Below are 72089 nucleotides of genomic sequence, written 5' to 3'. Positions count from 1 at the left end.
GATGTTCTGTTCTGTTCTTCATGTAAGGTCATTTTAACTCAAAGAAGAACCACAACAGTCGTAAAACTATTGGTCTCACTGATTTATCAGTTTATAGTATGAATAGCAAGTGTGAAACTTCACATCATGTCTGGGTACAGATCTGGTCTTTGACCCCCTACATCTGTAGAATTCATTGTTACAATTGATCGACTAATTATTTTTCCCTCGTCTTTTATTTTCGTTAACATTTAATTTTCTATCAAGTCTGCACTGCATATAAACAGTGGCTGTTTCTGCCACATTTAACATAATAGCAGGATGCATCTAATTATCCAACAACAACAACAGAACTGTGACTTTGACATATGACACCTCATATGACTCCTTGTAAACCTAACTTTTTCTCAAACGCATCTGATAGGTCCAATTCTAAAATGAAACAAGGAAAGCGTGCACGCTAGCTCACCACTTCTGGACTTGTCCGAAACTCCTGAAAAGAAACAAAACAACTTTTTTGGCGGGGTTTAAGGGGTGCAAAGGGTTTTGTTATTATCATATCCAAGATGTATTTATTTCCTTGCTTATTATGCTTTCAGAATTTGTCTATATTATTTGAGTTTATCTGTCTGTCTTAACAATGCAAAACCAAAACCACTATAAATAAAATGTTTAAAAAAAATAAGAAATAAAATAAAATACAGAAAGCAACCATTTTAAAAAGTGAAACTATTTGTTTCTGTTGACATCTTCAGTAGGAACCAGATTTTGAATTCTGCTTGTTTTTAATGACTTGATTTGTTGCAGTGATGTTGAAGTGTACAGCAAGGTGTGTCAGTACACTGTGACATCAGAGCTGGGTGTGGTCACACGTGTTCTCTGACAGACTTGAGCCCAATGTTAAAAGTTAAAAAGCCTTTAACTGAAACCATGTTACAGATTCCACATCTGAAACTGAATAAAACACTGGTGGAGTCCTTCCATACAATATGTACGGTACATGTCTCTGCTGAAGGCTGTGCAGTGTTAAAAGAGGATGAGGACAGCGACAGGATGAAGGACATGAGACCATCATCACATGTGCTGTGTGGACAGCTGGAGGCCGGACTTCAGTCAGGGCAGAGAGAATTCTCCTCTGACATACAGACAATAGAAAAGCTTTGAGAGGCGCAGCTCATCAGACGTGACCTGACGACAGAGAGCAGGCATCCTGTCATTAGCTGCTCCTCTACATGTGCTGAAGCACAAGAGGGCAGCAGACCTGTCAGCTGCTGCTGCTCCATCTCTACAGGACCAGAGACCAGATGATAAGAGCAGTGAAACATCTGTCAGAGGAGACGCCTCTTAATCCTCATCACTGTTCATCTTTATCTTTATACTCATACAGAAGGGTAATAATGATGTGAAATACAATGAAATTAAATGTTTTATATAGTTTGTTTTATATATATCTCGACCATTAAACAAAAACTTTAAATCATTTTGTCAGTTCTATCACAGTTTTCTTCCAGGAGGCAGCAAGGAAAATTATTAGATAATTCAGGCATGTATTGTGATTAGGGTTTTGTATTACAAATACAAGTATTGTTAGTCTAATATTAATAATTCTTGCACAGGATTCCTGCTCCCAAATGCTGCATGCTTTGCAAGCTGCTGGTGTAGGACCCAGGTTCTATTTTATTCCAATGTAAGAACTGAGGAGCTTCATCATCATACAAATCTGCCACCAGTACTCAAGATGTCTTTCCATGGATCATCGTGCTGATGATGAGGTGACAGCTCTGAGGATGGGGATGTAATAATCCAGAGGGTCTCTGAGGAGGTCTTGTTTTCACCCAGGTCTGTTTGTTTGTTTATTTGTTTGTTAGCAGGATTACGCAAAAACTACTGAACCGATTTGCACCTAGTTTGGTGCAGGGAGGGGGCCTGGACCAGAGAGGGATGAATCTGGTTATAGGAGCAGATCCAGGAATTCATTCAGGAATTGTTCAATTTGGCCTGGATCATAATCTGGATTTGACAGCGTAGGATTGTTTGGCCTTGGCAGAGCTTGGCACTCTGAGAGCCATTCTAGTTTCAAACACTTGTTCCAGTGATTGTGTGTGCCTTCTCAGAGGGGACGGAAGCAGAGAAAATGGATTCAACTAATTCTGCCTCAGTCTGGTAACAGTTTGCGTAAATGTGTGAATTTTCTAAATACCTGACGATTGTGTAATTTCTCCCCCTGCTTCCGTTCCTCTACTCATGTCTCTGTCTCTTGTATTCGTTTGTTGGATAAATTACAAAGTACAATGACAACCAGACTCTCAGCTGTGGCTCTATTGTGCTGACTGTTTACACTGTCTTTACTTCCTAACTCTGCTCAGTGGCTCAGCATAATCACTTAACACTTCCTTATGGTGTGTGTGTGTGTGTGTGTGTGTGTGTGTGTGTGTGTGTGTGTGTGTGTCTACACTGATTCATTACACAAACTGAAGTCAGTGAAAACTGTGGCTTTATTGACGGCACACTGTGCTCTTCACATGTTTGCACTGTCTCTGTGTAAACCACTACACACATAATGAGAAGAACCACATGAGTGAGTCTATTGTAGAGAACAAGGAAACCCTGAGGCATGAGTGGCTCCTTTGGGCCAATGTCTATTTGGGAGTTCAAATAGACAATGCAACACAAAATAATATTGACACTGCATGAAAAAAGAATAAGTATGAAGTATATAACTACTCTTCCTGGGGTCCATATTACATTATAATTATGAAATATTTGGGATTCGAGGATTGAAAGGTTTATTTATGACATACACAGATAAGATGTGAAATAAGAATGAAACAAAATATATTAAGAATAAAAAATGTATGAATATATGTATATGTACAAACTGACAAATGTCATAACTGTAGGCAAATTAGGAAATTAAATTTTGTTCAGATCAAAGTGCGGATATGTAAATCTATGTAGTCCTTAATCAGGCTCTGGGTAAAGAGATGCGGCCTGATGCTGAGCTGCAACTTTTCTTTTAGACCGGTGAGTAACATCTAATGTTGGCCTGTAGCGAAAAGTATCATTAGTGCAAATGACAAACCGCACTGACAAACACCTGACAAAACAAGTGGCTTAAATATATGATTGATGATGTCGACGGACGTTTTAGTGATGTAGTAGAATTTAGCCTGTTCCTGCGGCTGTTGTCCAGATAGATGCGTCAGTAACTTCAAGTAAGACAAAGAGACTGTTTGATCCAGAACCAGCGGGTTCAGGATCCACTGCCTAATACTGTATCTATTTTAGCATATTCATATCTATCCTTACTATTTATTATACACACACAACAGACCTAACATGTTTGAATATAAAGAACTTGTATGATCTAAACTAATTGTCCGATCACATGTTTGTCTGTATCAGGACCAGAATTCCAGTCCAGTCCTCCCAGTGATGGACCAGCACCTGCCTTTTCTTCTGCGTCCGGCCTCATCAACCATCAACAACCACATTACAGTAACACCTCAGAGTATTATCCCTGCACAGAACACATATCGTCTGTAATGTCATCTTTTGCACGTCCTGCTCAGCAGGAGTTTTGTCAACACTTTTGTACATAGTTTTTTTCATTGTTTTATTTTTTGAATATGTGTATCTATGTATATTTATTTTTTTGACTTGCAGTATTTTACCTTTTTATTGTTATTTCTGATTCTGCCTTTGTGATGATGTCATCATCCCTTCCTCATGCTGCTGTAGCCTGACACCCATGTGTCATGCAGTATCTCCTCGCCTTCATATTTTTATAGGTAAATAAAAACATACTGTTTGCATCACAAGTTTTCATAATTTGTTTCAGTGCTATCAACATTTTAACTATAAATGCACATATGAATAATAAATTATAAGGTACATGGGGAAAACAACAACATGATTAACTGGACAGGGGCAAAGAGGTGAAATGCTGCCCCCTATGGAGGTGGAGCAAGTGGCACAACCTTACACATTACACCTTTAAGTGCAGTGGAGTAAAAGTCAGAAGTTTGCAAAAAAATAACACTCAGGTAGAGTAAAGATACTGAAAATGTACTGAAGTTCAGCACTCAATTAAATGGACTTTGTTACTGTCCACCCGTGCTCAGAGCTCACCTCAGGTTAGAGGTGAGTGAGCATGGAGAACTCATTTCGCCTGCATCATCAGATGAGCTAATGCTAATGGCATTAGCATAACATCTGCTATGACTTCACAGTCACCAGATGTCAACTGAAGAGTAGAGATCATCCTCCAGTAGATCAGTGACAAGGAGCACCATATTCTGATGAGCAAGCTTAGCTTCTAGTGTAACAGTGAATCCTCATCTCTCTGGTTTGCTTTTTAGGAATTCATTCCTCAGTAAAAACTCAGTAGCTTCTTTTAGTTTTGTGTGACAGCACGGCACAATAAGAGCAAGTAATGTATAAGTCATTAATAATAATGAGTCTTTACTCAGTGGCTGATTCAGTTAATCAGGAACTAATAATGAAGAGAGTGGTCAGTTTGTTGATTCATTAATAGACAGTGTCTTATTGCATGTGTTCTATAAAATACTTTGTTTTACTTTGTACGAAACATTCTGTACAAAAACGTCTGATTGAGTGACTGATTGACCAATTGATTGATTGACTGATTGATTGATATTATTGCCTTTGTAGTCATTGATTCATTCGTTATTCAGGATCTACTTATTGATGATTCATTGACTATCAGGTCATGTATGAGCCGTTTTCCACTCGTTCCTCAGTGAAGTGAAAAGTGTCTAAACCTGAAGAAACTGCTTCAAGCTTTTTAAAATATCTGAAGAACAATCAGAGGGAATTCAGGCCGCAGGTCAACTCTCTTTAAAAGAAGAACTGAAGAGAAGTGAATCTTAGTGAACTGTGTGTGTATGTGTGTGTGTGTGAGTGCATGTGTATGTGTGCTGCAAATGTCCTTGTGAAAAAAACTCAAGATCTTTTCATTATTTTTTTTTGCCTCTTCAGTAAGATATAGTCAGGCTATTACCATTGACAAGATAATGATAATGGTGATCGTGTTTGTGTGTGTGTGTGTGTGTGTGTGTGTGTAGCTTGGTGACACCACCGGAGGGAACTGTTATGACATGCCCGTTGCTATAGAAACCCAAGGGTGGGTGTGTCTGTCAGGAACCATTTCTACTCCCCCAGGGGAATATACACACATATACACAGATTTGTTTTCCAGTGTGTTTCGGTGTGTGTGTGTGTGTGTGTGTGTGTGTGTGTGTGTGTGTGTGTGTGTGTGTGTGTGTGTGTGTGTGCGCGTGTGCGCGTGTGTGTGTGTGTGTGTTTGGCAGGCTCAAACAGTGTCTTGGGTTCTCTTTGTGTGTCAGTTTGGTCCCCAGGGGCCCACAGGAAAACAACTGTACTTGCCAGCTAAATGATGACAAACACTGTCTGAGAGACTCTGTGTGTGTGTGTGTATGTGTGTGTGTGTGTGTGTGTGTGTGTGTGCGCGCACATGTGTGTGTGTGTACCTTACAAATTTCAGCTGCTGGATTCTTGCCAGTCCTGCCCATTAGTTATCAGTGTTTCCCTTGAGAAGCCAATTTCTAAAAGTTCTGTAAAATTTAAAGTGATTTGATGAGACAACAGAACTGATCTGAGGTCAGTACATGATTACATACATATTCCTCACATTAAACAAGGAACAAGCAAAGTTTCACAATGATACAGAACAGTCCTCTGGTTATAACATGAAAGTACACCGATGTGTGGTGAAGCTCTTTGATTTATGTAACTATTGACACACGTTTTTTTTTTCTAGAAAAAGACATATCAGTGCTGTATAAGGCTTTATGTCGGGAAACAAGGGGTAAATAAATATGGTTCCATCAAACAGATTTAGATTTTATTTACTATATATATTATGATCTCTATATATTATGATCTTTCTTAAGTATATGCAGATGTTAGCATCCACACATATATACACACACACTGATGATACTGTGATTTTCACCCATGCAAGATTTAAAGAACATGCTGCAGCCAAACTGACAGCAACAATGACACTGATGGACTTGTATGTATGTGCTGCTTTATGTATTTTCTATTGTGTGGTCATTTTATTGTCGACCTATCCAGGGACAACAGATTAGCATATTAGCTATATGCTACCTCTGGTGCAAGTACTTTTAATTGTCCGCTGTCACTGCAAAAATAAACAATAAGAATAAAGTAAAGCTGACGGCTGCAGCTTGTGGATACTTTACAGATTAATATTTTACAAAACATATAATTATTTTATGAAAAAAAAAGGGTCAGAGATCAAAAAAATTATTAAAATCAGTTACACCTCAACCAGCTATTACATTCAAATGTTTGAATGGATTAAAAAAAAATCCAATAATTTAAAATATAATATACCTCTGTGAAAGGAGCATCTCTGTCTGCATAATGATTACATTTACTTTGATTTACTTTAAAGTACATTTTGCTGCTAATAATACTTTCATTGGCTGTAAATGTAATTTTTCAGTTAAGTTCAGCAGGACAAACTAAACTCCATTCATCCCCATAGTACTGCAGTGGAGGCAGAAATAATAATCTTTATTGCCCACAAATGTGGAAATTTGCTTTCGGCTGGCTAAAACTCATCATTATGATTCCCAAACAATAAATACAATAATAAATTAGCACAACATGCAAAAACAATAACAGATATGATTCCAGTGTGAATGACGCGATGAGTTCAACAAAGTAATATCATTTGGTATGAAGGACTTTCTGTAAATGTTCTTGGTTGCTGTTGCTCTTCCTGAGGGCAGTTTAGTCAATTCTTTAAAAAGGTGATGAACAGGATCAGACACAGTTTGTGGAGCTTTCTGTTTCACCTGCAGTCTGTATAACTATAAGTTCACAGACTGTGTTTGTGATCCTGGTCAGTCTGTTTCTGTTCTTAGACCCCAGATGCCCATACAATGTGCACCTATTAAAAGTTAAAACATTTTCCACAAGAGAAAATCTCAAAATAAATATCTCCAACCATGACAAATGAAACCAAAACCAATTGGATGAATAGAAAAATGTGTGTTTTTGTAGTTAGTGTGAGCCAGCCTTGCTACATTTTCCTCCCAGGGGTGTTGAGACCAGGCACAACCTCAGTAATTATCACCAATCACACAAGGTCCTCAGGTTATAGTGGTCCTGTGTGAGGGGGCTTTATTGAGACACTTGATCAGCTCAGGCCCTGGCGCAACCTTTTGTTGGGGGTCAGTCTTTTAAGTATCCAGGGTGGGCTGGACGTCTTCATCACCTCTCTGCATCTAGATGTCTATTGTACTGAGGTCTTGTATTGAGTGAAAGCCTCTTACTGGACCTCCCTCCCACTCTTTAGCCAGTTAAGGTTAGCCACAGTCAGCACAACAGTGGTATTGGACTGCTCCATGCTCTCTACAGTTGTTTATTGTTTAGCCTCCATACAACCAGCGAGCAGACAAAGCCTCTAATGCTGCCAAGGGAGCCTGTGAGTACCAGTACCTATTGGGTGACTGCCCTCTCTTCACATGGCTCTCACATCAGTAAAGCCTCTTATCAGAGCTCCTCTTCAGCTTCAACTCAAAATGGACACATTAACTGACACTTCAACTGTCAAAATGATGCTCATTTTGTATCAAACCCTGTTCGATGACATGTTTTTGTTTGTATTCTTTAAGAGTTCAAGTTATTTATTTATTTATCTTTTGTTTTGTATTTTTTTATTTAATTTTCTTTGGATTTATTTTGTAATGTAGATGGTATGGTGGTCAACTGGTGCAAAGTTAGGTCAGGCAGCTTATATGTACAACACCTTTCAACAAAAAGAAAAAGGCTGGTTTTGTTCTATACTTTTATTACTATACTATATCAATAAATTCCATTTGTAGAGCCAAACAATGTGTTAGTCTGTCTCTCAATACTGTCTGAGTTCTCAGCTCCAAGTTGATTGGTTCCTACTGGAGTTGTACGTTGTTAAAACACCTCATAAATATATACTTTCATTTATAAAACTAGCTCAGTAACAGTTGCTGTCAAAATAAAGTCAAAATATATTCAGTCAAAATAAACAACAGTGTGTGTGTTCATGGTGAGAAGGAACATGTCATCAGTGGCTCATTGATGTGTTTCATAGTTTGTGGACCACAATAGAGCTCTGTGACTCGGAGCAGTAAAATATACTAGGCACTGGGAAATATTCAGTATTCAGTATTGATGCATTTTCAGTGAAGTTAGGTGGAAGTCCTAGCATTGAATACACAAGAATCAGTAATTAAGAATTAAGAATCCTCTATTATAATTTTGAACATGACAATGTCGTGATGTTGTAATTATCTGGAGGTGCACCTCTCAGTTATTATCCAGGGCCTTCACTGGGATTTGCCGGATTTCCCTCTTTAGGCACTCTCCTGTCAGTCCACATCCAGATGTTTTTTTTGGATTTTGTGTTTTGCTGCGTCCCTTGATCTGTTTGCCACTGTCCCTGCTCACCTGTTTCCAAACCAAGCCTGCAAATGGACTTTCGCATTTGCCATTTTTTTGCTTGCTTCTGCCCTCCGAGCTTTCCTTAAACGCACAGTATATGTAACTGCTGTCTGTAGGGGTCTCTCAATCAAAACAATAAGAAAAGACTGCGCTGGGTGGTGTCATGAAATAGCGTGGGATCATGGGAGTTGTTGTCTTCAACAACACTACCGTAAGCTCCTCCCGGTTTGGATTCCTTCAGTGTCAGTGGTTCAGGAAATCAAACAGACCTGGTGATTCTAACCATTAAAAACACTGAATGAAGCAGTTTGACATTTAAAGTCAGTGTTTGAGCGACGCTGTACGGAGGACAGAGACTCAGGGAAGAGCTGGAGCTGAGATTGATGCTAACCTTTGTTCTGATTGTTTCTCTGATAACTTATGAAGCAGACGTTCAGCAGGTTTTTACCAGCAGCTGAATGATCCACAGAGGTGTCCTCCTCTCTTCAGTGACTCAGGACAGGACGTCTCCAGCAGCTGGGAGCTGAGCTGTCTAACATTTCCTCAGCTTGTTTCTCTGATAACTTCAGATCCAGACGTCCGACGACTAAAATCCTTCATCTGCTTCAAATATAGAGCTGAAAACCACCAAGGTGGCAAAAGTGTATGTGGCTTAAAACTAGATAAAAGTCAGTGTTGAGCTTCAGTCAGACAAACACACTGACACATGATCATAGAGGATATGATGTCACTGACAGGAGACCAATGAAACAGAGCGTTACCATGATTAAAATCACAGATTTCTCTGGTTTGAGAATTGATGGAAACATTTTGGGAAAATGTAAGAACGCAACTCAACAACATATAGAGCATAGGTCTAGTTTTTTTAGACATTTGAATGACGAAATGGTACAGATTATAATATATAATATAACCTTGACTGGTCTCTGTCCTTTTAAATAAACCACATCAAATACTTTTTATTAGATAAAGCTTCTCCATTCTTATTCACTTGTGCTGTCTTGAGCTATAGTTATGATAAAACTGGGTTCCGGTATGAGATGGGCAGATACTGTTACTGAAGTTAAAATCTTTTCACTGTATGAAGCTAACAATGCTGCTGCAGTGTTCAGAGCTGAAGTCCATCCCTGCCCTGACTGTGTAACAGTTTTACACTAGCTCTACTCTCAGTAGAATCCAATTGTTTCTAAGCCCTACGTGAAAATACAAGAAAATGTCATTGAACTGATGCAGCGTAGTTTGCTCAGTGTTAAAAATTGCAGAGATTTTTTGGGCTGTATCTAAAATCTTCATTTAAAGCTTCATGCTGCCAGGACATGGCTTCATAAAAAATATCTGGTCCATTAGTGAATTTTCTGTATTTGAAAATCTTTTTTGTACTAAAGCAGTAAATATCTGTCACACTGATGATTAATATGTTGATTGACCTTGGCCCACTTTTCAGCGTTCTCACCAGACGTTCCCTGTGTAGCACCAGTCTGCATTTTATTAATCTTTTTCTGCCTGTTTTTCTCCTGCTGCATGTGTAACATGTAGTTCCTGCAGTTCCAAAAAATTCCAAGGATTTGTTGAATTTTAATCTTCAATGCACCTCCTCTCCTCCTGGATAAATCCCCTCCATTTTGTTAATGAAGTCTCCATCACAGTAATGAAGCCTTAAGTGTAATTGTGGCATCTCTGACTATGTGTGTGTGTGTGTGTGTGTGTGTGTGTGTTGATGGGATGCTGGCATATGTGGCTTTGCAAGTGAGAATTAATGAATGATTTACATATAAAGTTCTGTATGTGCTAGTGGTTGCAGAGTATTAGTAACACATATATGTGCCTGCTTTTGGAACTGCTGCTTTCAGTGCTGTTAGATTTCAGTGTTGGTTGTACGCAGCAGTGTGTTTTCCACACACACACCTGGACCGTCCAAAAACATGATCAGGTTGATTCACTGGCTATTTAATTTGAAACATTTGACAGATACAAAGGGTCTGAGAGGCCTCCTCATGACATTTTGAATGCCTTTTATTGTATAACTCAGTGTTTGCACTGATGGGAGCATTTATCTTTAACAGTCACATATGCACTGATCAGTGTGTCACATAAAGGCCACAGATAGTGTCAGAAAATAGTGACGTAACGTAACGTAACGTAACGTAACGTAACATTACATAATGTCACATAACGTAACGTGACATTACATAATAATCAATGATAACTTATGATTTATATTTACATTACACCTTCAGAAACATAAAGTGAGGCTATATAAAATCTGTATGAATGAAGGAAATACAGCAGAAGTGTTTAACAGTGGGATAATTCAGGTGAGGGTTGATTGGTCACAGCCATGATTTTCTTTGGTAACTGTAGGTTGTAGCTATACAGGAGGATGGAAGAAAGATAATTTTGGACTCTCTGATCCTTCTGGTTGTAGTTCATTTCTGTCAAGACACTTGTTGTTTTTCAATGGTGCAAATTTTACTGTAAAACTTCACCAAAGTTGAACTTTACACGAAAATAGATTTACCTTGCCTCCTATAATTCACTGATCCCGGCAATTCCAAAAAAAAAAAAAGTTAAGCTTGGGCTTTATGTTTAAAGCTCCATATTTCCTTCTTCTTCTGTGTTTTATTTGAAGTGTTGATCCATAGGAATAAATATTTGTGGTTTTAAGAATCAAAAACCATTTCAGTGTAGTTTTACATCTCTTTTCTCAGGCTCCTCTCTGGAGCTCCAGATAGATAGATAGATAGATAGATAGACACTATATTTATCCACTAGGGGAAATTCATGTGTCTATTAGCTCATTGTTGATAATAATAATAATAATAATAATAATAATAATAACAGTTAATTATAAGTAAACAATAATAATTCCATTAGTCCACACCCTTTGGCTGAGGTGTTCTACAGCCTGATGGCAGTCCTCCTGAACCTCTCTGTTCTGCAGCACAGTGAGAACAGACCTTTGCTGCAGCTGCTTCTCTGTCCTGCCATAACGTTGTGGCAAGGATGGTTGGTATTGTCCAAGATGGCTTCCATCTTAGACCCAGTCTTTTTGACCAGCTTGTCCAGTCTCTTTGTGTTCATGTCAGACATATGCAGCATTTCACTGCAGACGTCAAAGTCCTGAACCTCCTGAGGAAAAAGAACCGGCTCCGCCCCTTCAGGTGGATGGCATCTGTGTTCAGGGACCAGTCCAGTTTACTGTCCAGGTGCACATCTAGGGATTTTTAAGTGTGCACCACCTAGTAACAACAAGTCAGTGAACCAAGAAGAAGAGAGGAGGCTCCGGGCCTCTTTTCTGATTGGCTGATTGTTTTCTGAGTGATCCAATAAAAATATAGCAGATTTCAGGTAAACACTCAGAGAAATCAAATCCTGCAAGGTTGGATGATGGCTTCTAGGTGGGCGGGGCTTCTTCAGCAGCAGACTTTTACATCCTGGCTGTAAGAAGGAGAGGTTCCGCAGGTCCTTCATTCCAGCAGCTGTCAGACTCCACAACTCCTGCTCTTCCTGACCATGTGCAAGCTTGCACTTTTTCATGTACATATCATGTGTATTGTGTATATTGTATTTATTAGTGTATATTTGGTATATTTTTGATGTATATTTCCATAGATGTTTATTCTATAGTTGTTTATTTTTCTGCTGTGGTAAATGAATTTCCCAGTTGTGGGATAAATAAAGTTAATCTAATCTAATCTAATCTAATGGCTGAGGGTGGTGACTGTATAGCTATGACATCACAAAGTTCCAGAAGTCCTTGATGTGCATGACTTACCCTCAGCAATGCAAACAGCAAGGTGAAAGGCAGAGAAAGGGGACTACGGAAAAACCTGAGGTACAAAAAAAAAAAAGTGCTGCAATGTAATCCCCCAGGTAAATAAAAATAACAGTTAATAACTCATAATGATAAAATTCACAAACACTCTACAGAATCATTAAAGAATGAACTAGTTAACTAGTAGTGCAGTTTTAACTGTTACATAGACTACTGTATATGTGACTGAGGCTTTTTCTGTGTATTCCACTGTGCTCAACAGTCAACAACTTAATGTTAGTTTCTGTGGTTAAACTGGGGTTTTAATTACTGATGCTCATGGTGCTCCTCTTTGTTTTTTAAGCAACACAGTAGTGGACTGCAGTGAAGTTCTGACAGTGTTTAGCTGTTGTCATGTAGAGATAAGATACTATATCAGATGCGTGGTCACAAGCACTTTTCCTTTCCATGAGTTTTATGTGGTTATGAGCTTTGTCAGAGTGTTTATTCTTCCTTTCAGAGCTCAGGAGAGGACAGTAAACACTGGCACACGTTATTTGCGGTAAATGTTGATCCAGGGCAATGTTAGCCATTCTTAGAGCATCCAGAGGCAGCCAACATACTTCAGTTAGCAGCACTGACAGCCATTCAGTTTGTTAAGTCAGCGTTAAGCTCCCGTCGTTATGAGTCAAGCTGAACTCTTGACTGAGCGTCCCAACTGGAATGCTCTCCATTCTGTCACTCATTCATCCACAGCAGCAACAAACTGAGCGCAGAGCGCCGAGGGCTGCAGGTAGTGAATCTGAGCTGCTGAATGGTTTCATAGACCTGCTCTGTGGCTGCATTTAGATCTGCTGCAGCTGTATTGAGATGTACTGAGCCGTATTAAGATGTAGGCACAGAGTATTGAAGCTGCATTGAGGAGCACTGAGGTTGAATTGAGATGTTTTGAGCCATATTTAAATTGTACTGAAGCCGTATTGAAGCTGTATTGAGATGTATCAGAGCACAGCTAATTTAAGCTGAGCAGCAGAGAATGTCGTGCTTTGTAGCTGGACAGGATTGTCCATGCTGCAGCAGCACAGCATTGTGGTCTAAAGGGATCCTCCATGCTATTGTGGCGTAAGGAGATTGTCCACAGTAGAAGGTAAGAAAAGGAGAAAAGCCATGAAGAGAAGGAGCACTCGAGCTGCCAGAGGTGATGTAAGTCTACCCGGCTGTGTGTTGTCTGTCTGAGCTCTCTGTCCCAATAGGAGGGCCAGGCTCAGATTAAATGTGTCCAGTGTGTGGCCCAGAGCAGCCTCGCTGTGTGATGTGTGGCCTGGACCAGCCTCTCTATTTGATACGTGGATCAGTTTGACCTCCACATTTGATGTGCAGAGCAGCCTGACCCTGTTTTTGTCCTGAAGAAAAGCTTCCAATACTGAGAGCAAAGACTTTTACAAGGCTCTGCTCAGGAGCCAGTGCGACACACCAAAACTCTGCTGCATGTTCACACTGAATGGCCATTTGGTTATCACTCCATTTGCCATTCTAACATTTCATGAAGTGTTTCTGTCTATTTATTAGAAGGAACATTCGATTTCCCTGCAGCCATAATTGATTTTGACATTTACAGCCACCGATGTCAGATTAATTTGAGAAAGCAAGTTTTAATAATCCAGGGAAACAGAGAGACTGTTCCTGCAGAATTTAGAATATGAACTGAACTGTGCATATGATTTTAAGTGTAAACCCACACACTGGTGTATGCTCTGGTTGCATGAAGAGTGTGTGACCCTTTCTCCTCTGAATTATGTTAATGAGCAAATACTGTAATTTGCCCAACACTGGACTAACAACGAAACATGACCACCCCAGATTACCTTTGTTTATCAATGTCAAATGTTATAAGAAACTACTGCCAATATGTTTGTGGCTTTTATTGAATTTTTTTTGGGGCCGATATATTGTAAATATTTGGCCGTTATTAAATATGGAGCGAACGTTTGGGTTTTCTTTCTGCTTATATACAGATACAAAATAAAAATAAGAAAGACTTATATCTGTTATTGAACTGATCATTAACAAGCTGCAAGGAACACTATTAAAATGTATCTGTTGAAGGACAAAAAGCTTGAAGATGCTCCACTTTTCAAATGCTTCATTTAATCCTTTAAACTGTGACAGAGGCATGAGTGGAGAAACTGGAAGGAATGAAGACATGGTTGAATATGTATATGTTTAAAGTGAACTGGAGCTGATTCTGGTGTTTTCACTGTGTTCACCTGCAGAAATGAGCCTGTGTTCAAGCCGTATCATCCAGCTCTCAAATACAAATGAAACTGGAGGGGAGCTGAGGTTGGGGCAGGAGCTGGTCTCTGAAGAGCCCCATCCCCATGGATCGGCTCCTGTCAGCACTCCCTCAAAAAAAGCATAGGACCTCCAAAGAATCACAGGAAGCTGAAAATTCAGGACAGTGGTATCATCAGGCATCTGGTTCCTGTTGGTGTCCACATACGACCTAAAACTGATCTGAACATGTGAGAGTCCACAGCTCACATGTGCATGATGTGTATGTGATGTGTGTCACGTGTGTGAGGAAAAATCAGTGACTGTATGTATTGTGAGGGAATTTTCTCTTGTCCACCCAATGAATGACTGACTCAGGGTGAAAGGTCAGTGTAGGTCTCTGTGCCCCAGCTACTGCACTAAATCTTACAAGCCTTGAGACGCTCCTCCAGGCGCAGCTGTGGTTTGATGATGATACTGCATGTTTCCATGTTTATGGTTAATGAACCAATAGTGAATTCAACCACCCCTCTTCTTCCTCTTCTTTAGGATATTTGACCAATTATGGAATGTAAGTTATCTATAGTAACTGCATAAAGACTGTCCACAGGGGTTCCTGCTTGAGAATTGAGATGACATCATGCACAGAAGTCTGTATTGATGATTCCTCCTTTCTCCTTGCTCAAGCATCAATAGACATCCTCAGCATAAGACATGCTGGACCCCAGCTCTCTTTCTTCACCACCTACGATAAGAATTTCCATAACACGTATGCTCTGTGAATGTTGGTGTGGAGCTGTGAGGAACCTTCACCATGATCAGCTGACTGAAAAGGTTTTTCTTTATTTTACTATGAAGAGCTGAGTGGAGGGAGATTGAAGGAGTGAATAATTGCTTTGATAGGATTCCTCCATATATTAAATATTTTTCTATTGACAGTTGACAAGCTTCCATTGTGGTCATAACCTGCAGGTCTTTTATTTATTTGTTATCAGAGGCTGCAGGACAGCAGCTCTCATCACAATGCACTTTATTTATTAAGGCCTGTGTGTACGGGGGTCTCTGAGGGAAACATCTCCCATTGGTTGAAATAAAGATGTCAAAGTGAATCAAACACTGAACTGATTCCCATCTGCTCTGAGTGGTTTCATTTCACTTTGCCTGTATCTATTACTCTGTCCACTCTGTCCGTCTGTCTCTTTATTTGTCTGCTTCCCTGTCACAATACCACCCTGCTGTGATTACCATGCAAATGTATTTCATTAGGATGTAAATGATCAGCAGAATGATGATTTTTAATTAGAATGTAAATGTTGATTATTTGTATGAAGATATCAGCAGCTGTGGGAGAAGACTGTGACAGCGAGCTGTTGTCTCTCTGACTCACTGTCTCACTCAATGGATAGATGGCTGCTCTTTCATTTATCTACTAACAATATTCTGTTCATTCCTGAGGATTTGAACACACACACACACACACACACACACACACACACACACACACACACACACACACACTCACACACACAAGCTCCAATGAAGTTTAAAACAGGATAAAACTGAACAAAAACAGACTGTCTTTCTCAGTAAAGACGGAATGTTACAATGAAAAAGATAAAATGTTGGATCAACTCAAAAAAAATAAATTGATCACACCAAATGTTTCACATTGACTCAGTGTAAATTATTTATTCAGTTTAATGTTTATCTTTTAACTCCATCCAAACTATTTTGTGAAGGTGGAGCAAACTAAATTTTTCGAGTTGTCCAAAATTTTAAAAATTATTTACTTTATTGGCTTAATATAAATACTTCATTCAGTTTAACCTTAAATACACTGTTGCCCATATACTGGAATAATCTTGTTTTCCGACACAATCTTCTGTTTATTCCTATTTAAATGCATCAGTAATCAGTTTTGACCAGGTTCAATGATTACATTATGTGTCCCAATTACCCAGGTGAAATGAAATAAATCCCATTGCCTCGATCATTTCATGGAAAGAGGTAAAAAATATTTTATTCCAACTTTATGAGCAACAGTATATTTAACTGCATACAAACCATATTTTTTGTTGTACCAAAATGATTATTTTAAGTTGTCTAGTTGTCTATTTGAAATTTATAGCAAATCAAATTGCTTTAAATACATTTTGATCAATGACTATTCAAACACATTACTTTGCACTGCACATCTATTGTACATCTGTTAATAAAGATGAAGATGAAACTAATGATGTCATCAAGTGCAATGTCTAAACAGCAACCTCTTATGAAAGGGTCCAAAGTCTTGACTCAAGTCGTACTGACTTTGTTTCAATTTAGTTGTCATGTGAATGTTGCTAAACTAACGTCAGGATCACACTACACAGTTTTTCTGGTGTTTCACCTTTTTGTAATAGGTGTAAATCTAGATTTAGTGATCTAAAACATCCTGTATCATCTTGCAGTAAGCTTAACATCTATTGGAAAAGCATTTTTCATTGTTTTTCAAGGCTTTTTGGAAACATTGTGAGCTAGCTCCGCTGATAGTTATTCTAGGAGCAACTAGCTCTTTATTTTTTGTCAATAAATATGACAAAATGACAGGCATGATCACAGATAGACCTCAGGTGGTGCACAAGCACCTGCCCCTTTGCCCTCTGCCTAGATAACTGCCCTTTTTGCAAGACATTTCTTTTTCTAATTTCATATTTTCGTTTTTTAAATTTTGGCCCATGGCATCAGTTCTTATCTAAATTCGTGTTGTAACGTCCGACAACTGCCTTTGAGTTACATTTCTGGAGAAGCACGAGCCCCTGCCCCTCCCTCCTCGGCTTTATCACAGTCCATTTCTCACTGCCTTTACCGGTGACATCCAGGTAACCATAGTGTTTGCCCTGAGCCTTGGTATTGTTCGTCACTGTTATGAAATGTAACTACTATTGAAACATCTCCTAACCCAGACAATAGCCCTCCATTAAGCTTAACAACAAGACTAGGTCAAAATATGCATGGATCTATGGTCCAACCCTGAATTTATAACCGCCTTATAATCGTCTGACAAAATCACCAAACACATAAATTATAGACAAAGACTGATCTGGGATTTTGGCTATATAAAAGACACTGCAAACACTACATATATACATTCTTATTGAGTCTCTCACACAGAGCACAGCCTCCGTCTAGATCCACAATAGTTTGGTCTATATTCACTTTAGCTCCAGAACGTCACAGACTTTTATTAGAGGCAGGTCTTTATGGCTAACTCCCTCTGTTTGATATGTAGAGTCGATCAGAGCTGAAGTTTCACTGGTTATGAAGTCACGTTTTCAGTCACTCTCGTTTGCCATGTTAAAGTTACTGCATTAAGTGTTAATACAAAATTCAAAATGCACAAAATTGGTTTTGCTCATTTACCAATAGTAGCATAATGCTCCCTTCAGTAGACAGAACACACTTAGCCTAAATGTTACAACTGGACATAAGTCTACATTGTAGTTTGTACGGAAGGCTGGTTGGTTTGTTTGTTATTTTATTTATTTAGAGAGCAGTTTTTTTTTGTTTTGTTTAAAGATTTGTTGATAATAACAAACTATATGTGTGAAACAGCTCTAAAGCTTGCACAGAGTTGCATTGTTTGCTCTGTTGTTGCCTGTTCTTGTGATAAATGTGGAAATAGTCAAGGTGGAGAGGCATTGCAAACTGGTAATTTTGTCCAAATCTGTTTAGTGTCAAAATGTCTGTGCATGGCCCTGCAAAATGGCCAGAATGGTAACTGCAAGGAGTTAATTCTACGAATGTGGAAGCTGGACTCTGTAACACATATGATTTGTAGTTAGGGGAAATGGCAAACACACTACTCCTGGAGAAAGATTTTATAATGAAGATGGAGGAGGTGTGTTTGACAAGGTCTGGGACGCTGTACGGAAAGTCTTTCAGGGTAAGAATCAATGTGTTGAATCCAATGTAATGCCCCATGCTGTGTATTCTTTTTCCCTTTTTTCTCTCAAAAGATACTGTAATGTGAATATAATTTTGTTCTTTTCAAAGAAACACTACCTTGCACTTAATTTATCTGTGACTATGGTTACTATTGTTGTGTACGATGTGCTGTGTTTGTGGGATTTTTATTTCATTTTATTCTCCTTTTGAAAATTTGGAATCCTTACAAAACAAAATAAACTGATAAATATACACTCTCCGGCCACTTTATTAGGTACACCTGTTCAACTGCTCCTTAATGGAAATATCTTATAGGCCAATCACATGGCAGCAACTCAATGCATTCAGACATGTAGACATGATCAAGACGATCTGCTGAAGTACAAACCGAGCATCAGAATGGGGAAGAAAGGTGATTTAAGTGACTTTGAAGGTGGCATCATTGTTGGTGCCAGATGGGCTGGTCTGAGTATTTCAGAAACTGCTGATCTACAGGGATTTTCACACACAACCATCTCTAGGGTTTACAGAGAATGGTCCAACTAGAGGAAATATCCAGTGAGCGGCAGTTCTCTGGACGAATATGCTTTGTTGATGCCAGAGGTCAGAGGAGAACGGTCAGACTGGTTCGAGCTGATAGAAAGGCAACAGTAACTCACACAACCACTCATTACAACCGACGTTGGCAGAAGAGCATCTCTGAATAGACAACATGTCGAACTTTGAAGCAGATGGGCTACAGCAGCAGAAGATCACACCGGGTGCCACTCCTGTCGGCTAAGAACATGAAACTGAGATAACCATTCACACAGGACACTCATGTTGCCTGGTCTCATGAGTCTCGATTTCTGCTGCGACATTCAGATGGTAGGGTCAGAATTTGGCGCAAACAACATGAAAGCATGGATCCATCCTGCCTTGTATCAACTGTTCAGGCTGGTGGTGGTGGTGGTGGAACCTTGTTGAATCTATGCCATGAAGAATTAAGCAGTTCTGAAGGCAAAAGGGGGTCCAACCCGGTACTAGCAAGGTGTACCTAAGTGGCCAAGTGTATATCAGTATTTCTAGCAGCTCTTGGGACATGTGCTGTGTATTTTTTTTTTCATAGTTTGCATTCATGTGTTGTATTGTGTGTAGTTGCTGTGTGTGCATCCAGTATCAGATCATCAGGTGTGATTCCAATAACCTGCTCAATGCACAATTTGAAATTACTAACTTAAAATTGAATTTCTATTTTGAAATGAGAAAACCTAAGTTGGGAAACAGCTTGTTTCCCAATTATCATAATTAGAATAAATAGGGAATAAAACACAGAAAACAGCCTGATGCATAATTGAGAATGATTTCCATTTATAATCACATCAAGGAAAATCAGCTAATGGTTTGTTTTGTGGTTTTCTGTTTTGTATTATCAAAACAAAAAACAGGAAATGGGTTGTTTTCTTTTTTTTGTTTCTCTATTTTTAAATAGTAATGGTTTTAGTTTTCTCATTTCAAAATTTGTTGGCCGCCAAGTACATGGACCCTCCTGTTACACGGACATCCACAACTCCATAGCCTTACTTTGGCTGAAGACCTGGTCTGATGGGTCTGGATTTGTGCTGAGGCAGCAGATGGTCGGGTCAGAGTCTGAATCCATGGACCAACCTGCCTTGTGTCAACAGTCCAGGCTGATGGTGGTGGTGTGATGGTGTGGGGAATATTTTCTTCTTAATACTATCAGTCATGGTCTGAATGTCTCAGTCTATCTGAGTATTGTTGCTGAGCGTGTTCATCCTTCATGGCCTCAGTTCACCATCTTCTAACGGCTCCTTCCAGCAGGATCATGCTCCATGTCACAAACTGCTTTCATCACCATGACAGTGAGTTGAGATGTGGTAGAACAGGAGATTGACAGCAAGTGAAGATGCACTTCTAATTTAGAATTTCATAGATTCAAATAAAACCTCATTTGTTTCGTTCTACTGTTTTTCTGTTTTCTTCCTGGTTTGTCCAATCCTGTGTTCTTCTTCTAACTTTCTTTAATTATATAATAATTATTTTTCCCATCAAATCCTCCAGATTAAATGACCAGACACATATGATATGATATGATATTCAATAATCCACATTTAATTGTCCTTTTTTTTTGGTTGTGACAGAAGTTGTGTTCATTTTTTTTTTTTCATTAGCTTTTCATGTATAACTCTTCTGTTTACAGATGTTTGAATAAATCTAGGTGGTCGGGGGCAGACTCTATGGCGGTCTCTATAGGGTTACTTGGGGAGGCTGCTCTAAGGGAAGTGCAGAGAAGTGTGTAAAACTGTAAGACTAGGCCTCCTGGTCTCTGCTCTGAATTGTCATGACTTTCTTATAAACTCAGTCAGATTACTGGAGATGAGAGCAGCTCCATCCAGCGTGGGATTTATGTCGTCTCTTTTAATCAGACCAAGTCTTCCCCAGAAAATCTGTCAACTGTCTGCATCACCCACATCGTTTGCTGGACACCACCTTGACAGTCAGCGATGGGACGATGACATGTGGCTGTACAGAGTCCAACATTGTCTTTGCATCAAGTTCACACCAACTCCATATCAATCTTTGTGATCACTGATTGGTGTAATCAGGTGTTGTTACCTGAATAACAATCTTACTTTATTTATGCTTATCCTTAACCAGCAGTTTTAAATATGATTCAGCGTCGCCCACTCTGGCCCCAGGGATGCATTTAACTATGGTCACCGATGTCGCTAACTTCATGTTTCTCAAAATAGAGCTGGCAATGACCAGAGTTTGTCTTACTCACTAAAAAGTGAGATTGATTCCTTTTGCACTTTCGGAGTAGACACACACACAACTGCATTTACAGAGCACACACACAGATGTGAGGTGAGCTGCAAACTGGTAAAACGGGTTCGTCACGTCTCATCTTCAGGTTGGAGCTCCTTTCAGTGTCAGAGCCGCCGTGTGAGACGCTTCCATCAGTGATTGTGTGTTTTAGAAACCAATCTCAGGGCTGCGGTTCACTCTGTCATCCCTGAGCTCAGTGTAGCTGAGGTGTTTCTGGTGTAACAGCACTGTGCTGGACAGGTGACAGGTGTGTCTACCGTGTTTGTGCTGGAGTCATTACAACAGGACAAGGGGCGAACATTTATGTGTTCACCCTGGTGTTGTTTTTACATCAATGATGATCAGAGCCAGAGCTGATGAACACCCACAGCTACTGCAGAGTCATGTGACCCGGGTGTGAATGTTGATTGTTCCCTTTTCCATTGCCGACAAAAGCCTGATGTTAGTGTGTCTCAGCGGGTTTTTTGACCAGTGGAAAAGGAGCTACAGGCAAACAGAGCCAAGGAACCAACCTCATTAACAGAAGATATTAATATGAAAACTAAAAAAACAGAACAGAATTAAAAGGCTTGGTTGTTTGTTAGAGATTTAAGTGTAAATATGAGAATTGAAAAATATCAATCGTAGCAGCATTACAATGTTAATTATGATAATGTGAATATAATTTGGCAGGTGGGAGGTGGCAGTGAAAGGTAAATTGATTTTGAAAACAAGTTCTACCTCTTTTGATTTAAATTGAGTTGAAGTCCTCCTTCTTGTGGGTGTGGCCAAAATGTAATTAGAATTTTCCTCTCATATATTATTTTGAATACGACTCCAAATGGAGCTGAAAGAGATGTGTGGATATGGTGAGAGAGGCTGAATGTTGTTTTGAAAAGCCTCAGAAACACTGCAGGGTGCGGTGCATCACCTTGCACACGCACACACACACACACACACACACACACACGCGCACACGCACACACACACACACACACACACACACACACACACACACACAGTCCCGTTATGACCAGAATAACCTAATGATCTTGTCATCACTCTTGTTTCAATGATGGAAGGTAGGAGACCATCATTGATCACTCTGCACATGCTCTCTGATGATTAGAGTTCCTATAATGCTGTTTGATGCAGACAGTAATTGATAGGTGCTGACATGATGTGGATTGTGTGAGATGTAATGGAATGAAACTTTTCAGAGTGAAGCTGCAGGTCATCTGTCTTGATCCCCTCTCTCTTTCTCTCTGTGACAGCCATCAGCTCTTCTTTCTCTCTCTCTTTTTTCCAGTCTTTTGTTAGGTAAATGAGGAGAGGTTGACCCCATTCTCATTTTGCAGCCACCCGCTGGCCGATGGAAGACAGAAAGAAATGACGGGCTGAATGAATGAATGAAACAGAGGGAGAGAGCCAATGAATAGTTTTTTTTTCTTTTCAACAATGCTTCACTTCTGAATTTGCAGTGTATGAAATTTGTGTGAACCTGTGTGTGTGTGTGTGTGTGTGTGTAGTTGCAATATACTCAGTGTTCTGAATACCAGATTCTGTCGGTAGCTTCATAGAGACCAAACCGAACTTCACACAATTCCGATGAACTCATGAAGTCTGAAATCTTTTGTGAGTGACTTCAGGTACATTCATCCACCACACTGGCGCTGCACGGAGGTGGTCTGGGTGGATGGTCCAGATTCTGGAGTCCAGGTCTGGAGTCTGGACTCCTGTCTGTGGTTAGAGTTCTGCATCAAAGGCACTGATGAATGTCAGGGAAAGATTTGTATTTGTAAGAGCCAATTAAGTAGGTATCCTATTTTTGATAAAATATGCTGTCAAGGCATTTTATTTAGATTCCAAATACTGTACAATAGTCAATGTGTATGTTGAACAGTGCATTATGCTGAGGTTACACTTCTTTTACAATTATTTGTTGTAAAGTATACATTATGCAGTTTTAGTTTACGAAATGTTGAGAAGTCTGTCGAGTTTGGATTGTTATAAGTTTTCGACCGTGCTGAATGTGATGGAATTATCACTACGAGGATAATACAAGTTGGACCAGGTTGAGATATACAATTAAATCACCTGCTGTGACGCGAATGAATGCCAGTACATTGAGTTTTCATGAGAAGGATGGATTTAATCAGTGGAACACAAGACTAAGTGGCCTAGGGTTTTGGAGTATGGTGAAATGGCCACAGTTTTGTTTAATGTTAATAAACACATTGTTTCTCAAGTCACTGCAGATGTTTTCAGTGTTAAACCCCGAAAATCTGAACAAAAAAATTCACTAACTTTAACCAAACACTGTGAATGCCTAAACATAACCATAAACAGGTTGAATAATGCTCTAGTGACGATGAGCCAGACAGTCCACAAATTCAAAACAAAACATTATCGTCACTCCTTTATAAAGTTATACATGATAATAACTTTCTCTGTATAGGTTAGTAACTATAGAGAATACGAGATTAGCATTCAGAGTGGACAGTAGAACAGTAAATACAACACTAGACATGTTCTAATCTTAGTCATTTTCTCCTTCATTGCATATTTCTGTGGTAAAATTCTGAATTCTTTGAGGATTTAAATCAGCATATTTGAATATCTGCTGAAAGGAGCAGAAAACAAAGCTTTTCACCTTCATCCTACTAAATAAACTCAGCTTATAGCTTATTCTGTTGAACTGGACTCCCTGGGAGCTGTTCTGGGAGCTGTGGTCCTAAAGCCTCTGCTGCTTCGCTAAGATGTGAGGGAGATGACATCCACAGACCGTACAGCTTGCTCCGCTGGGCGGATCACCACCTCGCAACGCTGCTCTCTGTCGCTCCCTCCTTCTCTTGCCATCAACCTCGCGGCCCAACAGCCTGAAGTGGCCCACCAGGAATCTCCACGTACCTCCCTCCACTCCATGCCCAACGTACACTAGACCTCAGGGAAAAACATTCACTCAGTCATAGTAAAAGAAAATGAAAATTGAATGGGATCTCCCCTGGCACATGCTCCATCCCTCCCCCAAGTTTGGTGCAAATCACTTTATTTCTTCTTGATCGTGCTGAAAAATGAATAAACAGACATAGGTGAAGACATAACCTTCTTGCTGGAGGTAATAAAATAAAAATTGTTCACGAGTCCCAAATCTCAAGTCCGAGTCAAGTCTCAAGTTACTGTGTGTGACTTAAATGATATTAAATGAATGCGTTAAATACATATTTTGGGGGGGCATCAGAAAACGGGTGGAGTCCAGGCTTGAGAAATCCATTTTACTGTGCTACATTACAGAGAAATGCTCGCTCTGGTTTTACTCCCCGACATATGTACTTACTGTAACACACTGACCTGTGTTTACTATGTGTTTCTATATTTGAGGTATTGTGTCCTTAAAGAGTTGCCGTAAGGCAGCAGTTGTTGGTTTTATTTGTGACACGTGTTAGGAAAATAAAGAAGTTGTTGCTGCTGTTCATCGCGCCACCATAGTCTCATGTCCCATTTATTATTTTATTACTAAATATGTCCAGTTAGGTGAAGTTACATTATTATCTAACAACCACAAGTAATGACACTTAAGATTGAATTTCTCCTTACGTGAGGGAGTTACTTAAGGTTGTTCTACAATATAACTTAAAAGGTTTCCTTTGTTAAGGAAAAACGTAAAGGCATTTGCAGATTTTACAGTGTTGAAATTCTACAGTTTCCTTACAGACCGTTTGTCTGCTGCATTAGCACTTGTGAAACTAGTTAGCATCTCATGTTGCCTATAAATCAGCAATCACCCGGTAGCTGGTAGGACAATTCCTTAGTCCCACGCTGGGTTACTTCCTGGTTGTTTGTTGTGATGTTGTGGATTCACTTGACACTTGCTAGTTTTACACAGCATTTTTACACTTAAACTAGATGAGCAAGTAGTCAGCTGCTGCCAGATCTTTCTTTCCAGTCTGTTTTTAATTGAGATGCAAACGTGGACATTTCTGATGACAGCTCCAGCCGGGGAAGGCCAACAAAAATGAGGAAAACAGGGACGTCTGGTCACCCGACAGAAAACAGTCTATATAGGTCTTTATTTTCTACATGATTTCCATGCATACATATTTCATGCTTTTCTACATAGTGTAATTAATGTTGACAATTATTTGTTTAATACATTGAATCAACGTGGGAAGGGTTATGATGATATGACATGTTTAGGGCACCCTGGTAGCTGCACCTTCTCACCTTCATGTTTTTCTTCACACACCGACTGAACCTTGATATGTATGTGTGTGACCAATCATGTGATGACAGGCAGAGATCATACCATCAGAATAATAGCTGGCGTGGGGGTCTGACAGTCTGCAGATCTCAGTGACTGTAGCTATAGCCTGTGTTGTTTTCATTTTGACAAATTCTCCCAGCCCTCCCATTGGCCACTGCAGGCATGTTGCACATTAGCTGAACATAAACTGAGTTTCTAGGAGACAGCTTCAGCAGAGCTTGTCACAGATTTTACAAGAGTGTGGAACTTTACTGGAGGGACTTTCAAAAGTTATTGACACATTTGATGATGGTGCTGAAGGGCAACACATTACCTCCCAGTGTCGATGTTTATCAATTCTCCAGAAAAGCAGCAATTCTATCACATTCAATCTTTAGCACATCCAGGTCATCACACCATAAATACTTCTGTACATCAGCGTGCTGCAGTCAGTATTTGACAGGTGTCAAATGACACAACACAATGTGATCTGGCTTGGTGTGTTGTTGTGAACAAGTTGCTCCAAAATTTCCCAAAGGTGTTTAATTGGGCTGAGAGGTGGTGTCTGCAGCAACCATAGCAAATGACTCACATCATTTTCAGTTGGTGGAGCATGGAAGCATTCAAATTGTTGCTCTGCATTTATTACATTTACTTCATTTTTACATGAACTGAAGCTCCTCACCTGGATCTGCAGGATTTTATGTACTGCACTGCTGCCATATGATTGGCTGATTGGATAATAGCACGACTAAGCAGGTGTACAGGTGTTCCTAATAAAGTGTCCAGTGAGTGAAGACCTGTAATACTACAGACAATTTACTTTGTTTTTTATCCATTCATTATCAAAAGGTTTAGGTTAGTAATAACTAGAATCAATAAGGTGACTGTAACTCCTGCTGCTGACACTTACAGTCCATTTGCACAACAGAGGGTGATGAGTTTTAATTTAATAATGTTTAAATGCCATCTAACTCTGACACGCTGAGGAGAGAGAGAGAGACAGAGACAGAGAGAGCTGACTGAATGGCTTCAAGTCGGTGGTCCGGCCAATACCAGCTCCTGATCTCCAGTTGCCAGTCCCTGCTGACACACAGGCAGACCTCGAGCTGCCCAGCTCCTGCCCTGAACCCTGATCTGGAGCCTCAACAATCAGTCATGGCTCCTCCACCGCCCACCGTAATGGTTCTGTCCTCATCCCTGACTCTGTTTGTCTACCTCTGGACCACCCTCCTGGGCGATCTCCCTGAGCCTGTCTGCCATAGGTGTCCTGCTCCGCCTCTGTTCTGCTCTCAGGCCCTCCGTCAGACGCCTTATGATCCGCTGATCCCGCCTCAAGACACCCTCCACTCGCCAGGATAGACTCTTGTTTAGCAGGAGTCCTGCTCCTGCTGTCACCAGTTCATTGTGAGTCTGCCTTTTTCTGTTCCCACTGAATTTGCTGCCTGTCTGTGTCCTGTTGTCTTCATCTGCCTGATTATCCAGCCATTTGAACCTGTAGCCTGTTTTATTTACATTAAAGGTCATTTATTGTGCTATTGTTAAGATTTGACTCTGAGTTTGGGTCCTCTCTTCTTGTGTTGCTACAAATGTGACATAGATTGTCTGTATTGTCTGTCTGTACTGTTTAATCAATTTACAGTAGTTGTCCTGCTGCCTTCACGTGCTGCAGGGATTTAATGGACTGAAGGAGAAGCTTTTCATACGCTATGAAGCAGCTGTGGGCAACAAAACACAGTGGGGTCCACTACTGTACGTTAAACATTGTTTTGTTACTGCTGCATATCTGCTCTGGTTTGCTCTTGTTTAACAAATCATCAAAGTGGAGGAGTGACTTTGATGCACAAACAGACACGAGACATCTATTCTCAGTACAAATTCTAAAGCCAGGAACACACTCGGTGTTTGTGTCGTGACTATGGAACATGTGCATTGGATGATCTGGAGATTCAGCGTCTGGCCTGTTTTGCACGTGTGGCACGTCTCTCAGCAGAAAGAGGCAGAGAAAAGATGTGTTGATGTCATAGTGACATCATACCAGCTACATCACATAAAACTGACTCCTTTCACTATAGTTTCAATGTGTAGACAGAATCTGAATATGACACAGATATGAAAAAATATAAACATATTTTTAATCATTGTAGCAGCTGCATGTGGAGACAGTGGCATTTTCTGTCAAATATAAATCAGAAGTTAATTTATAATGAAGAGAAATCCAACATTCAAGTGACCTGTAAACTCTATGTAGAGAGACAGAGCTGCAGCAGCAGACACACAGCTGGTGTGAACACACACACGTGCTTCTCTGCACTTTCAACCAAAACACCAAAAACCTCCCACCTGTTTGCTTCTCTCCCCTCACCTGTGTACCTTGCACTCTGTGCTAGCCACCAAAAGACCACGCAAAAGGGCGAAGCAAATGTCAAGGTCAGGAAAATTCTGAGCGGTCATAGCACTGCATATGCTAGTAGCTCTGCCACCACAAAAACACAGTTCATGTTAGTGTACATGTCAGCCAGCAACACGACAGCCATGTGCTCAGCTCCCCGAGTGTGTGTTCTGTATTCTCCACACACCAACACGCATCTCTGATACACAAGCTGAGCTGTTGTCATAGATACTCAAGATACTGGAGGGCTGGAAACTATAGCTCACTTCAGATCAGGGCTTTTCTAATGGGGCTGTACATTTTTATATACAGGATATATTCAGCTTCAACAAATAAAAAACATGAACTCATACAATGATGTAGAATGTAACAAGCAATGTAATTGAAATAACTTTATTATGGAAACCCTCCCAGACCACTTGAGAAGACAAATACTTTACACTTTGAAATTAGAAACAGATTTACATCCCAGACACACTTTAATGTTCACTTTTTATAAGTTAGCATAGCATTTGTTGTGTTTCCAGTCTTTCAATAGTTGGTTCACTGTTGAATCTCTGGACGTCTGCGCTTTGGAACTAAAACAAACTGAGAGTCTATGCCAGTGAGCAGATCACATCCGGGCCAGAGTTTTTACAATATCAAACACATATCACCAGTCCACATTTTGAAATTCTATACACATCCCAGACCAGGGCTTTTGGACAATTCATTTCAAGTCTCAAGAAGTTCTTCCTTTTACATTTCAGTCAACATCTTTGTTTTTGCTACAAAAACACCAACATGATATAAATTAGGAACTGAAAGTAGAGGTAATGTGCCTTCCCACAGGACACTGAGCAGTTTCTTCCTGTCTGGAGTTCATTTAAAGGACGGCCCACCTTCCTGAGCTTCCTGAGAGCAGCTCAGGCTGCAGCGTTTCATTCAGGGTGTCCTCACCTACCGGACTCTGAATGGCAGCAGATGGAGATGATGTGATGATGATGTTCAATCCAGTTGTAGCTGAACTTGTAAGAGTTTACAGTAATATTAAAATCCTTCAGCTGGAAAAGATTCAGACTCCCTCTGTCCTTCTCGTCTCCAGAATGAGCTTTTCATGTTTTCACACAAGCGTTAATAAGAGTCATTTCTTCATAGTCATTTGCTGCAGTGCAGTGTGTTTCAGTCAACAGCTATACAGCTGCTTTGATGTTTCCTTCATTCCTGTTGCTGCAGTCACTGCTGATGGTCACTGTAGGCAGCAACGATTACTGTCAGAAATGACATCACTGCAGGCGGGGCCAATACTGTGACATGTCCGCTTCACTTCCTGGAACCTGGACTGGAACTGAGACACCAGGGGAAATCAGACCTGGTCAAAGGAGAACCGAGAGGTTATTAGATTACAGTTATAACACAGACATGACAGAAGAAAATCTAAAGGCGTGCACCGACTGAAGGCAAAGAGAATTTTAGAAGAAATTAAGTTAATGCAAAGACATTTGAAAACGAGTCCACACAGGATTCAAACTAATCAAACTGTGCAGATGTCATGAAAGAACAATCAATAAAGAATAATCTGATCATTATTGATCCAAGTTTATTTTTAAATCTAATGTTGTAAAAATGGTCTGTTTGCATGTTTTAGCTTTAATCTGGCAGTGGCTCTGCTGCTACAGCTCAGCATCGTTCAAACCCATCGGCAACCCCCCGTTGTCATATGTACGACGGGAGAGTCCGAAGTTTCCAAAAATACAGGCTATGAGAAATTATATAGACAGATGCAAAACAGATGTAGGCAGTTGCGTAACTTCCTACCTGTTGACGACGTTGCAGAGGATGTCATTGACTGGCTGTTGATGTGTGGCTGCATGTGTGGAGGAGTATATGTGTCATAACTTCTTCCATTTACAGCGGGGCTGGTGGGCAGCATACAGGAGTAAGAGGTCTGGCTGGATGCCTGGAAACAAAAACTCATATAAGACACTGAAACACCAGAACTGAACACCCTGATCGGCCCTTCAGTAGCGGCTAGGTGTCATACTGGATTAAGAGTGTTGTTACAGCCTCGTTACTGTCAAGCTAATTTCTTTGAAGTTGCAATCAATCAGCAAAGGTCAATGAGCCATATTAGGGTGAAGAGGCATTTTTATTCACAAAAGACTCAGATGAGGAGTCTGAGACCAGAACCAGAGACTAGCAGACAGATCAGAACGGTTAGCGCAGTTAGCATCTTTTATTTGTTTATGTTGTTTGTTAGCTTGGAACTGACACAGTGTTAGTGGTTGTGCTAATGCTAACTCTCTCTCTCTCTGTGCACAAGGTTTCAGGTTTATTTAGCCCCACCCCTTGTCACCACAAGTTGACAGGATTGGTTCCTTAAAATTTGTGACATATGAAACCCTGGCTGTCTGAATCTGTTTTTATGAGACTGACTGACTCAAGGTGGAAACACTCAGTCATGGTGTTGTTGATTATTCCACTCATGATATGTCTTGTATTCTATACAAACATCATATGAATGTCAACGAGGTTAAACTCTGGATTTTCATCAGTGTTATGAGCAAGTATTTTACAGCTCTAGGAAGTTGTCATGGCCACAGCTGTTTTATCCTGCATCACGACAATCCTGAGGTGATCAGTAGATCCTGAGTGCAGCATCTCAAAGTCTACCATGAATATGTGCTTGGTTGTATTTAATTGGCCAGTGCATTCCCAATATATCACATTCTGCATTCTGTTGTAGCAGAAGTTGAGTCAGGCTCAACATCTTTGTTGGTCAGTCCTGTGACTCATCTAAAACTGTCAGTGACTACAACTCTGACAGAGCTGGGGGTTCAGAGATACTGACACACATAAAGATGCCGCCTCTAACTCTTGGCGCTCCAGCCTGCACACAGACTGTGGATCAGTTGTGTATTGCTCTGTCTTACTTGCATCGGCAGGCTGGCAGCCATACTGAAGCTGGGCATGGCTGGTATGCTGTAGCTGTTGGACAGAACTGGATCTGGCCTTCCCAACATGGATCCTGATGAGAAGGACACTGGAGAGATAGAGGAGAGGAAACGGAGAGAACAAGGAGATTTGTACAGTGTCCGTGCGAAATAACTGAACATACAATCTATTAGCGTGTCTCCAGAGGTGGCTAGTAACGTGCTACATTTACTCCGTTACATTTACTTGAGTAACTTTTGGGATAAATTGTACTTCTAAGAGTAGTTTTAATGCAACATACTTTTAACTTTTACTTGAGTATATTTTCGAAGAAGAAGCGGTACTTTTACTCAGTTCCATTTATCTACATTACGCTCGCTACTCGCTACATATTCTTATCGATCTGTTAATGATGCTAATCTTTGTTTGTTTCGGTTTGTCAGAGACCTCCAAAGTAGGATCCATCGCATGACTGCGTTTCACCAATCAGATGCAGTCACTGGTGACGTTTGACTCCGTTTCACCAATCAAACAGAGCCAGGCGGTCACATGACTAACTGCACACAAACTCTCAGCGGCAAACACCGGCAGCAAAGAAGCAGAACACAACATTGAAGCTGAATAGTCACTTAACTGAGTGATTCTGAGTGAATATGCAAAACTTCACATGCACACACACTCACATATGCTCACACATGCACACACACGCACACATGCTCACACATGCACACACACTCACACAAGCACACACACTCACACATGCTCACACGCACACACACTCACACATACGCACGCACGCATGCATACAAACACCAATCAGAAGTGCACAGTGTGTTCCCAGGTGCGGCCCACACCTATCAGAGTTTATAGTTTGCGTAAAGGCTAACTTGTTCTTTTCCTTTGTAATCTCTGCCTACTGAGCCTATTGTGCTGTTAGTAAGTTATTGTGGCTCAATTTGCCTTAATTTATTTTATTTTAATGTATTATTATTTAATGTATTATTGTTTTAGTTGCTTAAGAGATATTCTTGGCTCTGAATTTGTTCATTGCTATTTTTATGTTTTTGTGCATTATTTGTTGCCGTCATCATTAAACGAACAGGTTACTTATCAGTTACTCAGTACTTGAGTAGTTTTTTCACAACATACTTTTTACTTTTACTCAAGTAAATATTTGGGTGACTACTCTTTACTTTTACTTGAGTAATAAAATTCTAAAATAGCAGTACTCTTACTTGAGTACAATTTCTAGCTACTCTACCCACCTCTGCGTATCTCCATACAGGAGAGACAGTTGGTCCAAGTGACAAGTGAATCTCAAGTCTATTAATTCTAGGGTTAGCTCCTTAGGCCCATGTGTCCAGGTAGAGACACCAGAGCTGATAACAAAATCATTGTTTTATTGTTGAATAAAAATATGTTTTTCATTGAACAAAAGAAGCCAAAGTTATAAATGTTGTCTAAATAAAATACATTTAAAAACTCAAATCGTTACAATTAAAACCAGGAGCTATGTGATCAGAGAATGAGGACACATGATTACGTATGTGACCAGACATTTACTACACATGATATGGACACTTCTTACTATAGTCACAACAAGGGTTCACTGCAGACAGCTGACCACAGCCACTGTCACAAAAACCATGCTCTTTGTTTCTTTCCTTGTTCTTTCTCATCTTTCTTCTCTGTGTCTGATCACTTGAGACAGTGTTTTTATGATGATCAAGGGAGAATCTTCATCCATTTATGCCTAACTGTGGGAGTGGAAATGGCTGGTGCACATGCGACCAATTTCTCAATGAGTGAGATTTATAAAGCAGAACCATGCGAACGCACTGCTTTATAATTCTGATGAAAATAATGCATATCCATATTGCTGGTTTTGTGCATACACAGAGTTTTAGTCATGAGACTACACAGAGTTTTATGCATCTGGCCCCAGGTATTGGTATGGTGCATCCTGGCTTGATGCCACACTTACATTGTACTGGGTTTACTGGAACACTGCAATAGAACAGTCTTTGTTCATGTTATTAAAAACATCTGTTTTTTTCCTGCTGTGACAAGTCAGAATGTGTTCAGTGAAACAGACCTGTAGACAGTAGGGAAGACCAGGAATGGTTGTAACATGGGTGTTAAGGAGGAGGTTCAGAGCTTTACTACAATGAGTCAGTTGAAACACTTTTTCTCCAAACAGAAACAAGTTCTGAATCACCTGATTCACTCTATACCTGCTCAGTTTAGTCCTAACTCCACATGTGAGAAAGTAGCTCCCTGTGACAGACACAGACAGTTTAAGAAGAAAAACTCATTTTGAGGTAAGAACGTTTTTCTTTTACTTAATTTATTTTAGTAATAGCAAAATAAACTTAAATCATGTTTATTGTGGGTCTATGTAGATATTTTTCATGCTGTAGTTGTAAGTGCTAATGTTTTATCATAATCCTTATGTCATCCTGTTTCCTGGACTAATGGGTGAATTGTAACATTTCACTCCTTGTGTTTGAAACTAAACCACAGACATGTTCTGTTTGTGTAGCAGAGATAACAGCTACAGCATTTAACAGCAGACACATGGAACTAGTTTGTATTAAACTTTGAATGCACTGGCTTAAAAGAAACAGACAGAAATGTCAAAACTGTTACAACCATCCCCGGTCTCCCCCATATGTAATATATGTGTGGCATCAGTACCTGGTGTAGTGGGTTGTGGTAGAGGCTGGTAAACACTGGTGTTGAAGCTGCTGCTGATGGGGATGTGGTTGGAGGAGTTGGAAACCTGACGACGTTGGTTCCTCAGCTTCTCCTCTCTTCTCCACTTTGCTCGTCTGTTGGAAAACCAAACCTACACAAGAAAAAAAGGACACTGGTTGTTATTAGGTAAAGATGTAAGAGCAGAAAAGCCGCAGCCCTCCATGCAACAATACATTCTGATGTTCAGCTGAAGTTTGAATTTGGAGCTAAAAAGATTGCAACTTTGATTCAAGAGAATTTTTAACCAGTAACAAGATAAATCAAAATCACTCTGAGAAACATGCTCTTCATGGCCACAGGAGGTACAGGAGGAACCCACCCTCCAACACACACACACACACACACACACACACACACACACACACACACACTGTCTTGTAAGCCTAAGCAACAAGAAGCTACCTGTATTCTTGCCTCTGGAAGGTCTATTTTGTTGGCAAGGCGTTCTCTGGCAAACACATCTGGATAATGAGTCCTTTCAAATTCTGTAACAAAACCACATTGCGTTATTACATAATAATAACAGCTGATATACATCAGGACAGTCAATATAAAGTAATCTTAATAATGAAGCATATATTTCCAGTATATGTGAGGGGCTGTGCCTTAAACAGACATTTCTCTGCATCAGTTCAGACATTCAATATTCTAATGAAAGGGTTTGTCTGAAGAACTGAAAAATGTTTTGCATGTAAGAATAGATGGAGTTGTTATAAATGTCGGTTTAATGTGCATGCCACAGAGATCTTCACTACAGTTCTCTATCTGTTTCACAGTTTTCTTTTTCCATCACAATCAACCAGAGAAGAAAACCAATATTTCAGAAACGAACACAGCAATGTATCTCTATATGCTGGACATATGTAACAGGTTTGATATATAATTTTAGATGTATGTACATTCGAATGATGCGCTGGCAACAAGTGGCAGGAAGTCCTTGTAGCTCGTAGTTTTTTGCTATATATTTGTATATATTAGTATATTTTTTTTCAATTTATGTTTTTTATTCCACATCGTCGTTTCGTCTGACAATGGAGAAATTGATGTACACAAAGGAAGAACTCCTGGCTTTAATGTGTACCAGATATGGAGTAAACATCCCATACTGGCTGAGCTGAAGAAGCCATACCGTGGATGCAGAGCCGTGGCTAAGCTAAATGCTAGGAGATGGAGATATAAGCCTTTTCTACCATCAATCCTCATGGGAAATGTCAGCTCCCTGGCTAACAAGTGTGATGAACTGGAGGCACTTGTGAAGAACCAGCAAGCATATCGTGAGTGTAGTCTCATGTGTTTCACAGAGACCTGGTTAAACGACAACACTCCTGACCGTTGTGTGGATTTACCCGGCTTCACTGCAGTACGAGCGGACAGACACGCCAGAGCAAGTGGGAAGAATAAAGGTGGAGGACTGGTTCTGCTTGTGAACAGTAGATGGTGCAACCAGGTCACATCACAGTGGAGGAGAAGATCTGCTGTTGGCAGTTGGTCTTAGACCGTACTATGAACAGGGGGAGTTTTCTCACATCGTCGCCATTGTTGTTTACATTCAACCACTAGCAGAGCCTGCTGTGACGTCATTCACAAGACTGTTGCGAGAGTACAGACCCAGCACCCTGATGCATTCATTTCAAATATCAGGGGATTTTAACTATGTCACTTTCACCTCTCACCTGACTGGCTTCACTCAGTATGTTGACTTTCCCACAGGGGAAAATAAGACACTGGATCTGTTGTATACAAATGTCAAGGAGGCTTACACTGCTTCAGCTCTACCACCACTTGGCAGATCAGAGCATAATCTGTTTTTCAGTCTTTTAGAGGCCAGTGAGTCTCTAAAAGACTTTTGAGTGCACAGATTGGGATTCCCGTTGGAATCACAGGAAAATGATAAAAGCAAGGACCCTGACCTTGATAAAATGGTTGAATGTACCACAGACTACATTAACTTCTGTATGGACACTGTAATACCAGCAAGAACTGTACACTGCTTTCCAAACAACAAACCCTGGATCACCAGTAACATCAAGACCCTCCTCAACCAGAAAAAGGAGGCCTTCAGGGATGGAGACAGGGAGAAGCTCAGGTGTCTGCAAGATTAAAGCAGGTGAAGGAGGACTACAAAAAGAAAGAGGGGAAGCTGCAGCACAACAACACCAGAGAAGTGTGGGAGGGGATGAGGACCATCACTGGCTATAAAGAGAAGAACAGCCAGGCAACATCAGGTGATGTGGACAAGGCCAATGAGTTCAACCTGTTCTACAACAGGTGTGACACAGCCTCACCTGTTCTCTCTCCCACTGCTTCAGCTGCAGCTTCTCCTACGGCATCTCCTTCACAACCTGACACTGCAGCTGCAACTCCCTCCACACTGGGGTCAAGTCTCCTGTCCTTTACAGTGGAGGAGGTCAAGAGGCTACATCCTGGAAAAGCAGCATGCCTGGATGGTGTGTGTTCGAGGCTGTTAAAGGACTGTGCAGCCCAGCTGGCTGAGCCTCTCTAGAGGAACTTTAACTTAAGCCTTAAAACAGGGAGGGTCCCGGTCCTGTGGAAAACATCATGTCTTGTTCCGGTTCCAAAGAACATATTGGAGTGGATGATGCCGTCCTTCACATGCTCCACCTGGCCCATGCTTACTTGGATGAGCCAGGTGGTTACATGAGGATTATGTTCTTTGATTTTTCAAGTACATTTAACACCATCCAACCCCCATCCTTAAAGACAAGCTGGAAGGGATGGAGGTGAATCCCTGCTTCACCTCCTGGATTGTGGATCACCTGACAAGACGACCACAGTACATCAGACTGGATAACTGTGTCTCAGAGACAGTGATGAGCAGCACTGGGGCTCCACAGGGGACTGTTCTGGCTCCATTTCTGTTCACCCTGTATACGGCCGACTTTAAATACAACTCTGAGTCCTGCCACATTCAGAAATACTCGGATGACACAGCTATTGTGGTGCGTATCAGGAACAGCAGGAAGAGGAGTACAGGGATCTGACGATGTCTTATAAATACCTAGGTGTGTACCTAAACAGTGAACTGGACTGGTCCCTGAACACGGATGCCATCTACCTGAAGGGGCAGAGCTGGCTCTTTATCCTCAGGAGGCTCAGGTACTTTGACGTCTGCAGTGAAATGCTGCACATGTTTATCAGTCAGTGGTGGCCAGTGTACTCTTTTATGCTGCAGTCTGCTGGGGCAGTAACATGTTCAACATGAACACAAGAGTCTGGACAAGCTGGTCAAAAAGGCTGGGTCTGTGCTTGGCAGGAGTCTGGACTCACTCAGGACTGTTGTGGAGAGACGCATGCAATGTAAGATGGAGGCCATCTTGGACAATACCAACCATCCTCTCCACAACATTCTGGCAGGACAGAGAAGCAGCTACACCTGCAGCGAACGTCAAATGCAGAACAGAGAGGTTCAGGAGAACCTCTGTTCCCACTTCCATCAGGCTGTACAACACCTCAACCAAAGGAAGTGGACTGATCTAATTGTTATTGTTTATTTATTATTCACTCTTTTTATTATTATTATTAAAATTGTTATTATTGTTATTATTATTATTATTATTATTATTATTATCAACAATGAGGTAATGGACATATGAATTTCCCATAGGGGATGAATAAAGTATCTATCTATCTATCTATCTATCTATCTATCTATCTATCTATCTATCTATCTATCTATCTATCTATCTATCTATCTATCTATCTATCTATCTATCTCTCTATCTATCTATCTATCTATCTATCTATCTATCTATCTATCTATTTGTATGGAAATGTATTATATGTGCACATATTACATTTGCATATGAGCAGGCGTTTGAATAAAACTAGGAATCAGTCATGTAGGTGGGGAATGTGTTTCAATTTATATCCTTAGTGTCTGGAGTTGAAATAGTTAACAAGGTTAAAGAGTTTAACAATAACTCATCACATTAACAAGTTGTCTTACATTGTGAATCTGATCTGGCTCAGTCTGGTTTTCATCACAAACAAAAACTACATTGACATAGAGAACAACGCTGTGCAGCTGACATTTCTAAGCGTATGAAGTCCTGATGTGTACACAGCTGTATGATGATGAACACACTTACCTTTCTCTAGTGCTTCTATCTGGTCCTGTGTGAAAGACGTTCTGTTTCTCTGCAGTTTTCGCTTCAGCTGAAGTCTCATCTGAGTCTCTTCTGAGTCTTCACCATTGGAGCTGACGGATATGGTGCTGTCCCCCCCCTCTGCCTGAGGACAATCTGCACCGGGGAGGGAAGGGAGTAGTAGTAGAAGAAAAAAGGGAAGAAGGACGTAACAAACAACTTGAATTAGTGTGGTTTCAGACAGTCAGCTGGGGCTGAAGAAGTTTTCACATACAGAGAAAAAAGAAAGAAATACTAAAACTACAAGACAATGTAAGAACATTATATGTAAAAATTATGCATTCGAAGTAAAGTACATGAAGATGAGGAATCATTTTTGTTAATAATTATTTGAGCAAAACGCGCAAAAGAATCAAACATAGGTAGTCGCATCTAGTAATAATGCATCATGTTCTATGTAGAAGATCAAGTGACTGCAGCCGTCAGATAAACGTAGTGGAGTGAAAAGAATATTTTCCTCCCAGTACCTCAAAACTATGCCCAAGTATAGTATGTGAGTAAATATATTTTGACTAATTATATGATCATTTGAATATTAACAATATATTATTAAAATCCTGGTCTGACACCGAAACAGCTTTATTAAAAGTGAATGACAATTTTGATTGTCGTCATTCTGTTCATCAGAGTCAGACAGCGTTTAACTCAGACCGCTCTCTCTCTCTTTACCAGCTCCTCTAAAAGTATGATAAGAAAATAACAGTTGATGCTCCAGCCAGGGTTTAAACAAATACAAAAAGATCACGTCACCCCACTGCTCATGCTCTGACAGACAGAAAGAAAGAAAATCGTAATTTTAATCTCTGGTGTTCATATCTTTTTTCCTGTTGTATGTGTCATTTTAAATGTTATTACTCTTTAATTGTTTTGAGCGAAGCACTGTGGGCTGCAAATTTGCATAAAATGTGCTACACAAATAAAATAATACTAATAATAATGCTATTAATATTACCATTATCAAATTGTTATTATTATTAATATCATTATTAGTAGTAGTAGTAAAGAAGGGGTTTAAGTGTCTTCTAGACCTTTAACTTTTGGCCTTTGGAGTTTACAGCTGCAGCTGTTTTCATTGACAATGTGGAAAATCCCGCAGCTAAAGAGCCAGAGATTTTTCTCTGGAAGTGGAGGAGACCAAAAACAGCTAAAAGTTGATTGGATGTTAGATTTACAAACATGACATAAAAATTACTTTTATCATCCTGCATTCATACATTCATATTACTCATACTGTTTCACACCTTTTTTGTTCTTGTCTTATCTTTTCATTTTCAACCTCAACTCTATGATTTCACTACTTCTCTTTTTCCATCATATTTTACTTCACTACAATCCAATGTGTAGCATCCAAATCCATGAAATGAAACCCTGAATGTGAGTCAGTGCTGAGTGAAGGTACAGTGAGAGCGGAGATCTCCAACATTTGATCTCTGAGCAGCAGAGAGCTTGAGTCCTGCTCCCTGTGGAATTTATGTTATTTGTGGTGCTAGCCTAATTATTCATTATCCCCAGCAGACAGAGACTGCAAAACAGAATGAAGCCATTGCTCAGTGTCACAGTCAGTCAGGCAGAAAGAGACACAAATGAGAGCAGACGCCCCCCGTTCCTTCCCTTCACACACACACACACACACACACACACACACAAACACACACACAGGCACAAACATGCTGTAGACGCATGGGGAGGCAGCAGCCGTGCTAGTATAGCATGACTTCGTTTCACTGTTGTAATCCCAAGGTGCTGGAGGAGGAGCAGCATATGAGCAAGCTCCATACAGCAAATGGGGCCCTCAGCCGCACAGAAGGACAGAGACAGGAAGCTGCTCATGTCAACTGTACAATGTGGCCTCTGTCCCGTATAATTGAAATTTGAGTAAATATTGCAAATGAGTAATTCTGTGAATGCTGCATTAAAAAAGAAAAGTAAACGACAGACACAATCTCACAAATTGTGGTAGAAAATCTTTAGAAAAGTGGGCAGGGCCTATACAGCATTAACTGAGCTTTTATGGTGTGGTAGAGTCAGATCTGCCAACTACAAAAAAACAGTCTCCTGCAGCCCAAGACCTATCTACCCCACAGATCTGTTGGGACACCTTCAAATGAAGGTTGCAAGGATATTGATTCATATGTGCATTGAGCCACACAACCTTTCATTGGAGTAAATAACACATACTAATCCATCCCACAGAGAAATGTAATATATATATAACATATATGTCCCTATATTAAGAGTGATGTTGTCATATATGTCACCTGTAAGGGGATATATTATGATCTCATGTATGCATCCTCTGAAATATATATGAAGATATAAGTTTATAACATATATGAAATACCCCTAGTACAATGTTTACACATATTAAAATTAACTACATGATGAATTTTTATATGGTATACCAAGTTGCAACCATACATATTAACAATATATTTTTAATTTAAATATATTTTTTAAATTTAAAAAACACATGTAAAAAGTCTATATGCTTGTATATGTTTTTATTATTAATTTTAAACATGTTCACATTCTCGGAAAGTGGTGTCTTTTGGACTGTAATGTAAAATAATATCAACATATACTGACTATACTTAATAACATAACATATATCTACATATGTAGACATAACATATGTCTACAATATAAACATACACACATAAACATACATATTTGTATGGGCTAGACCTATATGTCAATATATGGATTTATTCCAATTTCTAATATGTTTCATATATAATTTATACATATTACGTTTACGTTTACGTATACGTTTTTATTGTAGTGTAGATATATGTCATATATGGACATTCAATATATGTACATACATTTGTGTATGGGGTGGCCTACAAACAAATCCATGTGTCCTGTGCTGCTCTTGAATGTTATTTGTAAGTTGAGAACACATGATCACATACAAGTGGTTTACTGTTGTTGTTGTTGTTGTTGTTGTTGTTGTTGTTGTTGTTGTTGTCTTTCTTGTTGTTGTTTTTGCTATTGTTGTTACTGGTGTTACTACTGCTGTTATCCAGGTGTTGCTATATGTACATGTTGGTACTTGGACTTGACATTGCTTCACAGAGGTGTGTTTGTCTACTGGGACATGTCCTCAGTGAAAATGGCCTATCTGTATGTTGGTTTGTAGGAGATGAAAGGCACTTGTGTGATTGGTTACTGAAGCTCTGATTTTGTGTTCCTCCCACTAAGAATGTATTCAACCTGGCTCAGACCCTGTTTAGCTACTGTTATCACACCCATGTGTGCTGGTGCTCGGTGGTCACAGTGTGGTGGTAGAGTTAGCAGTAGTCTGAGTTAGTGTTTCACCTGTGGTAGTGAGCGTAGTCCCGGCGTACCACCCTGAGCGTCCTCCCCAGGTGGTTTGTCCATTTAGCATCTTGAGTTTGTCAAACATCCCTTCAGCTCCCACTGTGCCCATTTGCTGCTTGTCACTGGCCAGGTTCCTGAGCACTCGATTTATTGAGGAAACCTTCGAACAAGCACAATGGGATTACATGAGAGCAACTATTTGTTGCATATGAAAGGCACTGCACAACCAGTTCGCTCCAATATGAGCTGATTCGTCAAAGTCTTTTTAAGCTCATGTCCTGTCTGCTTGGCTGCTGGATATTTTTTACACATTCAAACTTCAGTGGGATGGTAGCAAACATTCACTTGCACTCAAGGATGAACTGATAAGATTTTGGTAGTCAAAGGTCAAAGGTCACTGTGACCTCATATTCATCCGATTCTTGTGAACACGATATATCAGGAACGCCTTGAGGAAATGTCATGACATTTGGCACAAACATCAAACATAAAGGACGTCAAGATAGAGAATAAGTAGTGTTATCAAACACAGCCCTATTGCAAGGCATCCTGGGAAACGTATTATCTGAACAATTTCAAAAAGCCAGACAAGTATGGAGCCTGTTCACTCAACCTCAGTGTTTGAAAAGGTTTAAAGATGTATTCTGTTACTTTTGACATATGATTCATGAACTGAGCTAAGTGAGGTTATTCACAACTTTAAAGCTGTGTATAACAACAGCATCATGTGATTGATTCTGGTAGAAAGTAGAAAAGTGTAAAATAAAGTGTTCATCTGTTTGGTACACATCAGTGTTGACTTTTGATATTAAATGTCTGTGCGTTTCTTAGATTGCATGCGTCTGTGTGCCCCACTCCCCTCCGACTCCCACAGACTATTAGAACCAAGCGCTCCTGTAACCCTGCTGATACATTAGCTATTATGGTAAGCTTTAAGGATGTGTTGAGAGTTGTGCTTGTCCTGCACAAACCTTTGACTGACATGACCTGGCTGAAGAACAGGAGGGTCTCTTACACTGGGTATGTTGTCGTTGGTGCAGACTCCTTCTGCCAGCAGTCGGTCTCTGATCTCCCACGCAAAGATGGACGGACACTCTCTCTTGTACTGAGCGATCTTTCCCACCACCTCTGGAGTGGCCACCCTGGGTTTACTCCCTCCGATGGCCCGAGGACGGATTGAACCTGTCTCGTAATACCGGCCCAATATTTTACTCACACAGCCGTTAGACACCTGCAGCCAAAAACAGTACACATAACATATATTATTTAGATTATCTAGGGAAGGATCAAGACTACAAGTTTGAAAATGAAAAAAATTTGGTGGTGTGAAGTTAGAAAGAAGTGAGACCTCTCTCTCTCTTCTGTTGGAGGATATAAGGCTTAAGGCTACATTATGTGTTACTAGCATAACACACCAGTATGGTGGGGGCTGCATTGTGGGTAATCTAGGTCAAGGTTTTGACAATGAAGAAAAATGTGTGGAATAAAAATGACAACATTTGTAGTGCGATGAATCAGTTTAGGTACAGTTGATTTTTAAACTGTCCACTTTGAAGCCAACAACATGATAGCAGTGTGATGCTACATCTGTGTTTAAATACTCTTTTTAAAGAAATCATTAAGAACCAGGAAACGAGCAGGTGTCGAGTCAGATGGTTTGTCAATCTAGTCATCCAGACTTCCTCACTACAAGGCGTGTTGGTGTGACATCACCATCATGTTCTCCTGAAAGTCGACAGTCAGAATCCGCACAGGCACCACTGACTGTCAGTTCAATGTATACACAGGTCATGTGAACGCATTTGAGCAAATAACTGAATAAACTGATGTCATTATTAGTCTTAGGTGGACAGTTCTGATGTACAGTGACATAAAAAGTGCATCTGAATGCTGAACCACTAACCCTGTCCAGGGACATAGGCTGTGTCCCAAGTCAGGAGCCGCATCCTTCAGAGGCTGCATTTGAAGACTGACTGGGTCAAAGCAGCGCAACTAGACCGCCCCATTTTAAAGATTCCTCCAAATGCATCCTTTTCCTTGGCAATGAAGGCAGGTGGATCCCTTTGCCAAGCTTCATTGCGTAATGAAAATAATATGGCAGCAAGCACTGACAGAGAGCCTGAGGATTACACTGTTAATTTAAGTATTGGGTATCAGCTCAGTTCATCAGCTAACAGTACAACTGTTAAAACCAAGGGCCTTAAAACCTGAAGTTTATATGAAAGAAAGTTTCATGATATCAAGGCTTCTAGGCGCTTTATGATGCAAAGAAAAAATCCTCTGTAGACCAAATGGTCTCATCTCAGTTTGACCTTTGTGGTCTACGACAGCTACAAAGGGCCACACCTTCACAGGCCATGCCCCCCGAAGGATGCAGCTATAGTGTATTCTAACATTTCTACTGTGTGTTTCTGGGGATGACTACCAGTTCCAATGTTAGTGTGAGTGCTGACAGATTCAGCTCTCAACATGATGAATTTACCTGTAATATTCTGGATATGTCACAGGGTCGAGCTCCACTGTGTGCCAACTCCACTATCTTCTGCCTGGTAGAGTCAGGTAAAGGTCTCCCATTCACAAACACACCTCCCAGCTGGTTTACTCCACTGTGACCTACATACACACACACACACACACACACACACACACACACACACACACACACACACACACATACACACACACACAAACACAAAGAAAATAAAAAATGTTTTCAGTAATTGGTTTACTAAGCTCTATTTTACTTTAGTTTCTAAAGTAATTCAGTTTAAAGCAGAAAACCAGAGAGGTAATGAAAAGTCTAATGACAATGAACGGAGCAGCCACACTGATCAGGCACATGCATGAGGAGGGGGTGGAGTCAATGGGGACGAGATGAAGATGGGAAAAAGCATCTTAAGCTTCTCTTTAGTCAAAAACATAAAGTTTCTCATGTGTGTTTAACATTTTAATGTGTTGTAATCTGGCTTCTTGCGACATGAGAAACATGTTAATACAGTGAATTTTACTGGTTATAACAACAATGTTGACTGATGCTTCGCTGCCATGGGCCCACCCACTGACCCGGCCCCTGGCAACACTGAGGTCTACCACTGTGTCAATCAATTCGTCTTTGACTGAGGTAAAACAATATGATCTACAGTCAGACAGTGAACACACCACTTCAAGAAATACACAGTACAGTGTATATTCATATGGTACTTTACCATTTTTCTTAACACAGATTATGTGTTAATTAATAATGAATATCAAATGTGACTTCATAGACTGAATTTACTGAAATATACATTTAGAAAGAGTTTACTTTATTAATTATCAGGAAAAGGCAGAATCATACAATTCACACCCATATGCAAATGTGATATATATTGAATTTGAATGTATGACATATATGTACATATAAAATAAAAGCACATATGTAAAAATGATATATAAAACTATTTCATATATTTAAATTTATGTCCAGCCCATACAAATGTTTATGCTTATATTGTAGACATACAGTATACTGTATGTTGATATTATAGTCCAAAAGTCTGACACCACTGTCACATGTTTAAAATTAATGAGAAATTAATTTAAAAAAAATGTATGTCATATTAATGAACTTGCATAAATTAATCAAATATAATTCATTACCATATATGGTCTCAAAATGTTATATATAAAAATTCATCATATTCTTATACGTATATATTTATATACGTACATATACAAATTTTACAAGGTATTTCATATAGGTTATAAAATTATAAATCCACAGGATGTATATATGTGATAATAATATACCCCCCTATATAGGTGACATATATGGCAACATCACTCTTCATATATATTAAATTTATATTATATATTACATTTCTGCATGGGCATACCAACAGCACTGTCCTGTCCATGCTCACCTGTATGGCTTTAGCTTTAATTCTAGTGTCCTTCAAGTTATGATGCCTACAGGCCCAGAGGAGGTGTGGCCTGAGAGACCTAACTGAGGGCCAAGGTTCCAAGGACTGAAACATCTCAGACTGAAATGATCATCTCAGGACATTGATCATCTACAGGTCTGATAGCTGGGCAATGAAGAAAAAAAAACTGTTCCAGCTTCCAGAGGGAGGGAGGAAAATGAGTCAGCTGATGACAGGCCCTGCTGTAGGCTTTCATGTGGAGTCTGAAATGCTCTGTCTGCTGATGAGCATGTTGCAGGTCTGACACGTTCCTCTCAGCAGCAGCAGACATCAGTCTGTGCTGTGACACTTTGCAGGTTAAGTCGGGATTTACACTAGATCAATTGTCTATTGTCTGTTAATGGCACTGTGGGGGAAGCATACTGCAGATTTATAAACCTCTCAACAGGACATTAATAAATCACACACACACACACACACACACACACACACACACACACACACACAGGGTGTTAGTGTAGAGATTTTTCTATGGACGCTCAGTTCAGTCATCATCAGAGGGATGACTACCACAAATATGAATAACAATAATGTGTTTTTTCTGTAAGCAGGCTGAGGAAACACAACAAGACATCTCTGTTTATTACTGAGTCCTATCTTATAAAAAGTGAAACAATTTTTCATGTTCATCTTACTGATGATGCGATTAATGAAATGATTAGCTCTATCTTGAGAAATGAAGTTAGCAACAGCGGCGAGTGGCCGCCACCGTCACATGTCTTCCTGTCAAAGCATCCTGTTTAAAACTGGGGTAAACATGAATACAGTAAGACTGTAATTCACTTCAGCAGCACTAAACCTGACCTGGAGATCGTAAAAATGAATGTTAAGTTAGTGTGTACATTGACTCTGTATGAAATCCTCCTCCTCACCTGCAAAGCCATTAATGGTCAGACACCATCGTATCTTAGAGAGCTCATAGTTCCCCTATAATCCTAACACAACACTCCACTCTCTAAATGCAGGTCTACTTGTGGTTTCTAGAGTTTCCAAGAGTAGAGTCGGAAGCAGCGCCCTCAGCTATGAGGCTCCACTCCTGTGGAACCAGCTCCCAGTCTGGGTTCAGGAGGCTGACAACCTGTCTACATATGAGATCAAGCTTCAAACAGTCCTCTTTGATAAAGCATAAATATAGTCAGAGTTGGCTCAGGTGAGTCTGCTGCTATAGGCCTACATTGTGGTCTTGACTTCACTCTGTAAAGTGCCTTGACATAATGTCTGTCGTGATGTGGTGTTAGATAAATAAATAGATTGAACTGAAATTGAAATGAGTTGTTCAATTAAAAGAGAAGACAGACTTGGACTGCGCTGCTTGTTCATTCATTTAGATGCATATAGAGGGCAGAGGGTAGGGTCAAAGGGAGGTTCTCTCTAACCCCCCCCCCCCCCCCACCCCTACCTTCACATTCCACTGGAAACACAGATGGATCACCTGGATCAACACACCTGACACTGTCGTGGCTTTGAACATCTCCTCTGGTTAATAAAATTATAGGAGGAGTCATTGCCCCTGTAGAAGCTGCTGTTAACTTTGAGTGTGACGCTGGATTATCTCACCCTCTGATTTTCCCCCACGCTGCCTCACATCATGTTCACTCTGTGTTTTGGGGTCAATTGTTTCGGCGTAGAAATGTTAATCACAGTGTCGTTTCCCAGAGGGGCACGGCCGGGCTTTCCTCTGCTGACACACAATTAATAGACAGACATATGGAGTCAATTTGGCTTTGGTCCCTCTGTGGCACTCACTCACACACACACACACACACACACACACACACACACACAGCAGGTAGGCCCCTGAGAGCAGCTCAGCAGCTTTCACTTTAAATCAGCTCATTCACACTGAACCTGACTTCAATTAATTTTCACTTTAACCATGTGCTGTTAGCAACAACAAAGTCTTCCAAATGAAACAACAGAACATGTTGTTTGTCCATACACAACGACACACAGCCGAATCATATCACTAAGGTTTAGACAAAACACAGCTCGGTCAGGTTTGAAGAAACACTGTTAAAATTATCATTAAGTTTAGTCAACAGTTCCTCCAACCTGAACCACCGCACAGGTCGTTTTATTCAACCCTCTGATATGACCCGGAGCACTGTCTCCTGAAACAGCGCCCCCTACGGCAGCAGATTTACCAGACCTTGGTTGTCATGGTTACAATAATAAACTCACGGACTGTACCGACAGCGGCGTACCTACATTTGACTTCATTGTTACTATAATAACATTCATGGCTTGGTTAGTTGTAGGAAAAGATCATGATTTGGGTCAAAAAAAGTACTTCATCAAGATCACACATCTTTTTTCTCATGGTTACAATATAAATTTCCATACTTTCACACTGCTCTCCTGTGTCATATTCATCCATCCACCACAACCTCCTCCTGACGTGGACTTTGTCTCTTTATACTACGTCACCACACTTTTCCCTTTGCTCCAGACATCATTACACACACACACACACACACACACACACACACACAACACACACACACACGGACTGACACATATCACAAGAGACCAGGGGTGGACAGTAACTGGAAATGAGTTAGACCTTAACTAAACCATACCTAAAGTCCATGTTTGAAATTTTATAAATAAATTAAATTATTTGCTGTGTTTACCACGACCAAACTTCATCACAGACTACAAAAATATACCATCCAACTTGGGAAAGTATGTCATGGTAACGTTTGTTTAATTCCAGACCTTAAAACAGAAGCTTGTAGTTGTTGCAGTTTCTATGCTTTGGTTGGTCAAATGACTTCATGTCCATGTCAAACGTCTTTGCACCATATTCAACAGTCTTGTTATTCTACAGGTTCTACAGTCAGTCAGTCAGTCAATCAGTCAGTAACTCAGTCAGTCAGTTGTTTCAGAGTCATCAGGTTGTGAAAATGTGGATCAATACAACAATGTGTTGACATAAAAAAGGTACTTTTGAGTATTTTTAAAATCAAGTACTCCAGTACTTTAACTCCAGTAAAGATCTGACTGAACAACTGTCTTGTATTAGAGTCATATTAGACCAGGAGGATCTGAACTGTGACTCCAGTGATGGAGCAGTGGACTTCCACCTCTAGAAGAGAGTTAGATGTTGAACAGAACATCATCTCTCCTGGAGAACAGTGCAGACTGACTCAACCCACTTTGATTTAAATCCATTCCTAATGAAAACTGTGGCTCATTCATTAATGATGTGTTCACCCTCAGTTCCTCCTCAACACCCCCCAGCCACTCTGTTTTCACAGTTTGGAATTGATTAAAGTGAAGGTGATGTGATAACAGCAAGCAGTCTGACCTTTAACCCAATGCTACTGTCCAACAGAAAAATGGCTAAAATTTTAGATTGTTCAGCATCATCCAGTAACATCCAGGGTGAGATGGACACACGGGGTAGAGGCAGTGCATTGTGGGATTGATAATGGTCAGAGGAGAGATGCAGGACAAGGACAAGCATAGACACATGGAGAGAAGGAATCCACACACCTTCACTGCAGACAGCATGGACCTCTTGTCCCGCAGTAAAAAAAAGAAACCAGGTGGAGTTCATTGTCAGTCCCGACCAAAAGGTTTTATACAGCCCAGCATTCTGACCTCATCATTTACAATGAAATTATACATATATGTGTGTGTGTGTGTGTGTATATATATATATATATATATATATATATATATATCCAGTGTTTGGTTTGTGGAAAACAGATGCTGCTGCTGCTAAAAAGCTCACCCATACAAAAATGTAATAAATTATATTTATGTCCCTATATCAATAGTGATGTTGCCTATTTGTCATTTATATTATCACATTTATACATCCTCTGGATACATGGAGATATAGGTTCATAAGATATATGAAACAACAATATTAACCTTTGTATATGTGCATATATTAAAGATAACTACATGATGAATTTCTACATGTTGCAACCATATATGTTAACTATATGATTTAATTGATATATACAAGTGTATTAAAACAACAAATCCTACATTGAAAAATTCTATATGCTTATATATGTTTTTCTTATTAATTTCTCATTCATTTTAAACATGTCTATCTTCCTAATCTGAGACCCAACTGTATCGACATATATTGACAGACTGTATTTATATTCCTTTTTTATACAATACAAGCATACATACATAAACATATATATGGGCTAGACATATATGTCAATATGTGAAATAAATCCAATTTCTAATAGGTTCCATTTTTACATATGTGCTTTTATTTTATATGTACATAGGCCTATATGTCATATATGGAAATTCAATACAAGTAGGCTTACAGGCAGGCTTACTTTTATATATATATATATAAACACACATATATTACATTGGTGTATGGGCAACAATGATGTGAAACTGACTGTAAAGACAATTCTCTCTCTTTCACACGGTCACATTGTTTTCACGTTGATATATTTGAATCTTTGATACGCTGTTATCATAAAAAATATCAGTTATAGCTGATTCAAGGCCCAAGATCAAATGAACCAGAGTTCTGCTCTGATGCTGAGCTCCAGGAAATATAAGCAGATATTCAGATGTGGTTAAATTATAGCCAGTAATGAAATAGATAGATGTTGTGTCTTGCATTTAGTTCTGGCTGTCAGGTAGTGCTCAACCTGGGCCTCAAGCAGTGGTGGGCTTGAAGTAGAATGTGTTTAGAAAACATTTTTTTTTGTCTTATATCTATTTGTTAATAAAGTTTTTCATGAGAAATATGAAATACAGTTATTCACTCACCTGTAGATACAGTAAGATCAAAAACATAAATGATAGTAAAAACAAATACTTTAGAGATGTAACTCACTGTTTTGCATCATGGAAGCGACACCGCTCTCCCAGCTCGTTTGACTTCTGTAATCTGTACAAACAACAAATAATCTTTTACTACACCTTAATATACAGTACATGCACAGACAATACACCACACACACACAACACACACACACACACACACACACACACACACACACACGCACGCACACACACACACACCTCTCTCCCTGGACTCTGAATCAGATTAAAGGAAGAAAAAGTGTCATCCCGCAGGTTAACTCTGGTCTAATTAGCTTCTCTAACCAAGAAACAACATCTGATCTTTCTCTAATGTGTAGGAAAATACAAGAAATAGTGAACTTGTTTTTTCAGAGAAAAGCATGTTGAAGTGAAAAACACCCGAGACACTGTCTGCACAGAATGGCTGAATGCCAAGCAATCCTGTGATTGGTTCATATGCTAATGTATGCAAATGTCCATAAAGTTATGAGCACAGACTTGGAGTCCAGCTCTCACACTCAAAGCAGCTTCACATCTCACACACAGGAGATTAGTTTTGTTGTATTAATACTCAGACATTAAGATAACAGGTGATTTAATAACTTAATAACTTAATGTAGTCAACTCAAGAATGAATCCGTGTGTGTGGGTGTGTGTGGGTGTGTATTTCTCTGTTGGTTGGACATAGAGTCTCTGTGATCCATCAACACTGAGACAAAGATGTTGTGGGATTTAGGTACAGCTGTTGCACACTATGATAAAATCGGAGAGTAGGAAGATAAATCATTGATAAGGAGTTAGAGCTGCTTTTATTTTTATTTTACTAAATATAATTCAGGATCACACAGAGTTTAATAATAAAAAGAGAGGCTCCTGTTTCCTGAGCAGACATGCGTCCTATAGACTGACTTGTGTAAATGTCTGATATCCAGCTACAGGCAGAGTCTCTCAGTCATCATGGAGAGAAGGAATCACACCCGGTAACAGGATTTTTATTGGTGTAAAGAAGACGGGGCAATTTACAGGCTCCACAGACACTGTGGAGACTCAAAATGTTCAAAGTTCAATAAAAAAAATTATGGTATGAATAAATACCGACAATATAGTCTGTGTAATATGACAATGATTTGTGAATTATCATGCCATGTTATTTCATCCTGCTCACTTTCAGAAAAAGAGAGTTTATTGTAGTTTATTCCCGCTCTGTCCAGTTCGTCTGGACTTATACATCAATACTTTACTTCATGATTTGTGACATTATCATTGAAAAAACAGGTTTTGGAACAAGAACATTTCTCATATATGACGAAAAAATAAACTGAAGCAAATGAATCAAGATGAAAAATAATAAAGTTTTGCAACTGCACGGTTATATTTTGTTAGTATTTGTAGTATTTGCAATATTTGTGGCTGTTTAATGTTGTCTTATTCATGTATTTAATTCTGAACAATTTGGGTCCATATTAAATCAGCACAAACTTATTAGAAACTACAGGAAGTGTCATTTTAAAAAAAAATGACATCAGTCCTGAGTTACTACTAAATGATACATTATTTGTAGAATTGAATAGTGATAAAATGTAGCGTTGTTATATTTGGTGAAATGTATAAATAATTTAAAGTTTATATGTCCTGCGTGTGGGACAATGGTTTGGTCTTTCCTGACTATATACTGCAAAAAGCAACAATAACAGAGACATAGTGGAAAACTATAATATAAGATTCATATCTATTAATTGATAACTCCTCCATCATCAGCAGAAGGTGCACTGTTGTGGGATGATTAGGAAGATGACCAGTTTAACTATCTGTTGAGAAAGCACATGACATTCGTTCTACTTCACCCAGTTCTCCAGACCAAAGCCTTTTGAGGTTTGCTGGAAAAAAAGAAGAAAAAACGAAGCAATAAAGGCTTCAGAGCTGCTCCCTCTCTGAAGCTCTTGTCATTAACAACCTGCATAATGAACATGAAGCAGCTCCACACAGGAACAAACACACACACAGGCCGGCTATAGGCACCTTGTCCCCGCTATAACTCAGCGCCCTTCTCTTGGTGAAAGGAGACAAAGAGCCGGAGGAGCGGAGCCGCGGCTCTGCTCGGTAAATACCCGCCAGGCTTTGTGTGTCCGCGGGATTTTGGTGTCGTTGCCTCGTTAGTTGCGGCTCGTTAAAGAAGCCGCGACACAAAACCGCGGCGGGGAGCCCAATTTGAGCAGCACAACGGACATAAAGGAGTTCTGTTGAACACACTGATGACAATATAAAAGTTTCATTCAGCCGCATTCAGCGGCTGATATGAGGAGAAAAGACCCGAGAGCCTAAGAGTTGCTGCCGAACACACTGCTGCTGGTTCCCCGTGCTGGTCCCACTGCAGACTCACAATAATAATAATAATAATAATAATAATAATATAATAATAATAATAATGTTTTATTGTAATAGTTGCATAAAACAGAACAGTTCAGGTTAACCAGAGTAAACCAGAACTCTCAATAAAACTAAAACTTCATAGAAAATAATTTTCTTTGCTCTTTTTTTTTTCTTTTTTTCTTATTATCCAACATTATAAGACAGTATAAAAGAAGCAGCCGTCATTCAGGATGTCTGACTCTTCAGCCGTAAACCAGTAGCACTTTAAAGTGGACTGATATTACAAATAATTAACACAATGAACCTGACCGGGATAAATACGGTACATAGTGAAGGTAGAAGTTGTTTTTATATCAACAGCGTTTATTGACTGTGTTTTGTGTATTTTGAATATGTGTGTTTGACGTCCTCAACTCAGCGTGAAAATACCACAGAAACAAACTTTTTACAGGAAGATGAAAGTGAAATAATGTCAAACAAAGTGGCTCTTAATGTTCGTGTGATCTTAGTTTGTTCAGGCGGTGTGTGTCTTCTGCAGGACACAGCTGAACTAAGCTGATCATGTGTTTGATTTCATGTACCTAGTATTTTAGTGAGACAACAGCCAGAGCGGCTTCCAATGAAAAAACACAGATACGCTTGGAAATGTGTCTGATTCCTGTCTGATCTTCATCTGTCGGAATCAGAAAATGGCTCAGGTGTGTGCGCAAATACTGAGGCGTCTGTGCACGGTGTCTCCATCAGAACATATGGGAGCACAGACACACACAAACAATGAAACGCTCCGAATTCACGTGTTGGATGAATTCATTCGACCTGATTAATCATGCGGTTAATTGGCTAAGATTTAATTAAGACGTTAATTAACAGCCGACTTAGATCATCAATTAAGACGAAGTGTATCGTCCTGTATTTGCTGGCTATGGATTTGAAAACAGTCTGAATTTTATTACACATCATATTTAAAGGACGTGTTTCTGCTGTAATTTTAACGTGTCACTTCTTCTCGGCCTGAGAGGCCTACAGTGGATAACACTGATCATACAGCTTAGAATAAACTGCTGAGGCCAGAAGTCTTCATTTATATCCACAGAGGCTCATTATTTCCGTTTAAAAAATCAATTAAAGGCACAAGATATTTTACAAATACGTGTTTTTATCTGACGATCATAAAAACAGAAGAAAGGCCTCTACAGGCTTCAAATGATGTTTTAAATCAGGAGTTTAACGGACCGTTTCAGCGACAGTCTTCCTCAGAAATAACTATTGACGGTGATCATTATAATTATTTTTACAGTTATTATAAACACCGTTTGAGTGCAAACACACTGTCTGCTCCAGAATATCTGAACAATGATTTAGAACAGTACAAAACAGGCGTGACATTTCTCAATTGTGTTGTTTAATAAACGAGGTGAGAAACATGTTTAGGGTGGATGATATATTTTTTAATAATATGTTTGAAGATATTTATGAGATCGATGGTGTTATATAAAATCTTGTAGGCCAATAATTTAAACGTTTATGAACACATGGTTGAAGATAGTTTGTGGCGGGAACAATAGGCCTATACTGGCTATATTTTATTATCTAATCGCGATGATCATTCTAAATGAACGTGGGCTCGCACCCGCACGCTCACACGCACGCGCCTACTTTTCAGAACACACTTGTGTTAAAATCTGAATTCAGCTTCACGATCCAGCAGAGAATGTGATATTTAATCCACACCACTCAGCGCGCGGCACCACCACGCGCTCTCAGCACGAGCGCCACTTTAGGCTTCTGTTATTGTTGCTGTTGTTTATTAAGTTTAGTTTCGTCCCGAGCTCTGTTTCCACAATGGCGCTTTCTCCGCGGGACCGACGGGACGGAAGCCCGGAGCGAGTTCTCCAGTCCGGCCTCAGGGGAGAAACACACGCCGGTGTCGCTCACACACAGATTCACGTGTTTGTACCTGCTGTGTTTGTAGAAACGGACGTTGTAAATACAACAGAGCAGTGGCCTGTATCCTGAGGCCAGTTCATCTTCACACCACAGTCCTGACTTTGTGCTCCAGTATCAGTGTGAATCACTTTATATCACTTCATTTACTGTGAGGTTTTTTTTTTTTAATGCAAACTCTGAGTCAGACGAACTTCAACATAACTCCTGAAACTAAACACGAGCATCTGCTGCTTTTACACTTTCAAAGGAAATACCAGCCTGTGGGTGATGTAGTCAATGACAGGCAGGTGTTAGACATTATTCATTATTCTGTCTGTTCTGTATTACTACCATTTTAACAAATCCAAAGGTGTTCTACTCTCTTTTTCTTTGTCTATTTCAACAGTTTACTTATAAAAGTATTCCTCCTCTTTCTTTTTGTCATTGTCATCTCGTCCTTCTTTACTCATCCTTTCTCTCCTCTACTCTTAAACCTGATTAATTGTTTAGTCATTTCAGATTTTTAATTTTCTAAACAGTTCTTTCATTCTTTTTTTTCTTCTTTTTTAACATTAGACTTAAACATGTTTGTCTTCTGTTCTTGTGTCAGGTTCCACATTATCAGCCTGTCTTCATCTTGTCCTTATCTGCTAAACAAACTAACTTTTTAACTCCTGTTCAGACTGATGAAGAAAGAGAAGAGAGAGAGGGAGAGAGAGAGAGAGTGAGCAAGCTTACCTTTCTGTGGCATGCTGTAGAGAAGTGAAGTTTTGCTACGTTTAGTTTTCCAACAGCTCCTTTCTTCTATTCTTTCCTCCAATTAGTTTCTCCTTGACTGAAGAGACAAGTGCAGAGAGAGACAGAGCTGGTCCTCTGAGGAGGAGGGAGGAGAGAGGGAGGGAGGGAGGGAGGGAGGGAGAGTGAGTGGGAGGGCCGAGAGAATGCTAAAGAGAGAGAGGGTGGGCACACAGGAAGAGAGAGAGAGAGCAGAGGGGAAGGGATGGAGTTTGAACAGTGAGAGCTGAGAGTTTGTTCAGGAGTGACAAATTGAGCGAGAGAGAGAGAGTGTGTGTGTGTGTGTGTGTGTGTGTGTGTGTGTGTGTGTGTGTGTGTGTGTGAGACATGGTAAATATTCACGTTAAGAGTATTGATACAGTACAAATACAATGAATAGAATTAAAACATACTACACAGGTAAAGGTGAATGTACACACACTTTAGTTTCCTTGTGGTTTGGGTGTTTTGTGGTTAAGGCCGGTAAGGTCAGCTTTCTGCCGCCCTGATCTCTGTCCAAGACCACAGAGACAGACACACAGAAGAACTGTGTCTCCTGCATCATTGTAGTCTCGATGAACTGTACCAACGTGGGTGAACAGCGCAGACTGTCAAACGGTCTCTCCTCAGAATTTCAGGGATAGAAGTGACTGTTGTGAAGAGGTTGCTGTTTTCACACCTCTACACACCTGGACAATCAAGTATAAAGTTCGCGTGGGTTAGGGTAAGGGTTAGCTCATCGGTTCATGTGTTTCAGAATGTTACGCAATTGGACTGTCAGTATGTGGAGGAGGTGAGTACACTGTTCTACCCTCTTTCCACCAAAATTAGCAGGTAGAAGAAGGTTTTTTTAAACGCAGGTAAACTGAGGACACGCACAACTACAAGGAGTGATGTCATCACATGCACTTACAGAGCACACATACAGACACAGTGGAGAGAGAGTGAGCTGCTAGCTGTTGTGGTCAGACATATCTGTCACGTCTCATCTCCAGGTTGGAGCAGCTGTCAGTGTGAGACGCTTTCTATTGATTCTAATGATTGTGTGTTTTTCAAACTTATTTTGAAGCTGCAGTTCACCCTTTCATCTTGGAGCTCTGTGGAGTTTCTGGTTGAACAGCACTGTGCTGGACACGTGACAGGTGTGTTACAGTGTCTCTGAAAGATGTCACAGTAGGAAAAGGGGAAAAAATGTGTGTGTTCAAGTGATTGGAGCTGGAGCAGATAAATACCTGTGTCTACTCAGCCTTTTCGACCAGCTTGTCCAGTGTCCTTGCGTTCATGTCCGACATGCTACTGCCACAGCAGACAGCCACATGGACTCTGGCCACTAGGGCTGGGTATTGCCACTGATTTCTTGAAACGATTCAATTCCAATTCACAAGGTTCAATTCAATATGGATTCAGTCAGAGATATTTCAGTTACAATATCAATTTTTCTGGGTTATGAGATTCTCAGAACCGATGCTGTAAATTGTTCCTCTCACATGGTGCATTATTAAAAACATTCATACATTTTGATTGGACACAAAGCAGTTACATTAATGCACTTCCTATTTAACATGACCAACGGTTTAAACACACATCTCAAGAAATAATAGATGTAATGTGTGTTCTTAACCTACCTCAGCACACCGGCTACACTGTGTATGAACAGGTACACACAGCTTCTTCTTCACATCTTACATATAGCTTTGCTTTAGTCCAGCTCCTCACTGTCTACATAGTTTTTAAATCTGAAATGCAGCTAGACATCTGTCTTTAGACTTGCCGCTGACTTTGTTGGGAACTCGTCTGTCATGTTGTTGTCTCTCTCGTGCAGAGGTGTAGTGCTGTTTGTTTACATGATGGAGCACACCTATGGTGCACGTGCACAGTTAAGTTGGACCTCGTTTCAAAGGTTAAGTTACCACTGTTCCTATGGCGGAAAATTTACATTCATTTACTGACTTGTGTCAAGCAAATGAAGAAGTATTAGAAACATCCATTTAGAGGATGACTAACAGACTAGGCTATGAAAACGTAGCTAAGCTAGCTTGAAATTACATTGGTGGTCTGTCCCCTTCCGCTATGTAGCCAAGATGGCGAACGTTGAAGCATAGCAGAAGAACAGCAAGTGTGAGTATAGATGTATGCAAATTGAGACACAGCTCAGGACTCTTGGCCACTAGCCAAACTGAGATATTAGTGGAGAGGAATCATCTTATAAAGCATTCAGTTTTTGAAACACAAATATGGTTAAACCAAAAATTTTCATAAACATTTCTCTTTCACCAAAACAAGTTATTTTGCAGCGAAAATAAATAATATATACAGTAAACATAATAATGCCATTCACATGACCATGAAGCACACAAGGACATATTATTAAACAACGGAAAATGTTATTGTTATTCATGCAGCCGGTCCCAGTGGATCTGTCCAAGGCTGAATTTCTTTCCCAGACCGACAGTGGAGCCAATAATGGTCTGGCTTGCTAAAGAGTCCAGCTTGACTCAGAAGTAGTTTTTCTTCTCCTCCATGTGTCAGTAACTTGATGGTTCAAGATGTCACATATAAGGTTCCATTAGTGATGGCTATAGTAGACATGATAATGTTAGCTAACTTGCCATATTGTGAATTATGAATGCCATATTATGAATGTGTTTGGCAAATGTTGCTATCACTAACTAGCTAACCGTCAGCATTGCTGTGGAGCATATCACAGTTGTGGCCATACAGAGGGGGAAGTGTGGCTGATGAAGCATTCTCTGAGATGTTGATGATCTATTGCAACATCTAGTGGTAGTGACGATCGTTTACAGAATCTTTACAGGTTTTGTAAACCATGTCCGACAGACAGAGATGACAAAGATGCGACCAGAGCAGGGCTGGACAGGTAACTTCACATACTGGGCCAACTTGCTCCCTCTCTGGGTTAGGGTTAGGGTTGGTTGCTGCTCAGAGCAACACACCTGTGGACGAAGGAGTGAGGCGTTGAAAAATGGACAGACAGCAACATCAAAAACAGAAGAAGGGAGGTGCGAAGAAGTTGTGAGCCCAAAAAATAAAGAATTTACATGCAGAGGCCGTCAAGGGGGGCCAAGATCCCACATATGTTCGCTTCAGGGGCCGTAACAGCCTCAACTTCTACGGCATCTTTCGGTGCCATCGTGCAGCAACAGGTGGAAGGAGGAGAGCAGACAGAGGAGCAGCAGGAGATGCAGGAGTATGACATGATATGATTAGGCTACTTTGTCTACCTATAAAGTATCTGTATTTGCTTTATTTTTTGTGTAACACTTACTATTTCCATTTTAATGGAACAGTGAATTAAGGAGTGCATACTTGTATACTTCAATTTTATTAAATAATTTGAAATGATTGATACTTCAAGCAGAGCTTTTTCTTTGCCAGTTCAGACACATGATTGCCAAGGAGTCAGTCAAGAGTCTGTGAGTACACTGGTCCTTTCTGATCACCAGGCAGTCACTCAACAGCAAGTGAGTGTATTTCCAGCCCTGGACCAGAGCACAAGCTGACTGGACTGATGACTACTGGCTCCGATCCCGGTCGGCCAGCGGACTGTAAGTATTTTACAGACTCCATCAGTCTCTTTACAGACCCTCTCTGCGTGCTCATCATTTGTGTGGCCTGTCCCAGCAGATAAGTCCAAGGCTAAATTTCTTATCCAGTCTGACCCTGAACCAGAGCCAATACTGGTCTGGGTTTTCCACAATGGACAAACCTACGAGCTGCTTAAGAGCTAACCTTTGTTGTGGTGGTTGCATTAGTAAACATGTGGTTAAGTTTATGGAATGCTCAAGGTTTGGTTATGTTTAGGCACAAAAACTACTTTGCTAGGTTTAGGAAAAGATCGTTGTTTTATGTTTTCATATATTTTTGAGTTCCAGAAACTGAGTGGTGTTATACGTTTGTGGTATTACACCTGTGTACATATGCAGTGATATTTGTCTGTTATGTCTTGTAATAACTTTTTAAAAAAGTACAAATGTATTTTAGTTGCATGTATGGTGTAATATTTATACTGAAGTCACACAGTAAACTTAATGAATAACTGTTGTATTGTGAAGCTCAGGCTCAAAATTTGGTAATCTCACAATTTAGAATGAAGTTTTTTGCCGAACTGATTGGAGAATTAACATTCTCAGCTGGCACTAACTCTTCTGATCATTTTGAACTTCACATTAGGAGCTCTTTCTTTTCTTACATTTAACTCACCTTCAGTTTAAATAAAAGGTTTCCTTCTCTTCTCCGTGTAGCTGACAGAATAATAATACCTCTTCCACTGCCTGTTCATGTTCATACTAATCACATATTTCACCTTGATGTGTCATGACAAGGCCGTTAATCCTATATATAGTTTTTATAGGATCTAAATATATATATATATATATATATATATATATACACTGTTGCCCATAAAGTTGGAATCATTTTATTTTCAGACACAATCCTCTGTTTATTCCTATTTAAATGCATCAGTAATCACTTTTAACCAGATGCAATGATTACATTATGTGTCCCAATTACCCAGGTGAAATTAAATAAATCACGTTGTCACAATCATTTCATGGAAAAAGGTAAAAAAATATTTTATTCCAACTTTATGAGCAACAGTGTGTATATATATATATGTGTATATGGGCATATGTGTGTGTGTCTGTGTGTGTGTATAATCCACTGTACAATCAATTTTTGCTCTTCTCCTTGCTATATTTCAGCAACAGAATGTTTCCTTATTTTTCATCATTTTTGAAAGAGTATACAGTGTTGGAAAATTGTGATGTGATTCGACACCCTGTCAGCCTATTTCATATTTGCAGGGCTTGGAACCAATGACAGTCCTCACAAGAAAAGTGACAACATTTGTTGTTGGTATACTGCTTTGTGTTTGTTAAAACAAGGACTCATAGGCCTCCTTCGAAAAGTCTTTTTTCTTAGGAAGGTTCCAAACTGAGAGAAATGACCTGGAAGCAGCAGCAGCCACCATAAGAGCTGGTCCAACAGCTAGCTGTGGTTTGATGCCATGCATGAGTTATTTCATGCTCGGTGCCAAACCATGGCCAGACTGCTGCTGAAGCCTCATCTAGATGTGAAGAACCTGGCACTGATAGTGAGGAGGGGTCCCTGCTCTGTTGGAAGAATAAACTTAATCAAACTTAAAAAACTTGTTGTAAACTGAGAGAATCAAATACAAACTCTTCACTTGTTGAATGGATGGAATAATATTGAGCTTCATTCCACAAACAAAAACCAGGTCCATCTGTCAGAGCTGTCCCTGACCATTGCTATCACCTCTGCCTGTACCTTACCATGCAAGCCTCATCCCCCACCTCTTTACGAGGAGGCCAATACTAATTCATGTCAGGAGTGTCACCTGAAACACATGAGATTTCTGCTGTACATGCAGCATGTATGTTCTTTATGTGATGCACATTGAAGTTTTCTCTACTCAGGGTGTTGAAGTGACCAACCTTCTATATATAATGAGCACACAGATGGAAAAAGGAACACATGTAGGACATAGCCACCATGTTGTCTAAATACTTCCATTTACATTCAGACACTGTACATTTATTATTTAAAAGACACTGACCGGGTCCTTTACCACTGAATTACTGGTCAGAAAGATCCACCGTCATAAATGTGACAAACACAGTGAAACAAAAGGCTAATTTATTAATGCGCATACAAAAATGGAAGAAAAGTTCCTGAATTATTAACTGAAACCAAAATGCAACTTGAAAAAATGAAACAGTCATGATCTCACAGTGGTGAGGGACACCGGTTTGGGTCTTGTGGTGTCAATGGATCCTGTTCATCACCAGGCTGCTGGATGTCCCCAGCAGTGATGCAGATGTTAGGGAGTGCTGCATGAACTGCAATGACAGTAGGGACAGAGGTGTGATCCACTTCCAGACACGCACGTCTACTCATCGAGTGAGTCAGCAAACAAGAGAGAGAGAGAGAGCGAGAGAGAGAGAGAGAGAGATTGTAGTGTATAGTGTATTTAGAGTTAAAGTTATGACCCACCACAATAAAACTCTGATTAGCCTACCAAAGAAATAAAAAACAACTACAGTTGAATAACAGACTGCAATATACTATCAAATATATATATATATATATATATATATATTATATATATATATATATATATATATATATATATATTGAATATATTGAATATCCAAGAGAAAAATGCAGTAAAAGTTGACATTAAGCAACTGATTCCCTCACATAGCATCATCATCATAAGAATATGTTGCTTTAACTAACTACTAAACAGATCAATAACAATACACAACATCAAGACCAAACCAAGTTGCTACAATCAACAATCAAAAAAATACATGTGACAATAAAATGAAATAGGCTGTAGAACACTTCAGCCAACTAATTAAACTATTAATGCCTATTACTTATTATTAACTATTATCATCACTACTAATGAGCTGCTGGACACCTGAATTTCCCCTATGGGATAAATAAAGTATCTATCTATCTATCTATCTATCTATCTATCTATCTATCTATCTTTCTTTCTTTCTTTCTTTCTTTCTTTGGGCATCAAAGCACCAATCTCATAACGTTAGTGGGTGAATGCAGCCAAACATAAGACAGGGTCGAAAGATAGGATGTTAAAAAAACAAACACTTTTTTTTTTTTAATTAATGCACAATGCGTACAGGACTACAGCTGCCTGTGCCACTGCTGTGCACCACTACATCATCAGTCTTCACACCCAAATTATATTAATAGTCAGCTCAGCAGTGTTTTTCTGACCCTTTAGCATTTTTTTTTACCAGTGCTTACAGCTTGGAAATGGAAACACACTGAGTAAACACTCAAAATAAATATAGAAAATAAATCTATCATACAGTATGAAAGTTACTTGCAACCCAAACTTGTTAGCAGCATTATATGCCAAGGGAGCATTGTCTACAGTAGATTATTTATGTCTTGTGTCCTCCTGTAAACTCTGCATGAAAGAAAGGGCAGCAGTTGTCAGTTATTTTACCAAACATCCATCTTCACATTGTAAATGTATTCATGTCACAGTGATTCCTGTGTTCTACAGCAGTGGGGCAGCTTGGTACTTGAATCAGTCTCAGGTCTTAGCTGCCATCTTTAATGCTCCATTCAAGTCCTTTAAATTAAAGGTCCATGACCCTCTGGGACCACACAGAGAAGTGTTTTCTGATCTGACGCCTTTATCCACAGGACAACATCATCTGGGAATTTTGCTGGACCACAGAATCACTTTGAGGACACACCTTACAATCAGACTTAAGGTCATAATGGTCTTCTGTATAGAAACAACTCTTGCTTCTCTTTTGCTAGCCAGAAGACAATTGTGCAGTCTGCAATCATGTCTGCTCTTAGTTGTGGTGATATGTTTAACCCTCTCGATCACGGTACACTGAGCTTTATCACAAGTGATAAATTCCTTAATAACCATCTTACATGAAATGGTGGGATAGTCCGCCTTAACTGCCAGCAGGGAATTATATTGTATGTTATTTATGTGCTGTAACTGCTTCATTACTTCTGCTCTCTGGTCTCATAGGCTATAAACACAGAACTGGATAATTTCACATCAGCTGGACCACATGTTCAAAATGATCTTGGGTTCGGCTGCTCTCTACAAATGGAATGAGCTGCAGAAAACTTTTAAAATCCTCAAGTGAAATGAGAGATATTAGTTTCAAAGACTCTATGATTTATAATTATACTTTGCTTTTTGTGTAAAACTGTTGTAACTTGTGAATGTGAATGTTGTCTGTCCATATTAAAACTGTATGCTTTTCTTATGAACAGGTCTTTTTTGGGGACTAAATAAATAACAATAATCAACAGTAATAGCACAGCAGATAACTGCATATTTCAGGGGAATCTTGTATGTACTAAACTTTGCACAAATCCTCTGTGGGTATAACTCTTTTGATAAAACACAATTCAAGTTGGCTGCCATCTCTGACAAGGAAATTCAATTTTTTGCATTAAGTTTACCCACAATTTTCCCATATGAATGATCTAGGTGTCAAATCAAACAATGTAGTACACTGTAAAAACTCAAACCTGCATACAAGTACATTTCAGCAAAAATGTCAGCACATATGTCTCACAAAAGTATAAAATCATGACTTTGTGTCAAAAAAAAATGTTAGCAAACATTTTGAGATATTAAGATATAATAGGATGTTTCTCTTTTGGTGATCATGTTTGTGATATGCTCTAAATGTTGCATAATATTATACCTAACATTATCAACTGTCTTCTCTGTGAATGTGACAGTGTTAGGTGGTAAGTCTATTATTAGTCCAGCGTATGTCTGATTCTGAGAAAAAAAGAAAACATAGTAAAATGAATTTCTGGAAGCTCAACATGACAGTCTCACCGCTAATAGCTTATATCACTTATAACTTTGACTAATGACACACTTAGGTAAGTTTTCATGTTGGAGTAAAAGCTTTGAGGTTTAATGTTTAGTGTCCTTCAAATGTCAGAGGGTGTAATTCAATTGATTGAAATTTCTTTGCTTGACTTGTGTAATAGCTCGCTGCTAGCCAAGTGTGCTAGCGAGTTAGCATAGCAAGCTAATGTTAGCTACTAATGCTGACTTAAGGCTAAAATAAGTAGACATTCGACATTTATGGAACTTTTAGAACATAAGATTAAATTGCATCGTTGAAATCTGTCCCATCGGTAACATTTTGTGGTAAAATGTGTTTCTATGTGTAGCTAGGTGAACAGGGGTTACAGTGTTTATAGTGTATCTGCTGTAATTTGACTTGCGTATATACTGTCACTTTAAGACCAGCGTGATGGCAAATCTTGCGAGACCACTGAAATCCCGTGAGACGTGACGTACGAGCGAGCAAGTTGCAGTGCCGCGAAACTAGCGACTGCTAAGGTGTGTGATTTTCATCTGTGTGTGTACAAAAATAAACTGATAAACTGTCAATCACAGAGAATAATTAGCAGAGTCAATAGGTGAGAATGTAACCGAGATAACAAGCTAATGTTGGTGACTTATAATTCTGTATTTTTGTTGATGACTGCAGAGTGGTTAAGTGTGTGTACATACTATCTCCACCGTGCTTAGGGTGGAGCTAAACGGCGGATCGCGTAAGTGACCATAAATAGGCGATAAAAATCCTGAAAATAATAATTATGGCACCAGATGTTTATTTGACTGTAACTGTTTTGTATAATTTTGTATGTTGATGTCATCTGCAGAGGGAAGATGGGAAGAACCCACAAAAAAATATTTCTGTGTCCGGTCCTATCTTTTTATGACCAGGCCACATATGCTGGAAATGGTGGCCATATTGGAAAATGGTGGCCATGTTGAAATTTCAAGTGGCTAATGGGATTTTTCAAATGAATGACCCCAGAGGAAAGAAAAGTACCAATTTTGGTGATTGTATCTGCATGTATATATGCAGCACTATAAGGTTCTGGAACAAACAGGAGAATGGTTTAAGACCACTCTCAACAAACAGTGATCTTTGTTAACTAAGATGTTGTGTTGACCCACCACAATCTCCTCCCTACATTAACTTTGTTGCTCTCTAACAACGTCAATATTCACATGCTCCCTTCATAATTACAGCATCCTAGAAGGCTTCGTCATGTGAACGTAAACATATGTTGTTCTGAGCCACTTGCTCAAATGATTGATTCTGCTGTTCTTCTTGGGAGCACAGTCCTAATGCTCCACACAGTCATTTTACACAGCATTTGCATATGCCAGGGGTCAGTCCTGTGGTTAATTTAATTCAGAGCAGCAGTGTTAAATGCATTAATATAATTGGCAGTTTTGCGTGTGTTCATATTTTAGCACGTTCATGTCAGCCACACACTCAGATGTTGTCTTCTTGTAGCCATCTGTCTCTCAGCAGTGAATGAGACTGAAGCGATGGAAGCTAATGTATGATCAGATGCTGCTGACCTGAACATTAAACTCATGTCCTGTGTTGTCTATTAGTCTTATTAATGTCTTTGAATTCACGTCTGTAACAGAGTGATATCTCTCCATCCCCTCCTCCAACCCTCCCTCCTCAGTCTCTTCCCTCCCCTCTCTCTTCCTCCATCATTCCCTCCCTCCATTCATCTTTGCTTTGTACTAGTCCTCGCATCAGGATCTGTAATGCAGTGATATCTCACTATACCTTCTTCCTGCTATAAGGTTGTCACACAGCACATACTGTATGTTTCCCACATCGTGCTGAAAGGTAAAAATAACAGGTCAAAAAAGAAAGACATAGAATGTGATAAAGTGATTTTTTTTTGTCCATGTGCTGATTTGTGTATTGACTCCATTTGTCTGGGTCATGGTTTGATAATATGTAAAAAAAAAAATGAAGTCAGCTTTAAAGACACTAGTTATTATGACCCATAGTTAAGTGCTGTTGCTAGGCTGATTGAGGAACCACATCACCTCACCAGAAAATGTTTGTCTTTTGGAAGACTTCAACAGTTACAAGGACGTTTTACTTGAAGAGTTAAACAATGAAAATAAAAACCTGATCTGGTCTCTAAAAACTCTTTCCCTTCTCTATGCTCTCTGCATAACAACGTTAGCAAACCAAAAATTATGAGCCATGTTTTCCTGTTTTTTGTTGTTGGGTGTTCAGCGCAGGTGTCATTGATTGTTACCATGGTAACATTTGTCTTAGGCCTGGTGATGTTCTTGTTCTTGTCTTAAGATGAGTCAGTCTTTATTTTTGTGAAACAGACTGACTAACATTAGACTTGTCATGGTTGCCATGACGGACAATTTATGTTTGAGTTTGGTCATTTCCTGTTTTATTTTGTAGTTACTTTCCTTGTGTCTTTTGATGTTTTAACTTCCTGTCTTCGTCCTGTTTCCCTCCTTGGTGATTGTCTGCCTCGCCCTAATGTGTTTCACCTGTGTTCAATCACCCTTGCCTCCCTTGTGTCTATTTAGTCTCTGTGCTGCCCTTTGTCTGTGTCTGTTTGACTCCCCAGTGATACTTCATGCTTCAGCTTGCTGTTCTAGTTCCTTGTGTTACCTTGTGCTTCTGGTTCCTGTTCCTTGTGTTTTGATCTGCATTTGGGTCCAGCTTACCTTAAACTGTGACAAGACTAATCCATGGACTGGACCAATATTATAGACCAGTCAGAAATGTCTCTGTGAAACTGGCTACTGATTTACTAGTCCTGCTTTACTGGTCCTGGTTAGTCTTACGCAGCTGTATAAAGTCCTCTGTGTCTCTGGGTGCTTGTGTCAAGGTGAGAAAATAACCCAGATGATGTCATAGTGATGTCATATGTCAGTTCTGTAATAACAGTTATTATAATAGCCTGAATTACAAATGAAAGATGTTCAACCAGGTGAGGACAGTGTCATTAAAGCTATTAAGTTGCACTATGGGAAATGTAGTATGCCGTGTTCTGTGTGCTTGACCCAGTATATCGTGGCCTCTGCTGCTTCAATATTGACCATTCTTGAGGGATGTTTGTCTCTCAGATGACTCCCAGCTTCATGGGAGTGTCAGTCACTGCTGTTTGTGTTATGAGGTTCAGTGTTTTCTGACCTCCTCCAGTCATGTTCTGCAGCCCAGTAAACCTCATATTGTGTATAATATATTTTCATTATCAATTTCATAGTGACCTTAGCTAGCTAGCTTGTTTTGTTTTATGATTTATGTTCATTAAGTACTTTTTGTATTATTTGAAATAGATTTTAATGCAATTTGAGTCACTTTTCTAATATTTCATAAACGACTAAAGCATGTTAATTCTGTAAGAGCGAAGTACCTTGCTAGGAGAAGAGACGGGTATGTAAAAACACAATTCTTAGATCCAGGTGATTACTCACTAATGAAAAACATAATCATTATTATTAGTTTGAGACCATGCGGTTAGTCCAGGTGAGGTGGCCTGTATTGTTTGCTTGTATCGAATTGGTTTGTAGTGTGTCTTTGGCTGTTTAGGTGAGTTTGATTGTTTTAGGTGAGTTGCATGGTGTGGTGTTAGAGTATGGGGGGTGTAGAGCACAGCCTAATCCGGCGGGGGAGAGCCAGCCTAAAAAGGCCCCTCTCCCTGACTCTACATCCCTCATTGTCTTGGAGAGTGGGGGGGGGGGCAAGAGCACAGCCTAATCCGGCGGGGGAGAGTTTAGCTCAAAAAGGCTTCTCTCCTTGACTCTGCCTCCTTCAAAATGGCTGCCACTTTCTCCAACTGTTTAGAGGAGTTTGTTTGCTGAATCTGCTAGTGTGTTTTGTCAGAGTTGATGATGGTGTTGTTTGTGGTAGCATAGGCAAGATAAAGAAAATAGTGGTGGTGTGAGGAGCAGTGATGGCTGGCATTAGGGGAGTGACTCTGGGACGCCAGTGATCACTGTCTAGCCTCCTGGAGGTGTTGTGGGACCAACTAGACGAAACACTGGTGAAAGGAGGTTCCCACCTGATGACCCCAAAGACATGTTAGTTATCACTGCTCATTAGTCTGTACAGCTAAATTAATAGCTATCATAGGACATGTTAAGCTTAGGGAGCTATTCACTGAGTCTGGTCCATTTTCTGTAGCACAAGCTTTGTGTTTATCTTAAATATTCCATTGCTGTTTGTTTGAAGTCGTTTATTTCACTGTTTCAACTTTCTACCACCTGGACTTAATTTCTTACTTTCAGCTATTTTCAGTGTAGTTGATTGAAAAGCATTACACTGGTTATCTACAGCAGCTTTAGTGAAGTGGAAGTTGCACTGTTGTTTCTTCATTTCTGCTTGTGTTGTCCTTCTTCACATGATATTATCAGTTCAAACACTCTGTACACACGAGGTGGTGAAGGAAATCAAACTCTGCTCTGAACTCCACACAACTCATGAAGTGTCTTTTAGACAGTAGTCCAGACTCGGGACATCTGGACCAGATGAAAGTGATACCCAAAGACCTTAGAGCAAAGTTATTTACGATTCCCTAAGGTTAGTGTTGCTGAGCTGAAACGAGGCTGTATCTATATATCCAAATGCACGCACACCTGACACACAAATTGTACAAAAACTGACAAAAAACTAATTACCTATCTGCATTTTCAGTATCAACTCTTTATCCAGCAGCTACATGGTGGATGTTTATTAAAACACAAAGGGGTACAGGCCATCTGCCACAGAAAATGTGCATAGACACAGCTTAATGATAAATCAACTACAGATACAGTTTTCAAAAGACAACTGACTGTTAAACTGACCAACAACAGATGTGTTCATCATCTGCAGCAGTAACACATTGTAATGGCTCAGGCAGGTTGGACCTAAATGCAGACTGGCAGAAAAAGTCTGGATATTTGACTCGTCAAGCAGATGAGATGACAGTGTTGCCAGGCAGGAACACAGGTAGGAAAAACACATGCTGATAGCCAGAACGCTAGGAAAAATCATAGAGATTAAATAAAGATGGACGTAGCCTCTGTGACATCACCCACAGGTTTCTGAAGAGTGGTTTTGAAGCGCAGAGTGAGCTGCTCCTATTGTTGCCATCTTGGCAGTGCCTGACTCCACCCCTTACTCCCAGCTAATCCAAACATGTTTAAAGGGGAGGAGTGTTGAGCTGGGACTTCAGTGCATGGAAGTGTGTAACAAGCATACACTCACCCACCTGTCACTAAAAGAGGCCACACCCCCCAATTCTACATAACTTTAAGCCTTAATAAAATGTAAACAGGTGAGTTATATAAACAACTATGGGGACTGACTCACTGTTGCAGCCAGACTCTAGTGGTCATTAGAGGAACTGCAGGTCTTGGTACTTCAGTGTTGGCTTAATTTTTCAGCCCCAGAGTTTGATGCTTGGGTAAAACTCACTGGAGCAGGAACTAAATCAGGTACTCAGCACTCTGGACCATCAGAGGAAACTACAGCAGACGGACTGACAGAGAGAGCAGAAGACAACAGGACACAGGCGGGAAAAAACAGGCAAGACAGGAACTAAAACGGGAAGTAAAGCGACCAAATACACAAGAGATAAGAGATTAACTAAATAAAATAGGGAGCACAGTCTATGCATGACACACGCTAGTTTATATATTGTTATATTTTTAATATATGCATCCGTGATGATGTAATTTAAACAGTGTTTCACATGTGTAGTAGACAGGTGAGTAATCAACTGCGCATGAATGGCACACAGAGGATACAGAGTGGCAGACACTGAAAATCTAGTATGCTCTGGTGTTGGTTTAACACTGAACACTCTGTGGAGAAAATGATCTGTCTTTTAGCTTCAGGAGGCATTTGATGAAAAATATAATTTTTCATTTATAACTGTTTCTTATCTAAAACAAAAATACTGTTATCATTCACTAATAAGTACAGTCATATAATTACATAGTCTTCCATTCTTTATGTAACATAACTTTTTGTGTATAAGGCATCACATGTTCACATAAATCGGGTACATTATACTTAATCATTTTATTTTAGGTTGTTATAATGCATGATGAGTTATTTTTAACAGTTCTGTTCACAGAGCAGAACTCATAGGCAGAGCAGTCAAAGTCAGAGCAAGGTTCAGTAACAGATCTACCATCAGCGAGGGCAACAGGGAAACCAAGAGCAGGCTGGAGGCAGGAAACAGGAACCAGTGTTGCAAAACTAAAACTGGGTTGAACATTACATGAGCTGGCAAATAACTGGGGTAAAAGGGCAGTATACAGTATATGCAGGGGAGGCCATGAGGGAATGGGGATCAGGTGACTTGAACAGCAGGAACACACTGAGGACACTACAGAGCAAGTGGGGAATGGCAGGGATATGAATGACAGAAGATGTCAGTGAACGAGAACACAGAAAAAAAAGACTGAACAAATACTACAAAGTAGAAGCTAGAGTGAATGAGCTAGAGTTGGATAGATTGTTAGAAAGATTGTAGACAGCAGAGGCGGGTGTGATGTGACTGTTGTGCAGGCGGATTAAGTGCTGTGGAAATGAACATTATAAATCTAGAGGTAATCCCATCGCCCTTCAATATTTTTACCAAACCTTTAGGGGCTAAGCGTTATTAGTTTGTGCTGGTTATACCTCCCAGGTGAGGCGCTTTTATGTGAACATGTATGATACTACTGATGATAGGAGAAATCTAGAGTGTCTGTGGCAAAATAAGTCGTCCCCTTTGAATTGTAAGGTTCTATCTACAGGTCTCTTTAATACATGAAAATGACACCCAGATAGAACCTTGTAATCCTGAGATCTCGCATCCTGCTTGGAATTACAAGGTTCTATCTTGAAACACCTGACAAAAAAAAAAAAAATTCAAACAGTTTACTCATAATCTTATTCATGTGGGGATGCCTTGGTCCCTCACCTAGCAGAGCACATACCACATGGGTTTAGTCCTAACTGCAGCGGCCATGGGTTCGAGTCTGACTGTGGTCCTTTGCAGCATGTCATTCCCTCTCTCTCCCTGACTTACTTGTCTCTCTCTCTCAATGCACTTATCAAAATAAAGGCAAAAATACAAAATAAATAAATAGATAAAAGATAAGATTAATGTTGTACCAGAGCGTACATGTAGTACATGTATCAGGCAGTTTAATTGAATTACATTACATACATCAGAATCTTTTTTTGTTTTTCTTATTCAAAAAAGTATAGAAAGTTATGTATAAAGGTCAGTTCTAAATATTTGGTCCAGTGCAGAGGCCGACTAGATATAGGAGCCATTAGTTTAAGTTTCCTTTAGGTTAGACAGCAAGTAAGTGTAACAGGTCAGTGTAATGGCAGTATTAAGTTTTGTTTTATTTCAGAAATGTTGAGTCTGATGATCTGTCTTATTTTTTTGGGGAAAAAAAAGAAAAACAGGTGGATGAATGAATGAAATTAGTGTTTATAGTGCAATTAAGACCCCCTTAATTAAAATGTAGACTATCAAGTTACCTTTAATGCATTAGGTGGCTAGCATGCAACAGTGAAAATAAACTTCTCAGCAAGATCTAAAACAATTTAAAATACACTGAACTTTGTACTGCTGTCCTTATTCTTATAAACCTCATGTTATGGACAGTTCCTCATCTCCACTAAGTTGTCTGTCTTGTCTTTCCCTTTTCCTGGCGTCACTGAGCAGTGAGGCGACCTGACAGAGAAGTAGAAGATGATTGGTTGTCTTGTGTGCATTCTAAGTGCTGATTTGCTGTGAAGTAGAACCTTAAAAACCCATTTAGAGTTCGACTTTGAAGGTAGAAACTTTTTGTTTTTCTCAATAAGACGTCCAAAAATGCATAAAACCTTAAAAAAAACAACAGCAACAACAAAAAAACACCTCACATAATGTTAATAGGTTGTCACAGAATACAAATATGTTAATAACTACATTTTGACAAAAAGGTGAGTTAGAACCTTTTAATTCCAAGGGGATGAAGTGTTACAGTTCGTTCAGTTATTCAGTCATTCTCTGCTTTGCCATGATTCACTGTCTTGTCATTTCAGGCCCTGCCCTGCAGTAACCTCAGCCCTTCCCACCTCTCCAGTCACCTGATTCCCCCATGCCTCTCTGCTCATTGTTCCCCGTTCACTCATACACACTGGTTCATGTTCACTTGCACCCTGCCAGATTATCTAATGTGCCATGCCAGCTGTAGGCTTCCTGCCTGTTTTTGCCCCTCACCTTGTCTGCCTCACCCTTTTAATACAGATGAACCTTTTACCTGTGTCTCTGAGTTGTGCATCTAAGTCCTGTGTGTTCTGAGCTGTGACAAAAAGGATGTAAAAGAAGAGGACCCAATAGTGAGCCACTTCGTAACGTTTCCACCTGACTGTCACATGACTTGTGGAAAAAGCAGCATCGCTGTCATCAGAGAGCAGATCAGTAGTCCTGCAATTACTGCTGCTGTCAGAGGTCTGCCTCATTCCTGCAAATGAAGGGGAGATTAATTCACTGGTTCTCTCTGATGGACAGCAGCTGAAAGAAGAGACAGCATCCGCTTGACCCTGACTGACAGAAACACATGTCAACATTCTGCTCTCTGTCCTCAGCTCCTCCTCCACCTCCTCCTCTGCTTCTCCTTATCCCCTTCTACTCCCCCCCAGCACTCCTCTTTTTCTATCACTTCATCCTCTTTGTCCTCCTCCTTCTGTCATCTTCACTCCTACCACCTCTGCCCCTTCCAAATTTACCTCCAATTCTACCTTCCTCCGCCCCCACATCCTCCCCATCCTCCTCCTTATGTCTCAGAAGCAGAGTTTCTGTCTGATGCTGA

The 72089-nt window shown here is 39.9% G+C and overlaps 1 protein-coding gene across 1 annotated transcript; it reads right to left on the bottom strand.

Annotated features, from left to right (window-relative positions):
- Positions 1-27723: 27723 nt before the first annotated feature.
- On the bottom strand, positions 27724-54940 carry LOC130175826 (paired box protein Pax-6-like). Its single transcript, XM_056386411.1, has 11 exons — positions 54827-54940; positions 49824-49877; positions 43516-43646; positions 42049-42264; positions 41031-41193; positions 37653-37805; positions 33946-34028; positions 33484-33634; positions 30786-30895; positions 29671-29812; positions 27724-29224 (listed from the first exon to the last, which is right to left on the bottom strand). The coding sequence occupies exons 1-11, from the start codon at positions 54837-54839 to the stop codon at positions 29139-29141; spliced, it is 1302 nt and encodes a 433-aa protein (XP_056242386.1). The 5' UTR covers positions 54840-54940; the 3' UTR covers positions 27724-29138.
- Positions 54941-72089: the final 17149 nt, after the last annotated feature.

This window comes from Seriola aureovittata, chromosome 10 (genome assembly GCF_021018895.1).
Source record: "Seriola aureovittata isolate HTS-2021-v1 ecotype China chromosome 10, ASM2101889v1, whole genome shotgun sequence".
NCBI lineage: Eukaryota > Metazoa > Chordata > Actinopteri > Carangiformes > Carangidae > Seriola > Seriola aureovittata.
Note: the sequence above shows the minus strand (reverse complement) of the source record. Positions and strands in the feature narration are given on the sequence as shown.

Bases quoted from the DNA above. Each gene is read 5' to 3' on its own strand.
- LOC130175826 (XM_056386411.1), bottom strand. The intron at 34,029-37,652 runs GTAAGTGTGTTC...GTTTTGTTACAG, and splicing joins GATAGAAGCACTAGAGAAAG to AATTTGAAAGGACTCATTAT. The intron at 29,225-29,670 runs GTAGGAAGTTAC...TCCTTTGACCAG, and splicing joins CTCTGCAACGTCGTCAACAG to GTCTGATTTCCCCTGGTGTC.